Raw genomic sequence first — 72,089 nt, forward strand, 5'->3', positions numbered from 1 at the left:
TCTTTGACTTATTACAGCCATATCGTAGGGAAGTTGCTGGACTCAGGAATCACCACTAGAAGCTGTCAGCCTTTCCAAGAAATGGGTCTGCTCAATGAACCCCACAACTATACACTGGATACAAGCTATTTTCCCTTCAGGCAATGAAGAAATGAGATTTGGATTAATTTAATGGGGTTCAGAGATAACCTCAGAGTGGATGTATTTATAGAGTATCCTCTGAGTGGTTTTGGAAATGGCTTAGTGAATGGATTAGTCATAAATTCCTCCCTTCCCACATATTCCTAAGATTCCAGGAAGCTATATGACAAGGAAATGCAGAAAACAATGAGGAACTGATCCCTCAAGGCTTTGGAGGACAGATAGTTCAGAAGCTTGCATGGATTAAAAACTCCTTAGGTGTATTTTAGATATGGCATACAGCAGCTTTGCAATAAGCCCTTAGGGCATGGTTCTCAGATCTGACAGGGCATCAGAATCACCTGTAAGGTTCTGAAAATGCAAACCTTAAACCAAGAGATTGTAATTCACTAAGTATGGGGTGAGCCTTGGAAACTACTTTCAAAGCCAAGTGGGCGATTCTGGTGCCCATCCATGCTTGGGTAGCCTGATTGCAAACATCAAGTTCATATCATGCCAATGGTCTATACATATCCACCATATCTGTTCTATTTCCAAAACAAATTCAGATCACTTGAATATTATGGGCTAATTAATCATCTTTGTAAGAATGTTGAGTGGTAAATATTTTATAAAATTGAGTGTACATGCTTTTAGTCATTCAGCTTTATGAAATGAAACACTAAGATTTGCCCCTCAAATAATTAAGGGCATCTTGTGATAACACACCTCTCATTTGTTTTTCTTGTTTGTTCTTGAATATGGAGTATTTTAACTTGTTTTTGTTCTGTTTCTTCTCACTAGTTTGTTATTTTCTCAGAAGTGGGAATCACTTCAAAATTTTTTTTCCATCATAACATCAAAAAGGGTCAAGAACAATATTGAAAGGTGGTTTATAAACATATCCATATCTGACCACATGCTCCAGAAATCAGGAAACTGAATAAATCACTATTAATTTTTAAGAGTTAGTTGTCTAAACAGCATAATTAGGTTCTCTATGTACTATCCATAAAGAAAGATGTCTATTAATTAACAATCATCATAAAAAGTAAGCAACTCTAAGGCCAAACAGAAGAACTTCCCTATCTTGAGTAAAGTTCTAAACCATAAAGACGGTAACAACTGGCGTGGTTAGAAAATAAAACACATATGGAAATTCATATACAAAAGACAAAATAAAAAAATCAAAATACAAAAATAAGGTGATTTATTTCTGAAAAAATCAAGTTTGAGGGAGTGAGGGAGATTTGGGAGACATGTAGAGGACACAGTTCCAGGCAGCTTTTGCTATTTTTATAGCCCTACAAAATCATTGTAGGAGTATGTCATTCTAACCCCAATCATAAGACAGAAAAATACTCTCCCTTGCCCTAACATCCAGACAGCTGCAAAACTAAGTTTATGATTCTCTCAGGAATCCATGATTCACTTTGGAAGAATCAGAGGCCAACACAAACTGTCAAGTCTTCTGCTTCTGACTGGGACAGAACAGCCCACAATTTTAGACCTCCATCTGAGAAACTCTGTTTTACTCAGTTCATCCCAAGTCTAGTTGGATGCTTTTCTATGTTCCCCATCACCCAGCTTTTTACTTACCTCTCCAGTCTTAGTTTCTCTCCAGGTTCCACCCCTCACACTCTGTATTCCAGCAAGGATGACAAAAACATCACAACATAAGCATCCTTGTTTTCTTCTCCTCTCTACTTTCTAAGAAGTCTATTTGTACTATTGAGCTTTTGCATTATTTATCTCTGAACACCATTGTGTGGTCAAGATAATGGAGACAAAGGAAGACAAAGGAAGAAGCTAGGAAGGGCTAAAATTATATATATATTATATATGTTATATATTATATATTGTATATATATATATAACAAAACAAAAAAATTATGCTTCCAACATTATACCTGTGCCAATGACTGGGTATGACAGGTACAAAAAAAAAAAAACACCTCTTTTTCAAGGAGGGGAGGTAACTCTGTGTGGTTTATGCTACGTAGCCCTCGCCCCAAGTAGATCAGGTCAAGGCTAGATCTTATCTGAAACCACATCCTTGTTCAGATCTCTCGCTTTTGTTTTCCTGCTTTCTTTTATTGGTTCTTCTTGAAAAACCCTCCCTGAATGAATCACATGCACCCCAATCCCTGCCTCAGGTTCTGCTTTTAAGGGGCCTGAACAATGTCTAAAAAGGACATTTAGGAATTTTGCTATATGTTGTCTGACTTACCATAATTCCAAGCTTCTTGATACTAGCGTTCTGTTTCTTTTGAATATATCTCTACATTGAGATGGCCTTGAAGACAAAAGCAAGAAAGCCAAATTATTTATTTTATAATGAACTTCTCTGATTTCCATCAAACGTACCTTCAGATCTTCAGATCTTCTTCAGACCTTCTTACATGCTCTTCCCTTGGTTTAGGACAATTTTCACCTTTTTTTTTTTTTTTTTGTCTAGAAAACTCTAATTTATCCTCAGTTGAGGTTCCTCCAGTAACTCTCTCAGACCTCTCCCTACCCTGCCCTTCTAAATCTATGTTATGTGTCACTCTCTCTCATGTATTCCTGTAACACTCTGAACATCTTCCAGTCATGATATATTATAAACTCAAGAAAGATATGGAATGAGTCTATCTTGGTCATTTCTGAATCCCCAGAATCTAGCATAATACATGACACACAATAAGGATGCCATTTTAAATAAAAATGAATGAATATACAAATGCTAACAAAATGGAAGATATGTTGGGTGGTCTTGTTTATTATATGGTCCTTAGCACAGACTTGAACATGATGTAGGCTTGGGGCAATTTTTCTCACCAGATGGACAATTGCAATCTACCCCTTATCTAGCCTCCTCCAAGTCATTTTCCACCACCTTTCCAAAATAGTGCTGTGAATGGAGGTGGAGGGTTCTCAATACTGCATTTGGAAAGAACTTGAATTAACATCACCAGACAACAAGTTGCTTAATGGAATGGACTATATCTCATTTACCTCTTTATTCCAAAATGCTAGCAAAGAGCTTAGCAAGCAGACAATTTTCAGGAAATATGGAATAGGAAAATGAGTTTAGTTTCCTGAAGCACTAGACCTAGTGTCATATAAATTGTTTAAAAATAGAATTCTGAATCTGCCTTTCCTACGTACCTTTTTTATTGTTAATTAATACTGTGTTTACCTTCCTCTAGAATCAACTTACTCCTCTTCCATTGCGAGTCGCCTCACCATGCCTCCATATATGCTGTTCTCATTATCTAGAACACCTTCCCTATCTCCTCTCTGCATCCAAATCCCAGAGAATCCAATGAAGTCCTCAGTTGATTCATGAGGCTTCCTTTCCCAGACTCTTCTAGCTCTTGTTGATCTTCTTCATTGGATTTCATAAATCTAAAAACCACAGAAATATTGTCAACTCCTCTAGGGCAAGAGTTGTGTCTTAGATACTGGGAATACAGAGATAAATAACACAGCGCCCAAAACATAATCAGCATTCAATTTTTTTTATTTTTTTATTTTTAAATAAGTCAGTATAGTGGAGTGAGGGTGAGATAAAAATTATTTCATCATTTTCTGTAGTCCAGAGCTAAATTTAAGATTAGAGAAAAGCAGTTTGGGCCCAGGGACATTCACTGGCTGTTAACATATGGAAATTTACAAATATACCCAATGCAGTGGGAAAGTTAGTGTATTCTTAACACAAAAAAACAGGGTTATTTTATCCCAAGAAGAGGTGTCAACATTATACTAATTTTAAAAATTTGAGTGCCTCATATAGAATTGATGGAATTTCAGAGGGAGAGTAATTTGTATTGTGGCAAAGTGTGTTTGATTTTAGATATTGAAGGAAAAGTACAGTCGTAGTCCTGAGTTGAAGCCATCACACTACTTTATGCCCCTCTCTACTAGCTATAAGACTCCCTATTCCTCCTCAAAATAACAGGCACTGAAACAAGAACCCACGCTTCTCCTCAAAAGCATTTGCATTCTGCAGTTAGACAACCCATGACATTTTCAGAATCCCATAGAGAAAGGAAGTAGCACATAGTGTGAAAAGGAATGGTGCTTTCTGGGAATAATGGGTGAGGATAGGAAAACTGACATGAGGAGGTTAAATTAATAAATGCTGCACATGAAGGAGAGTTTCTGGAGATGAAGACATGCCCATGTGGAACACGTTTGGAGTTCTGTGTCCAGGATCACAACTCAAATGACTTCAAGAGACAAAAAGGAGTACTGGACTCTCTATCAGATCAAAGAAAGCTTACATAAGCTACAGACATTTAAATTAAAAAAATCTGACCACAAGTTTTCAGCTCATAGCCCAGGCAGCAAAGCATTGTGCTTTGTGTTAGTCTGGAAAATACACTTGATCCACAAACATGCCCCAAACCTTAAATTTCTATGTAGCTTCTAGAAAATTGCCTAAATCTCTTAGTGAGTAACATTGAAGTCCAGGTCACATTTCAGCTGAGAAGATGGGCAAGACAGTCCCTGGAATAAGAACAGATCACTTCACTACCTTTGCCAGTACAGTCAGTGGACATTAACAGCACCTTGATTTTGTATTACTGAGTGGTAAGGAAAAAGTCCCCTAGAGGGAGAAACAAATATGATCTATACCTTAACTTTCCTCTTACCAGGAGGTAGCCTGAAACATATTTGGCATCAAATAAAAAAAAAATGTTCAAACCTCAGCTATGCTACAGACTAGTTGTGTGCCTTTGGGCAATTCATTGGACTTTCTTACCTTTAGTTTTTCAGCTATAGTATGAACATTTGGGCTGAAAGGTTTTTTGGGGGTTCCGTTTGACTCTGAAAGGTTTTTTTGGGGTTTCTTTTGACTCTGAAAGTTAATAATCTTAGAGAAATTTCAATTATTATAAAGCTGTTTATAATGAGCAAAAATCTTAACTGTAATTTCTTCCAGTATTCTGTACAGCTTTTAAAAGTAGAAAGTGTACTAACTCATCTGCCCTCTTAATATTATATTCTCTTAGTTAAACATCTCCCACAAATGGATGTCATCACTATCTTTATGAGAAGAACAGTAAAGATTTACCAAGGGGCTTTACTGTCATCCAAACATATCCTTGAAATGACCTTGAATAAGCAATCTAAAAACTTTTTCCAAAAAATCAAAAGTGGGTTTGTAAAGTATGATTTATTCTTATTGGAGATATCCCCTGGTGATATCACATCCTTTAAGTACTAGGAATAATTATAATAATAATAACAATCTCATAGATCACTTAGAATGCGGCTGCAATCTTTGACATGCCTTAAGAGAACTGAATCTTCACAGCATTCTTATAAGATAGGTACTCCAATTTTACAGCTGAGGAAACTGAGGCACACAGAAATTATGTAACTTACTGAAAGCCATACAGCTGGAAAGTGGTAAAGCCAGCATGCAACCAAATCAGTCTAGCTTTACCTAATATCCATTCTAAAATTCTGCTGAAATTGTCCAGTTTTGTATCTAGATCATAATGTCTAACACTCATTTCTTCCCAGTAATTGTTTAGTATTTTCTCACCTCCGGAAGTCTAGCACTTCTGTTTTCTGTGATTCTTCAAGCACTTCAACAATGGTACCTTTTCTCAAGATTTCAAAATAAGTGAAGTGTTCTCATATTGTTGGAAACCCTACAATATGTGATTGTTTTACCCTTTCCAATTATAAAGCCCTTGATGGAGATTAATCATCAAGGGAGAGGTAGTTATCATTCTGTCTGTCATTTGTTAACCCAGGTATGGCTCTACCCCTCTTTGCACTTCCTTAATCTCCAAACCTTTTGCACTTTCATTAAAAAATCTACTAAGTTCCAGTTCCTTCTTGTCTTTGTAACTTTTATGTATTTAGCATTACTTACTTGCCTCTGATCATTCAACAAATGTTTATTGAGCATGTATTATGTATCAGCCACTGTGATAATCTGGGGATCAAAATGAAGATGGTTTAGCTCTTATTCTCAACCCCTACTCTTAAGGAGCTTACAGTTTAGTAAGAGAAAAAAGCGACTTAGAAAATAATGTGAGACTGCAGAGAGTGTTAAAGGTCCTTCTTGTTCTATCTGGAACTCTCACTTCCAAATCTGTCCTTTCAGAAGAATGGTTAGCCCTCATCTCTTCTAAGGTTCATCCTTCCACCACTGGAAGCTGATTTTCTTATTTTACTTTTATCACAAACCAGTACTTTACTCAGAAAAAGAATCATAGAATGTTAGAGTTAAATGGAACTTTGCAGATCTTCTCGTCCAAACTCAACAAAGGCCTCCAAAATCACCTGATGGAGTCAAAAGTATAATTGACTTCTTACATAGCCCTCTGCCCACTTCACAGAGCACAGAGCACATATTCAAGACCCTGAGAATCTTCCCTCAGATTCCATGTTGATTAGAAGAATAGAATTCATTAAATAAGAGGAAACATAGTTTGTCTATTGTTGTTTTTTCCTAAATAAATTTGTGATACCCAGTCATATATACACACATGCACACACACACACCATTTTTTTATCACAGATTTCTTCAGCTTCAATGCCAATAGAATGTCACACAGACATTAATGGACTAGGAGGAGAAAATAAAAAGGAAGTTTGAGGGAAAATACAGGAAAAGCCAAAATTAATGGAAGATATAGAAAAGCAGGAGGGAAAAAATGAAAAGAAGGTTATAAAGCAAGTAGACTGTAGGATTTAAGGAAGAACAGTGGCTTCCAACGCTTTTGCTCTTTTCTTGGACAGTGCTATTAGATGCCATAAATTGCAAGGGAACAGCTTATCACAAAGCAGATTTAAGTGGAATTACTTTCTCTACGGATCCATTTATTTGATGCTCCACTTCATAGTCTGGCATGGTGAAAAAAAGGACCTAAACTGCTCTTCAGTATGGAATCTGGTCCAGTAAAAGCATGTCTCACAATTTAACACATGTTAAATATGCATGGTGAGTGATACATCACTCTTCTCAGGATATCGGTTTTAGGAGAAAGCTTTTAGTGGGAGTTTGGTGAATCATATTAGAGATTGTGTTCCCTAAGAGGTTCAAGATAAGAATGAAATGAAGGTCTTTTACAATTCTGTTGTAACATTTGGAAGTCAGAATATAAGTTGCCAATAATTTCTGCTATTAAAATAAAAAGAAATGATGACTAGGAATCTTTTGGTCATCACCTTGCCTCTCTCCAGCCCCATTTCATCCTATGTATTTTCTTCTTAAACAATACAGAGGTGATGCAAAAGTAGCATAACTATCCTCAATGCTATCTCTGTATAAAGTTTCTGTGGTTTCAAAATTCCTACTACTTTTATGGACTATATCATTACATTGGTACTTCTTAAATATTGTCTTATACTTCTTTGTATTTACATTAGAGTCTAGAGAAGAAACAAGCAAATTGAAAAATTGATCAGTAAATGTCAAATAACTTCCAAATTAATACATATTTCTTCTCAGATCTTGCTTCTGAGCTTCATTCTCCCAAGTCCAAATATCAATATTTTCTCTACATGTCCATATAAATATGTCCAAGGAACTTCAAACTCATTATAGCTGAAACAAAATTTAAGGTTCTTCTCTATCCACACTAACCAAATATGCTTCTTTGTCTGTGTTCCCTAACCTAATAAATGGTCCTGTATCTATTTATGACAGAAACCTGAAAAATCATTCCTGAATTTTCCTTCCCACTACCACAGTCTACTCAATTTCCCATTCTTATCCCTTCTATTTCTGAAATAATTATTGAATCCATCCATCTCTTTGTATTGCCAGCACCTTAGCAATTTCATCTCTCTCCAGAGGTCCTGCAGTAGCCTTCTGACCTATTTTCTCATCCATTCTTTCTAGACTCCTTACCTCTCAGTCTCTCTTCAGGTATTGATCAGAGATATCTAGTTAAAATAAAAATTTTGTTGAAGACATTCCTCTGGTTCAAACCCTTCTATAAATTCTTACTACTATTAGGACAAAAATTTTAATGTTTTGCATGGTTTTCAGTTCCTCAATGATATGTTCTCTAATCTCATTATAAAACTCTGTCTCTTAGTTTCCACACATATAAAATGAGGATAATAATTGTACATATGTCATAGGATTATTATAAGGATTAAATGGATACATATTTGTAAGGCACTTACAGCTGTTCCTGGCACGTAAATGCTATACAAATGTTTATTAAATGAACAAAACAATAAATCTCATCATCAGCTATTCTTCCCTTATTCAGATTTCTCCATCACGTTCCCCCCTTTAATTTCTAAATACTTCAAGCTTGTTCCCCGCTTGGCTTTATGCTCAATTAAATTTCTCTACCAGGAATTTCCAGCTCCCACCTCATCCTTGTTACTGCCCACTTTAAAAAAGGAGGCTTTTTTTACACCCTCAAATTTCCAGACTAAATTAAGTACCCCAAGTACATATTTTAGAGCACCTTCTACTTTTCCTTTGTAGGACTTATCACAATTCTAATTATTTGCGTGGTTTTCTCCTTAATGTCCATATACCTAACTGAACTAGAAGCCTCAGGTTGTTAGCATTAGGATTGTGTTTGCATTGTTTATGTTCTATTCCCAGCATTTATCCCAGTAACTAGTCCATGGTAGGCTCCCAGTAAACATTTACAAAATGAACAGTGAATGAAGAAATGATACCCCATCTCTGTATGCAATTTAATTCACCTTGAGTTTCATACCTACCTTGAAACAAAATGGAAGTTTAGTCTTGTCAGTTTATGAAAGAGAGATGTGCCAAAGCTGAGCTTTAGACACTCAGTTTGAGTGGCTTTGTGCAATGTGACTAATTGTTTAAAGATGTCTTAATATGAATATTAACACTCAGTGTTACTCTGTTTAAACTTCTGTCTCAAATGATGTTGCAAAAGTAATAAATCCCCAGCCCAGTGATAACTTATTTCTTTAGTCATAAAGAAAGAGTTCAAATAATGTTCTGCCTATAAGATGCTCTCTTGTTATCAATCAATTTACAATGAGTTAAATAACTCTTCCTTAAAAGGCAGGTTTATCTCAGGGTCTTCAACTGAACAACCCTCCCTTTTCCACATGTGGGGTCTCAGAAAAGCAAGCAGAGGAAGTCATCTCCACAGCATCCAGCTGTGAAGCATGTGTAAGACTGAATTGCTGTCCTATGGACCAGTGAGGAATGCTTACTTTATTTTTAACCATTTTAGGATAAAAAAAAAAAAACAACAACAACAACTTTCTTTCCAAGGGAACTATGCAGTTAAATTGCAACCACTGGAGGGTCCAAAAAACATACTTTTAGCTACCTCCTAAAAAAGCATGTATTCATTTGTACATTTGCTCTTATGCTCTGAAACATCTCAGTCTTGGATTGGGTGACTTATGAAGGGATCAGCTCGCCTGTGAGCCAAGCACTCTCCTTGTAGCAAGCTAGGGATATAACCACTTTCATAGCAGCAGGGTGTCTTGACATTATGAGGTAAATTACCTCCTCTTGGATACTAAGTGGTACCAGGAAAAAATAATTTACCTTCTTCAGGTTACACACTCCCAGAGGATAAAGCACTCACCTAGATGAGCAAATTGCTTTTTCCTTATCATTATGAAATACCATCCTGATACAGTGTTCTCTTTGCCCTGGTCCATCAGAGGGCTGGCTTTTATCATTCATATTTTTACTTTTCTCCTTTTCAGTGTACAACTAAGGAAAGAACTCAGTGACAAAATGAACAGTGCTGTTTTCACTGAAAATCGAAGGCCACAACTCAATGGAGTAATACTGGTTTGGTTATTCTTTAGAATTTGTGTCCCTAAAACACAGATGGGATCTACATTAAAGATAAAAGTGCATTTCTAAAAGTGAAACAGAACAGAAAGGTAAAAATATGTTCAACTGGGCTGATTTGCAGCCACAAAGAAGCAGCCTGAGAATAAACAATCTGAATGGTAGTTTTTACAATTACTCATTGCAACTACTTACAATTATTTTACTAAAGTCTACATCCCTAACTCTAGAGTTTAATTTGACATTTAATGGTCCTGCAAACCCTTAGCAAGAATGAGGAGAGATGACCTCTTTCAGGATACCCATGAGTTCTTTTTAGTCATGAGGGCATCATGTTATGTCCTCAAAAACACAATTTCATAAATTATCCTTTGTGTCTTCCAAGAGTTAATGTGACCGTCCTCCTCCCAAATGACTCACCCTCTTTTCAGCCACAGAGAGAGAGACAGGTGTGCCATGGATTTGATTGCATCAAAATAAGCACTAACTGAGGATAGAATGTTTACAGAATTAAGGCGGAAGAAAATAGACATATATCAAGATGGGCAGGTATAAAAATACACAAGGGTGTCCTGACCCATCATGGTTTTCATGGAAGAATTAACTTCAAAAAGGAAATGATTTTTGTGGTTTGTTTCATTTTGTCTTCTGGGAACACTGCTATATTAATTGAGAGAAATAAAACATAGACCACAAGCCTTCACGTGTTCAGCTATTATTTTGGTAATGTGATTTTGCTCCTAAGCTTTGTTTATCTTTAAATATGGTCTCAGTTTGCAGCCATGGAAAATTAACATTTAAAAAGTAATAAATACAGCATTTAAAATATGAAATGCTTCTAAACTAATGATATCTTAAAGTAATCCTTTGGAGGAACATAAAATCAAGGAAAAAATCGTGTAAAATTATGCTGCTGTAAATACTAAGTAGTAAATGAATGCGATCTACAGTACTGCTCACTTCTCCTTGGATCCCTCAGGTAAGAGAAACACAGACCTAGAAGGACCTTAGAGGCAATCTTGTCCAACTTTTCAATTAAATATAGCACACTCTGCTCTTGTTAGATTTGTACTTAACCTGTCTAGTCCCCACCAAACCCTAGGTACACAATTATTTGGCTAATGAGCTTTTGGTTCCCTAAATATAACACGTGTAATATTCAACATGTAAGGGGGAGAGAGAGAGAGATTTAAGGTAGAAATGAAAAAATGGGTGCACTTGAAAGTATGTGCCTCCCACTTTGGGATGGACAATGACCAGGGGGCAATCTTCAAAATTCTGGTCCACAGAATGTTCTATGTATTTTGAGAAAGCCCAGGTTCCAAACCCCACTTCTAAGCAATAATTAATTGCTTCTGCAAAGTCTTTCTTGCATTTCCTTTTCAATTCTTTATTTCACAGCTATCTCAATTTTATTGTATGAAAGGAATTTTCAAACTAGTGTGCATTATATAAACATGTTATTTGTATCTCTTTCCCCTGGTACAGCTGGGACTTTATATATCTGTTCATTTATTCATTTATTCTATCTATCATTTATAGAGTGAATATTGTCTGCTAGTAATTGTGTTAGCCAGTGGGATTGCTGCATTGGAGAGGACATAATAGTTCTTGCTCTAACATATAAAAATTCTACATCCAAAAAGTTATGTTGTAAATATACAAATTAGCAAAAGGCCAAAAACGTACATACTTTTCAATATATATATTTTTGATTCTGAGTTGGCAAAAGTAAGCAATAAAAGGGTAAGAGACATCTGTTTCTGGATAAGATAAAGTATTTGGGACTGGATTCTGTCTGAAATAACCCAAAACTGAACAAAATATAAAAAGCAATGGTTTCATTGTTCAATGGTCAAGCATTGAACACCAGGCAACAAAGGACAGAACACCAGTCCCACAAAGGACTGGGAACAAATGAAGTGAGCTTTACAAATTATTAAATTCTTTAACTTACTACCTTTAGCTAGTAAGCTACAACAGAGAGAAGGGAAACCTAGTCAGAGCTTGGTCAGAGTTGAGAAGATGGACCTGAGGGTTCAGAGAGATCAAAGCAGCTGGAGTAGGCAGAACAGAGTACTACAGAGGAGAAATCTGCAAAGAGAACTCTAGATGTCTCCATAGAGTCCTTTTGAGCCTACAGCAGAATATTAATAAACTCATGTATATTCTAAAGCTACACAAATCAGTGGGGAAAAATCCAAAATACTTAGAAGTTACAGTGCTGAACACTCACAGAAGCATAGCAATAGTGCCTTTTTCCACCAGCCAGACTATAATTTATATACCTAGTACATAATATGGGGTATTAGGTACTGTACCAGAATTGTCTTGCCTCAGTAATTGGGGAATAATTAAGCTAGATAAATCACTGTTCTTATCCTACCTAACACATTTTAAGAGCAAGACCAAAAAGAATCAGTGTGTTTACAAATAACTTAACTGCATCCCAGAGAAAAGCTCAAGAATATTTATAGCAATATGAAAATATCTAGCACCTAAAAGGTAAAATTCATAATGCTAGGCATCCATTCAAAATCAGCAGAAGTGCAAAGAAATAAGAAGAAATGAATCATGAAGAAGAGAAAAATCAATCAGCTAAAACAACCAAGAACTGACACAGATATTAGGATTTGCAGACGAGGACATTAAGTGCGTCCTTATAATTGTATTACTTATATTCAAGAAGTTAAGTAGTGACACGGAAAATATAAAAATGACAAACTCAAATTTCTAGAGAAGAAAATTACAATGTCTGAAATGAAAAATGCATTGGATAGAAAGAGTTGCAGATTAGTCATTTGCAGACAAAAAGATTACTGAACTTGAAGATATAAAAGTAGAGATTATAAAAAATTAAGCACAAGGATGAAAAATATTTTTTTTTAAATTAGTGAGTTGTGGGGAAACTTCTCACAGCCTAACATCATGCAATTGCTATGCTGAAGGGGAGGGGGGGACATTAAAATATTCAAGGAAATAATGGTCAAATATTTTCCATATCTGATGCAAACTTGATGAACCCCAATAACAAGAAATATAAGAACTACACCATGTCCTATCATAATCAAATTTCTCAAAACTAGTGACAAAGAGAAAAATCTTAAAAAACACCAGAAATAAAAAGATTTGTTATGTTAAAATAATTAAAAATATGGATGATTTCTTGTTGGAATCAATGCAAGCTAGAAGACACTAGAACATATTTAAAGTAATGAAAGAAAAAAACTTTAAAGTCAGAATTCTATACTCATCAAAAACATCTTTCAAAAATTGAGGTAAAATAAAAACTCTTATCAGCATGGAAAGCCAAAAAGAATTCATCTACAGCAGATCCAATCTACAAGGAACATTAAAACAAGTTCTTTAGGGAGAAGAAAAATGACACCAGATGAAAATGTGAATGTACACAAAGAAAGGGCATGGACCTTAGACAAGTAAATATATATTTATTTCTTAGCGTTTAATCTGTTTAAAAGATAAATGAGTAAGACTTATAGTTCTAGAAAAATGGTGTAGACATTTCTTTTTCCTAATATTTCCCACTAAGTACAACTAAAATCCTTGGTGTTTGTATATAAACAAATATTAAAAGACTGAAAGGTGGAGAGAAGATGACATATTGGAAACTTGAAACCCAAGGAACGACATTGTTCTGTGTTACCTGGCTGTTCTTTCTGCCTCATATATCCCAGACCAGGTGCTGAAGAAGACAGAAACCTATAAATGTCAACAGGCATAGAAAATAAAAGCACCAAGAAAATCCTAGTCTCCATAGTCAAATGACCAGGAAAGGGTCAACCTCAGAAAAACAAAAACAAAAAAACAACAGACAAACAAACAAACAAAAACACCCTTAGTGGTGACAAACTAAATGATATCCCTCTAAGATCAGAAACAGACAAGGATGTCTGCTCTCACTACTCTATTCAGTATTACTACAGAGTCTATAGCCAATGCAATAGTGAAAAAAACCTCTCCAGAAAAGCTTAGAGACACACAAAAAATAATCTAAAAAGATCTAAATGTGCTCACAGGTTGAACTCAATATTGTTCATAGGTAAATTCTCCCCAAATTGGCCTCTAGATTCAATACAATCCCAACTAAAATCTGAAGAGCTTGTTTGTAGAAATTAACAATCTGATTCTAAAATTCATATGAAAATGAAAAGAACCTATTACAGTTAAAATAACTTTGAAAAAGAAGAATGTCACTTGTTTTTATAATTTAATATAAAGCTTTAGTAACCAAGATGGTGTGGTATTGACATAAAGATAGAGAAATAGACTTATGAAATAGAATAGAGAAACCAGAAACGTACTCACACATAACAAATGGTGCCAAAACAACTGGATATCCATATGTTAAAAAATGAACTTTGATTCATAACTTTCACCAAATACAAAAATTAACTCAAACTGGATCATAGTCCTAAATGTAAAACATAAAACTAAAAGGCTTTTAGAGAAAAACATAGAAGAAAATCTTTGTGGCCTTGGATTAGGCAACCATTTCTTAGATATGACACCAATAGTATAATCAATAATAGAAAGTTTTATAAGTTAAATTTTCTCAAAATTTAAAGCCTCTGTTCTTCAAAAAGAGAGAGAGAGAGAGAGAGAGAGAGAGAGAGAGAAACCACAGACTGGGAGAAACTATTTGAAAATCATTCATCTAATAAAGGAATTAGATTTAGAATATTTTTTTTAAACTTTAAAAAGCCAATAATAATAAAATAACCAAATAATAAATGCAGAAAGGTTTGAACACTTAACAAAATAAGATATATAGTAATGGAAAGCATAAACATATTTTCCAAAAATAAGCATGCAAAAATGTTTAACATTATTATTCATGAAATCTAAATCACAATGAGATGCCACTACATACCTATTAGAATGGTTATAATTTAAAAGACTGATTATACACCTATCATATTATCCAGGGTTTCCACTCCTAGCTATTTTACCTAAGAGCATATTCTCATGCAAAATCTTGTTCAGGTACCTTTCTAGCAGCTTAATTTCTAATAGCTAATCACTGGAAACAACACAAATGTCTATTAGCAGGTAAACGGATAAATGTGATATATCTATGAAATAGAATACTATTCAGAAATAAAAAGGAATAAAAGCAAGAACACTGATGAATTTCAAGATACTTACACTGAATGAAAGAAAGCATAAGAGAAAGAACACATACATATGATTCCATTTATGTAAAACTCTAAAAATGAAAAATAATCTATAGTCACAGAAAGCAAATTAGTGGTTGCTTTGGGATGGGGAGGTGGGAAAGAACAGGCAAGAGGGATTTACTAAGAGATCTAAAAAGAAAACCTTTTGGATGATAACTGTGTTCCTTGTCTTGATTGTCATGGTTTCATAAATGTATATGAATATTAAAACATCAAATTTGACACAAAATATATGCAAGGGTTTTTTTTGTCCATTATTCTGCAATATAAAGAATAGGTTAAGAAATAGAAAGATAAACCATGTTAATGCTGAAAATGCTTGGACTTAGATGTCAAAAGACCTGGTTTTAGGTCCTAGCTCCCTGACTTAATAGCAAAGTGAGTTGAGCCTGGCCTCAAATATTTTTTTCCTCATTTATAAAAACAGTAATAATACTATCTGTTTCCTAGGGGCAGCACTGGACTGAATAATATATGCAAAAAAGCACTTTGTCAGCTATAAGCCATTACAAAACAAAACAAAAATAGATAGATGATAGATAGATATAGATAGATAGATGATAGATAGATAGATATAGATAGATAGATACATAGATACATAGATAAAAGTACAGTTATATGTTACTTTAGTAACATTAAAGATCTGATCCCATTTTAATCAACAATGTTTCTCAAGTATCATTATTGGCAATAATTTTTAAAAAGAGGTTATACTTTGACAGATATTTGCAATCAACAAATACATCTAAAAAGGTAATACTTAATCTTTATTGGGTTATAAATATGGTAAATAGAAGGGCACATGAAGCCCACATATGGGCCATCATTACAGCATATAGCTTTGGTGACCAGAGGAGAGTGTGTTGCTGGGTCCCATAGGACAACTCTTACATAAGGCCACCTCTCAAGAACAGAAAACATAACTGACCTGCCCAATACATAGAAATAAACACAGAGAATTAGACAATTGAAGATATAGAGAAATATGGTCCAAATGAAAGAATAAGACAGAACCTCAGAAAAAGAACTAAACCAAGTGGAAATGAGCAATCTACTCAGTAAAAAGTTCAAAGTAGTTATCATAAAGATGATCAACAAACTCCACAGAAGAATAGATGAACACAGAGAGAATTTAACAAGGACAAAATATAAAGAAGAACCAAAAAAGCTGAAGAATACAATAACTGGAATAAAAAATACACTGGAAGGAAACAATAGTATATTAGATGATACAGAGGAATGAATCAGTGATCTGGAAGGCAAAGTAATAGAAATCAGCCAAGCTGAAAAGGAGAAGAAAAAAGAATTTTAAAAATGAGAATAGTTTAAGAGACCTCTGGGACAATGGCAAACATACTAATATTTGCATCATAGGGGTCTGAGAAAAAAAGAGAGAGAGAATAGAGAAGATAAATTACGTGAAGAACTAATAGCTGAAAATTTCCCTAACCTGAGAAAGGAAACAAAAATCCATGTTCAGGAATAAAGAGAGTGCCAAAAAAGATGAACCCAAAGCTACATTATAATTAAAATAGCTACACCAAGCTACATTATAATTAAAATAGCAAAAATTAAAGATAAAAATAAAATGTTAAAAGCAGAAAGAGGAAAGCAACTAGTTATACACAAGGGAACTCCCATCAAGTTAACAGGTGACTTTTGAACAGAAACTTTGCAGACCAGAAGGGAGTGGCACAATATATTCAAAGTGATGAAAGGAAAAAACCTGCAACCAAGAATACTCTACCCACCAAGGCTCTGATTCAAATGTGAAAGAAAGATAAAGAGTTTTACAGACAAGCAAAAGCTAAGAGTTTAGCACCAATAACTTGGCTTCCCAAGAAATGCTGAGGGATTTCTGTGAGTGGAAAAACATATATCACAACTAGAAATATGAAAATTATGATAGGAAATATCTTACCAGTAAAGGCAAATATACAGCAAATATAATAGGGCAAACACTTATAAAGCTAGTAGGAAGGTTCAAAGACAAGTATAGAAAAATCATCTATATCCACAATAATTAGTTAAGTTATGCACCAAAAAGAAGATGTAAAATATGTCAAAACATTAAATATGGGAGGAAGGTAGGGAGTGAAAATACAGGGTTGTTAGAATCATTCAAACTTAATATCAACTTAAAATAATCATATATGTTTATATTTCTATTTGAACTTCATGGTACCAACAAACCAAAAATCTATAATAGATACACACAAAAGAAGAGAAAGGAATTCAAACATAACACTAAATATAGTCATCAAATCACAAGGGAAGAGAGGAAAATAAGAAAGGAACAAAAAGAACTATAAAAACAACCAGCAAACAATTAACAAAATGCCAATAAGTACACACTTATCAATAACTACTTAAAATGTAAATGAACTAAATGATCAAATCAAAAAACATACAGTGGTTGAATAAATTTTAAAAAGACCCATACATATGCTGCCTACAAGTCTCACTTCAGATTTAAAGACACACACAGACTGAAAGTGAAAAGATGGAAAAAGATATTCCATGCAAATGGAAAGGAAAAGGAAGTTGGGGTAGCCATACTTGTAACAGACAAAATAGACCTTAAAACAAAAATTGTGTCAAAAGACAAAAAAATAGCATTATACAATGAAAAAAGCATCAATGCAACAAGAAGATAACAATTTTAAATGTTTAAGCACTGAACATAGGAGCACCTAAATAAATATAACATATAAACAACATAAAGGGAGTTATTGACATTAAGGCAATCACAATAGAGGACTTTAATAGTGCATACTTACATCAATAGACAGAAAAATCAATAAGGAAATACTATCCTTAAATGACACATTAAATAATATACACATATATATATATATATGTATATATAAAATGTTACATCCCAAAGCCACAAAATACACATTCTTTTCAAGTGCACAGTGACATTGTCCAGGATAGATCACATGCTAGGCCACAAAAATGTCTCAATAAATTTAAGAATATTGAAATAATATTAAGCATCTTTTTCAACCACAATGGTATGAACTAGAAATAAACTGCAGGAAAAAAAATTGCAAAAAACAAAAACACATGGAGGCTAAACAGTATGTTACTAAACATATCAATGGATCACTGAAGAAATCAAAGAGGAAATCAGAAGCTACCTGGAGACAAATGAAGTTGGAAACACAATTATCCAAAACATATGGAACAGAGCAAACAGTTCTAAGGGAGAATTTTATAGTGATACAAGCCTACCTTAGGAAACAAGAATAATTTCAAATAAACAAAGTAAACTTACACTTAAAAGAATAGAAATATTAAAAAAAATTCAATATTAGTACAAGGAAAGGAATAATAAACATCAGAGCAGAAATAAATGAAATAGAGACTAATAATATAAAATATCAATGAAACTCAGAGCTGGTTATTTAAAAGATAATAAAATTGATAAACCTTTAGCCAGACTCATCAAGAAAAACAAAAAAAGAGAAGGCCTAAATCAGAAATTATATCAGAAATAATAGTAGTATCAGAAACTAATAATATATAATAAATTAAAGAGAGAAAGTTATAACAGTCACCACAGAAATACAAAGGTTCATAAGAGTTCACTATGAATTATATGTCAATAAAATGGACAACCTAGAAGTAATGGACAAATTCCTAAAAACCTACAATCTCCTAAGACTGAATCAGGAAGAAATAGAAAAAATTAGCAGACAAATTACTAGTACTCAATTACAAGTAATCAAAAAACTCCCACCAAACAAAAATCCAGGACCAGATGGTTTCATAGGTGAATTTTACCAAATATTCAGAGAAGAGTTAACACCTGTCCTTCTCAAACTCTTCCAAAAATTGACAGGAAGAAACATTTCCAAATTCATTCTATGATGTGAGCCTTACCCTGACACCAAAACCAGAAAAAGATATCACAAAAAATAAAATTACAGGCCAATATCACTGATGAATATAAGATAAAAAATCCTCAACAAAATATTATTAAGACAATTCAATAATATATTAAAAGGATCAAACATGATGATCAAATGGGATTATTCCACAAACACAAGAATGGCTCAATATCTGCAAATCAATTAATGTGATACACCACATTAACCCACTGAAGAATAAAAATCATCTGATCAATAGATGAAGAAAAAGTTTTTGACAAAATTCGACCTCCATTTATTATAAAAGATCTCAACAAAGTAGGTATAAACGGAACTTACATCAACATAATAAGGACCATATTGGGCAAACCTATAGCCAACATCATAGTCAATGGTTAAAAAACTGAAAGCATTTCCTCTAAAATCAGGAACAAGACAAGGATTCCTACTCCTGCCACTTTTATTCAAAATAGTATTGGTAGTCCCAGCTACAGCAATCAGACAAGAAAAAAAATAAAATAAGTCATCCAACTTGGAAAGGAAGAAGTTAAACTTTCACTGTTTGCAGAAGACATCACACGATATATAGAAAATTCTGAAGACGTCACCAGAAACAACTGGAACTCATTAATGAATGAGGTAAAATTGCAGGATACAAAATTAGTATACAGAAATCTGTTGCATTTCTATACACTAACAATGAACTACCAGAAAGGGAAATTAAGAAATCAATCCCATTTACAATTTAATCAAAAAGAATGAAATACCTAGGCATAATCTAACTAAGGAGATTAAAAACTTGAAATTGGGTCTTCCCTGGTGGCGCAGTGGTTGAGAGTCTGCCTGCCGATGCAGGGGACATGGGACATGAACCTCCTGGTCCAGGAGGATCCCACATGCCGTGGAGCAGCTGGGACCGTGAGCCATGGCCTCTGAGTCTGTGCGTCCGGAGCCTGTGCTCCACAACGGGAGAGGTCACAACAGTAAGAGGTCCATGTACCACCAAAAAAAAAAAAAAAAAAAACTTGAAATTGAAAAAGTATAAGATATTATGGAAGAAATTGAAAACAACACAAATGGAAAGATATAAATGGCCATGGATTGGAAGAATTAATATGGTTACCCAATGCAATCTATAGACTCAACACAATCCCTATCAAAATACCAATGGCATTTTTCATAGAAGTAGAACAAATTATACAAAAAAATTGTATGGAAACACAAAAAATCCTGAGTAGCCAAAGTAATCTTGAGAAAGAAGAACAAAGCTGTTGATATTAAGCTCTCTGATTTCAAACTATACTACACAGCTAAAGTAATCAAAACAGTATGGTACTGGCACAAAAACAGACACATAGGTCAATGGCACAGAAGAGAGAGCCCAGAAATATAACCACAATTATATGGTCAATTAATCTACAACAAAAGAGCAAAAATATGCAATGGGGGAAAGACAGCCTTTTTCAGTAGACAATCTATTTCTTTTAAATAAATAGACAGGGTTGGGAAAACTGGAGAGCTACATGCAAATGAATCAAACTGGACTACTACTTTCTTATACCATATAAAATAATAAACTCAAAATGGATTAAATTGTCAAATGTAAGACCTAAATTCATGAACCTCCTAGAAGAAAACATAGGTAGTACTTTCTTCCACATTGGTGTTAGCATTTTGTTGTTGTTGTTGAGTATGTCTCCTCAGGTAAGGGAAGCAAAAGCAAAAATAAACAAATGGGACTACCTCAAAGTAAAAAGTTTTTTTCCACAGTGAAGGGAACTATTAATAAAACAAAAAATGCACCCTACTGGGTGGGAGAAGATATTTGCAAATAATATATCTGAGAAGAGGTTAATATTCAAAATATACAAAGAACTCATACAACATCAAAAAATGAACAACCTGATTAAAAAATGAGTAAAACACCCAAATAGACATTTCCCCAAAGAAGACATACAGATGGCCAACAGACACATGAAAAGATACTCAACATCACTAATCATCAGGGAAATTAAAATCAAAACCACAATGAAATACCACCTCACACCTGTCAGAATGGCTATCATCAAAAAGACAACAAATAACAAGTATTGCAGAGGATGTGGAGAAAAGGGAACCCTCATGTACTATTGCTGGGAGTATAAATTGGTGCAGCCCCTATTGAAAATACTGTGGAAATTCCTAAGAAATTAAATATAAAACTACCATAAGATCCAGCAAATGCACTTCTAGATATTTATCTGAAGAAAACAAAATCACTAATTTAAAAAAATATATATGCAGTCTAATGTTTATTATCATTATTTATAGTACCCAGGATATGGAACCAACCTAAGTGTTTATCAAGGACAAATGGATAAAGAAGATGTGATATACATTCATATACATATGAATGAAATCTTGCCATTTGCCACAACAGGGACATATCTAGAGGGTATTATGCTAAGTGAAACAATGAAATAAATCAGACAAGGTAAGATAAATATACTATTACCTCAGTTATATGTGAAGTCTTAAAAACAAAACAAACAAACAAAACTAAACAAAAACAGACTCATAGAAACAGAAAACAAATGGGTGGTTGTCAGGAGGGAGGAGAGTTGTGGGGGTGGGAAAAATCAGTGAAGGGTATTAAGTGGTTCAAACTTACAGTTATATATTAAATAAGCCATGGGGATGTACTATATAGCATAAGGAATATGGTCAATAATATTTTTAATAACTTTGTATGGGGACAGATTTATCACTGTGATCACTTCATAATATAGCAAATTTCAAATCATTGTGTAATACACCTGAAACTAACATAATATTGTACATCAATCATATTTCAATTAAAAAATATTATACCTAAATACAATCTAACCCAGCTTCCTGCCCAATAAAGAAATGCTCTACAGCGGTGGTCCCCAATCTTTTTGTCAACAGGGACCAGTTTCTTGGAAGACAAATCTTCCACGGACGGGGGTGGGTGGGGATGGTTCAGGCAGTAATGCGAGCAATGCGGAGCGATGTGTAGTGGCAGATGAAGCTTCACTCGCTGGCCCGCTGCTTACCTCCTGCTGTGCAGCCCGGTTCCTAACTGGTACCGGTCCACAGCCCAGGGGTTGGGGACCACTGTTCTACAACATTCAACTTTTAACCTCAGCATGGACACCTCCAGTGCCAGGAAATCTGGAAAGTGTTGTATAGTATGAAGAACTGATAACTCTTAAGAAATGAGTGCTCTAAGAATACCACATTTATCATCACAGAAGACAACTAGGCAGAGAAGCTGAGAAGGCAGGCTATAGAATCTGACTACCTGGGCTCAAATCCTGACCTCTATCATTTTAAACTTTCCTAAACCCTAAATCATCACAGTGTATTCTAAAGGACATAAATAATGATGACTCAGGTCATCTTATGTTTTATTTGAAAAGGCATTTGTGGCAGAAAGGATGAAAACAGGAATAGAAATATTAAATTTATCAAATACCATTGCTTTGAGATTAAAAAAAAAATCTTCCTATACTTATTCACCTCCTAATTCCCCATCAGTGATATAGACTTTCTTTTCTCCTCCCCTGAAAATTTGGAGATAGCCCAGCTAGATGCTGGGAGGGGTTCTTCTATTCTTTTGAGATTTTCCAGGCCATATAACCTTAAAAAAATGCTACATCCTCCCAAAGAAAGATTGTCATAATGAAATGTTCTCTGTATTCTTATATTTATAAATACTAAATATTCATTTTTAATAAACAATGGGTAAACAGGACATCATATGCCATCAGTTCAGTGAACACAGGATCCCATTTTAACAGGGTTTGGCTTCATGAATGCTACAATTCTGGTGCCATGCAGACAGGAATTGTGAACTTCAAATACATGTAGACTCTCTAACTTGAAACTAGTAGTTTAATCTGGAGCAATTTAATAATCCTCTCTTCAAATGTAGATTGAGAATAATAAAATATCTACATTGAAGTGTTTTTATAAATGATTAACTGATAATAAATTTAAAATAATTGTCACAGTGTGCATTCCTGATAAAAGATAGCAATTATTGATCATTATAACTGCATGGTACATTTATGGGCATATAAAGATCTATCAAAGACAACTGAAGACCAGTTCTTTTTTTTTTTTTTCAAAAATTTGTTTCAGTTTAACAACCTGAAATAAATAACATTGAATAGGCAATGAGTTCTATTTTTTCCCTTTTTTCTCTTGTGTTTATTTTTATTTTTTATTGGAGCATAGTTGATTTGCAATGCTGTGTTAGTTTCAGGTGTACAGCAAAGTGATACACTTATACATGTACATATATTCATTCTTTTTCAGATTCTTTTCTCATATAGGTTATCATAAAATACTGAGTAGAGTTTCCTGTGCTATATAGTAGGTCCTTTTTGGTTATCTATCTTATATATAGTAGTGTGTGTGTGTTCATCCCAGGCTTCTGATTTATTGTTCCGCTGCCACATCTCCCCTTTGGTAACCATAAGTGTGTTTTCACTATCTGTAACTCCATTTCTGTTTTCTAAATAAGTTCATTTGTTTCTTTTCTTTTTTGAAAAGAATTAGATTCCACATATGAGTGATATGATATATATTTCTTTCTCTGTCTGACTTACTTCACTTAGTATGATAATCTCTAGATCCAGCCATGTTGCTGCAAATAGCATTATTTCATTCTTTTTTATGGCTGAGTAATATTCCATTGCATGTATGTGCCACATATTCTTTATCCATTCCTCTGTCAATGGACATTTAAGTTGCTACTATATTTTGACTAAAATAAATAGTGCCTCAATGAACATTGGGTTGCATGTATCCTTTTGGATTATGTTTTTCTCTGGATATATGCCTAGGAGTGGAATTGCTGGATCATATGGTAGCTCCATTTTTATTTTTTAAGGAACGTCTATACTGTTCTCCATGGTGGTTGTACCAATTTACATTCTCACCAACAGTGTAGGAGGGTTCCCTTTTCTCCACACCCTCTCCAGCATTATTTGTAGAGTTTTTGATGATGGCCATTCTGACTGGTGTGAGTTGATACATCATTGTAGTTTTGATATGCATTTGTCTAATAATTAGTGATGCTGAGAATTTTTTCATGTATTTTTGACCATCTGTATGTCTTCTTTGGAGAAATGTCTGTTTAGATCTTCTTCCCATTTTTTTTTACTGGGTTGTTGGTTTTTTTGACATAGAGTTGCATGAGCTGTTTGTATATTTTGGAGATTAATCCTTTGTCTGTTGCTACTTCTGCAAATATTTTCTCCCATCCTGAAGGTCATCTTTTCATTTTGTTTATGGTTTCCTTTGCTCAGCAGAAGCTTTTAAGTTTAATTAAGTCCCATTTGTTTATTTTTGTTTTATTTTCATTACTCTAGGAGGTGGATCAAAAAAAGATATTGCTGCAATTTATGTCAAAGAGTGTTCTGCCTATTGTTTCCTCTAAGAGTTTTATAGTGTCTACCCTTACATTTAGGTCTTTGATCCATCTTGAGTTTATTTTTGTGTATGGTGTTAGAGAGTGCCCTCATTTCATTCTTTTACACATAGCTGTCCAGTTTTCACAGCACCACTTTTTGAAGAGATTGTCTTTCCTCCATTGTATATTCTTGCCTCCTTTGTCATAGTTTAATTGACCATACATGCGTGAGTTTGCTTCTGGGCTTTTTATCTTGTTCCATTGATCTATATTTCTGTTTTTGTGCCAGCACCATACTATTTTGATGACTGTAGCTTAGTAGCATAGTCTGAAGCCAAGGAGTCTGATTCCTCCAGCTCTGTTTTTCTTTCTCAAGATTCCTTTGGCTATTCAAGGCCCTTTGTGTTTCCATACACATTTTTTATTTTTGTTCTAGTTCTGTGAAAAATGTCATTAGTGATTTGATAGGGATTGCATTGAATCTGTAGATTGCCTTGGGTAGTATAGCCAGTTTTACAATATTGATTCTTCCAGTCCAAGAATATAGTATAACCTTCTATCTGTTTGTATCATCTCTGATTTCTTTGAACAGTATCTTATAATTTTCAGAGTAGAGGTCTTTTGTCTCCTTAGATAGGTTTAATCCTAGGTATTTTTTTTTCTTTTGATGCAGTGGTAAATGGGATTGTTTCCTTAATTTCTTTTTCTGATCTTTCATTGTTAGTGTATAGGAATGCAGGAGATTTCTGTGCATTAATTTTGTATCCTGCAACTTTACTGAAGTTATTGATAAGTTCTTGTAGTTTTCTGGTAGCATTTTTAGATTTTTCTATATATAGTATCATGTCATCTGCAAACAGTGACAGTTTTACTTCTTCTTTTCCAGTTTGGATTTCTTTTATTTCTTTTTTTTTTCTATGATTGCCATGGTTATGACTTCCAGAACTATGTTGAATAACAGTGGTGACAATAGACATCCTTGCCTTGTTCCTGATCTTAGAGAGAACACTTTCAGCTTTTCACCCTTGAGAATGATGTTAGTTGTGGGTTTGTCATATATGGTCTTTATTATGCTCAGTTCTCTTTATTCCCACTTTCTGGATAGCTTTTTATCATAAATTAGTGTTGAATTTTGTCAAAAGCTTTTTCTGCATCTATTGAGAAGATCTTATGCTTTTATTATTCAATTTGTTAATATGGTGTATCAAACTGATGGATTTTTGTGGATACTGAAGAATTCTTGCATCCCTGGGATAAATCCTGCTTGATTATGGTGTATGATGCTTTTAATGTATTGTTGAATTTGGTTTGCTAGTATTTCGTTGAGCATTTTTGTGTATGTTCATCAGTGTTATTAGACTGTAATTTTCTTTTTTGTGGTACCTTTTTCTGGTTTTGGTATCAGGGTGATAGTGGCTTCATAGAATGAGTTTGGGAGTGTTCTTTCCTCTGCAAGTTTTTGGAAGAGTTTGAGAACGATGGGTGTTAACTCTTCTCTAAATGTTTGATAGAATTCACCTGTTAAGCCATCTGGTCCTGGACTTTTGTTTGTTGGAAGATTTTTAACCACAGTTTCAATTTCATTACTTGTGATTGGTCTGTTCGTATTTTCTATTTCTTCCTGGTTCAGTCTTGAAAGTTTATACCTTTCTAAGAATTTGTCCATTTCTTCCAGGTTGTCCATTTTATTGGCATACAGTTGTTTGTAGTAGTCTCTTATAATCCTTCTATTTCTGTGGTGTCATTGTAACTTCTCCTGTTTCATTTCTATTTTTATTGATTTGAGTCCTCTCGCTATTTTTCTTGATGTGCCTGGCTGAAGATTTAACAATTTTGCTTATCTTTTCAAAGAACAAGCTTTTAGTTACATTGATTTTTGCTACTGTTTTCTTCATCTCTATTTCATTTAGTTCTATGCTGTTCTTTATGGTTTCTTTCCTTCTACTAACTTTGGGTTTTGTTTGTTCCTCTTCCTCTAGTTGCTCTAGGTGTAAGGTTAGGTTGTTTATTTGAGATTTTTATTTCCTGAGGTAAGATTGTATTGCTATAAACTTCTCTCTTAGAATTGCTTTTGCTGCACTCCAAAGGCTTTGGACTGTTGTGTGTTCATTGTCATTTGTCTCTAGGTTCTTTTTGACTTTCTCCTTGATTTCTTCAGTGATCCATTGTTGTTTAGTAACATATTGTTTAGCCTCCATGTGATTGTGTTTTTTATTGTTTTTTTCCTAAGCAATGAGTTTTAAATTGACATTAAGTGTAATTTTTCTCCTGGATGCTGTAAGAAAATTATTTTCAATGTTTATTTCCAATTCTAGATTAAGTATCTTTTAAATATTTTATAAAGCTATAGTAAACTTTTCCTCAAAAGGTATCAGAGGACACCAGTATGTCAGTTTATGAAAACAGATTAACTGGTTTGTGTGCAGATTTTATATTTGCTTTTTCAGCTTTAAATATTTGAAGAGTATCTCTGAGTTCAAGATGAGTACAAAGACATAACTAGTACCTTTTGAAATTACTTATCTGTGAGAAACAAGATTGTTCTAACTCTGAGCCAAGTGAGATACATAAATAAACAATTTGCAGAGACTGATATAAAATTGTAAATCTGGCATCATAACTCCCACCTGCAAATTTTTGTACTCATGAAAGAAAGTCTTATTTGTCTTATTAACTGATTTTATAACAAGCTAAATATGATGTTGAATTATATTTATAATTCTGACCTTACACAAATATAATTATATTTAATATTTATCTGAAGGCAAAGGAAAGTTTTATTTGTAAAACAAAGTTCATAATCACTGTTCTAAGGTATAGAAATGGACATTGCTTATTTGATATTTCACCCTTTCTAGAATTGAGTTGCTATGAGAAAAGGAAATGCATATATAAAAATCTTAATCCATATATCCTTATTGATGAAGTAGCATTCTTTTGAAGACTTTTCAAAACTGAGGAACTATAAAAAGGTAAGTGTTAGGGTGTTAAAAAAATCAAAGGATTGAATGTAGACAGATTACAAATTAGAAACACTAGTGAGGAAATATCTAGGTTTCATTAAAGGAAGTATGTCCTTGTTCCAAAGAGGGAGAGAGACAGATAATGTTAATTTACCAATGAAGTAAATGGCTGATGGAGGTGTGGTGGGGAGAGGGTGAGCGGTGTTCTTCCTCCAAAGCAGTTGACAAATTCAGCAGCCCCATGTCTAGCAGATTAGACCCTCAAATACTATTTATGCTGTTACTCTTGATAATGGTGACTATCTCTTGTGGGCCAATCAACAGACAGATACTACACATATTGTGAAAAAAAACCTTATAGTTTATGAATATTCACTGAGTAGTGAAATATGGGAGAAAAGAGAGAAAGAAAGGGGAGAGAAAGGGAGGGAGGAATTATCATCTATTGAATGCCTGCTCTCCCAGCGTTTGTCAGACTTCTTTACATATGGAGGTTCACTGAATCTTCTTTGCAGCAGCTGATATTATCACTTCATACTGAAAAGAAAGCTGAAGTTCTAAAATGTTAAAATATGTACATTTATTCTACATATATTGCACACCAAGAATGTACCATTACTGTGTTAGTCTCTGAGATATAAAGATGAAAACAATCAAATGTGATTCTTTCTTTCAAGAAAATTGCTGTCCAAATGTATGACAACCAGAAATAAGTGATTCATCCAAGGTTACATAACTCATGAGTAGAAAGGGATTTGGTTGTTGGTTTTTCTAACTGCAGCACTTGTGCTCTTGGTACCATCATATCAGGAGGAAGAAACTTGGTGTTTCTCTCCATTGCATTCTTTCATAATGTCCAAATTGAGGATGTGGACAGCTCCAATATTACATTTCTCTATATTTTCTAAGCCTAGTTTTGTAGGACTTGCTTGGGCACCCATCAAACTGCTAAATACAACAGTAAGATTTGCTTAGAAATCTAAAATAAATAATTACATGGGTCAATAATTGTAACTGAAATATATTTTGAGTTAATGACTTACTAAGTATTTTTGTCTCTTTGACTATTCCCTTTCCTTTCTCCCCATATTTAAGTTTGATACTGGTTCTGCATTAATTGATGTAGGAAAGGTATGTGTTAGGGAAAAGATAGAAAGAGCTGTACGTTTTTGTGGTTTTTGTTTCTCTAATGAACAAGAGAGGTGAATGTTTAGACAAAATATTTTGGAAGAAGAATGTTGTTTCCAAACATAACTTCATTTGTTGACTAGAATGAGACCCTCTTGGGTGAGAAGAAGTAGGTGGAGATGTTGGAGCCTGCTGTGGGTCCACACTCTACCTGGCTTTGTAAAAGAGTTATTGAGAGAAGACCTCCCCAATAGAAAATTTTTTGCAACATCACAAAAGATTTCTATTCCCTAAATGCAGCAGTGAAGAAATGGAGACAGAAGAGCCACATGGATTAGGACAATGAAACTTATGACAATAGGTATAAGTTCTGGCAGGTAGAGTGGCTGCCAGCTTCAGGAGGAGCCTTCATCTGGCACCAAAGTGTTCTTCTTGTATGCAAAGTCTTATGAAATTGCTCTGTTTTACTTGCATCAGATTTTACCTTGAGGCAACTGCATTGGTGCCACCCATTCCATCGTTTAGTCTTTCTCCTCTAGACTGTTCTTTCCAGATCAAACCTTCACTATCCCCATCTACACACACACACACACACACACACACACACACACACACACACACACAAGCAAAGCTTACCTGAAAGAAAGCAGGGCAGTGGTAGAGATATTGTTAGAGAAGTACCCTATTACTTGTATAAGTTTGCTTTAAATACTAAATAAGGGAAAGGTACATTTTAAAAGAAGCTTCTGGTTTCTTTTCATATCCATTTTTATTAGTGTATCTCACAGGTAAAAGATTCAAGACTTCACTATTGGTTTGAAAATTCTTTATTACATTGAAACCTTAGGAGAACAAAATAGTATGGGTTTTGACCCATGACCCATAACTCTGGGTCATGGGATTATATTAATTTCTCTTTTTTTCTAATGTGTACTTCAGATTTTTTTCTGTTTTTTTATAATAAGCAGCCTTAACCTTTATGATCTAAAATGTCTTATGCAGGAAGAAACTGAATCTTCTCAGCCAAATATTTCTTGAAACTCTTTCTCTGTACTGTGGGCAAGGACAATGATCTCTGCTCTTCCTGATATAACACCCCCTGGAGTTCTGAACCATGTGACCTTCCAGTAAATATATTCACTGATTGATTTCATGAGATGTTTTCTCAAGAGAACTTCTCCCATCCTGAGTTGTTCTGTATAAGCTGCTGGCATTTTCCAGAGGTTTAGAGCACGTCCCTATTTGAAATAGGTTTTAGTAGGCATTTCCAATATTTCTTTTGCATGTTCTTCTCATGTTGCCTAATTCCAACTCACCATACAGGAATTTTTGAAAATTACTTGTCTCTCCTCTGTATATGCTCTACTGCTGACTATGGACTGGCACATCTCAGAAGATGTTAGGTGAAAAGTCTCCTAACATTCCTAAGATAAGTACTAGAAATTATAAATGTGCAAAATGATTTCTCATTTTGTCTTTTACAAATGACTTCACATAAGATAGGCAGTGATGGCTCACATAGCCAATAGTCTAATTTTATAAAGATTTATCCCTTTAATAAAAGCAATTTGTTAAATGAATAATCAAATCTGGCTTAAAAATCTATGCCTTGTCAGAATGTTCTAGTAAATAAAGTCACAAATCAGGAAGTGTCTGTTGTCTGACCATATGTCTCAGTTTGAGGATTGGAAGCATGACCACGATAAGCCACTCCTGGGTTGAGTCCCACTGGGCCTGTCTCCCACTTTTCCTTTGTATGATTTCCAGTCTCCAGGCATTGGCAGAACCCTGAAGCACCATTTTTCTCTTACTTTCCTTGTTCTTCTCTCTTCTTGGAACACTCTCCTATCTTTTCCTCTTCTGCCTTTTGAAGAAATTTTAAGACAGTTCTTTCCATTACTCTCTCCCAAAATTTCATACAGTCCTCTCCATCATAGCATTCACATTTTCCTGAGTTTGTATGTAAGTCCTTAGCAAGTCTTTCATTGTTAAGTAACACTCAGATTTTATTTTAAATGACAAAGTATTCTTTGGTGAGAACACACAAGTCTGAAATATCTCGAATGATGCTAATTTGGAGTTTTTATATACAAGCTGACTGAGAGATAAAAGAAGAGAAAGAAATTTAGCTCAGAATTACTAATTATTCCTGAGGGGTAAAACTTTGCAAGTACAAATATTAGAAGTTTCAAAAGCCTCAGAGTTACCTTTATTTTATTTTATTTTATTTTTTTGCCATACTGTGCAGCTTGTGGGATCTTAGTTCCCCGACCAGGGATCAAACCTGGGCACTTGGCAGTGAAAGCGCAAAGTCCTAATCACTGGACAGCCAGAGAATTTCCTAAATTTACCCTTTAAAATTGGGTATAGAGGAAACGTGCCTCGACATAATAAGGACCATATATGACAAACATAGAGCCAACATCATACTCAATGATGAAAAGCTGAAAGCATTCCCTCTAAGATCAGGAACCAAAACAATGATGGTCACACTCACCACTTTTATTCAACATAGTTTTGGAAGCACTAGCCACAACAATCAGAGAAGAAAAAGAAATGAAAGGAATCCAAATTGGAAAGGAAGAAAGAAAACCATCACTGTTTGCAGATCACATGATACTATACATAGAAAATCCTAAAGACACCACCAAAAAACTATTAAAGCTCATCAAAGAATTTGGTAGTTTCAGGATACAAAATGAATATGTGTTGCAATTCTATACAGTAACAACAAACTATCAGAAAGAGGAATTAAGTAAACAGTCCCATTTACCATCCTATCAAAAAGAATAAAATACCTAGGAATAAACCTACCTAAGGAGACAAAAACCTCTACTCTGAAAACTATAGACACTAATGAAAGGAATTAAAATATTAAAGATGACACAAACAGATAGAAAGATATATCATGTTCTTGGATGGGAAGAATCAATATTGCTAAAATGTCCATATTCCCCAAGGCAGTCTACAGATTCAATGCAATCCCTATCAAATTACCAATGGCATTATTAACAGAACTAGAACAGAATTTTTTTAAATTTATATGGAAACACAAACAACCCTGAATAGCCAAAACAATCTTGAGAAAAAGAACAAAGCTGGAAGAATCACACTCCCTGACTTCCTATGGTACAACAAAGCTATAGTAATCAAAACAGTATGGTACTGGCACAAAAACATATAGATCAATGGAACAGGATAAAAAACCCAGAAATAAACCCATGCACTTCTGGTCAATTAATCTACAACAAAGGAGGCAAGAATATACAGTAGAAAATTGACAGTTTTTTCAATAAATGGGCTGGGAAACCTGGACAGTTACATGTAAAAGAATGAAACTAGAATATTCTCTAACACCATATTAAAGAAAAACATGAAAAATGGATTAAAGACCTAAATGTAAGACCAGATACTGTAAAACCCCTAGAGGAAAATATTATTTTGGATCTATCTCCTAGAGTAATGGAAACAAAAACAAAAATAAACAAATGACACCTAGTCAAACTTAAAAGCTTTTGCAAGCAAAGGAAACCATAAACAACATGGAAAGACCAACTATGGAATGGCAGAAAATATTTGCAAATGGTGTGACCAAAAAGGGCTTAATTTCCAAAATATACAAACAGCTCATACAGTTCAATATTAAAAGAACAAAGAACCCAATCAAAAATGGGCTGAAGACTAAATAGACATTTCTCCAATGAAGACATATAGATGGCCAATGAGTTATCACCTCACATTGGTCAGAAACATCAAAAAGTCTATAAATAATAAATGCTGAAGAGAGAGTTGAGGAAAGGGGACCCTCCTGCACTGCTAGTGGGAATGTAAATTAGTGTAGTCACTATAGAGAATAGTCTGGAGCTTCCTTAAAAAACTAAAAATAGAGTTACCATATGATCCAACGATCCTGCTCCTGGGCATATATCCAGAAAAGAAGAAAACTCTAATTTGAAAAGATACAGGCACCCCAATTTTCATTGCAGCACTATTTACAATAGCCAAGACATGGAAACAACCAAATGTCCATTGACATATGAATGGATAAAGAAAATGTGGTATATATATATATCTATATATATATATCTATATATATCTATATATATCTATATATATATCTTATAGAAAAGAATGAAATAATGGCACTTGCCATTTGCCCCAAAAAGGATGGACTAAGAGATTATCATACTAAGTGAAGTAAGTTTGACAGAGAAAGACAAATACCATATGATATCACTTATATGTGGAACCTAAAGAAATGATACAAATGAACTTATTTACAAAACAGAAATAGGCTCACAGACATAGAAAACAAACTTATGATTACCAAATTGGAAAAGGGGGGAGGTAAATTAGGAGGTTGTTATTAACAGATACACACTACTATATATAAAATAGATAAACAATGAGGACCTACTGTATGGCACAATAACTATATTCAATATCTTGTAATAACCTATAAAGGAATCTGAAAAAATATATATAGATAGATAGATATGTACAGCTGAATCACTTTTCTGTATACCTGAACTAACACAACATTGTAAATTAACTATATTTCAATTAAAAAAGAAAAAAAATCCCTTAACTTTACCCTTTAAAAAAGTTACCTTTTAATAACACTAGAATAGTTGGTTGCATGAAGAAGATCATATATATATAGTGAATGGAGGTGGTGAATTGTCACTGTGTTATATGAAAAGTTAAAATTTCTGCCTCATGCATAAATTCCCCCCAAAATGATGCATCTCAAATAATTTACCTGTACACTTTGAAAAACTGTGTTAGATGACTGAAAAAATCTGAAGATAAAAATATAAATGTTAAGTATGCATGCGGATAGTTTAAAAAATTGATTAATAAAATGTCAAAATGGAAAAAAATCTAAATTAATACATTATATATAAGAAAATCTTAAATATGAATTCATAATTCAATTGATAAACTCAAACATTATAAGCAGATATTTTGACTATTTCATTTACATTGTTAAATGTTTATATAGTCAAGTTTCATTTAGAAATTAGTCAGGGTTGTTTAAGTTCAAATATAATAGTGACTGTAATTTACTGTCCAAAAAAGAACACTCTTAAAAGTGTAACTATAAATAAGTAGATGAGGAAACAGGTATAAGCAGTCAGTGACTCAACCAACCAACACATATGTTTATTCTTGGTACATAGAACTATTCATGCATTTAAAAATATTTATTTATTTATTTTTGGCTGCATTGGGTCTTCATTGCTGTGTGCAGGTTTTCTCTCTAGTTGAGGCAAGTGGAGGCTACTCTTCATTGTGGGGCTCGGGCTTCTCATTGTGGTGGCTTCTCTTTGTTGTGGAGCATGGGCTCTGGTGCATGGGCTTCAGTAGTGGTGGCTCACGGGCTCTAGAGCGTAGGCTCCGTAGTTGTGGTGCACGGGCTTAGTTGTCCCGTGGCATGTGGGATCTTCCCAGACCAGTGTCCCCTGCATTGGCAGGCAGATTCTTAACCACTGCACCACCAGGGAAGTCCACATTTTTCTATTTGAGAGTTGAGAATGTGTTATGGATTTTCATATCCTCTGTCTAGTAAGGTATTTGACATATAGTAGATAGTTAAATGCTTAAACTAATACAGGGATAAAATAATTGATTAATTAAATACAATATAGAGATTTGAGTTATGACCCAAAAAAGGAAACACTAGAATTTCACCCATTCACTCCAGTCCTATAAAAGTAGCCAAAATACCAAAATAATGTTTTACTGACATTTTTTCCTGAAGAATAAATATATATAAATTTGAGTAAATAATTATTAAGAAAGGATTGATTAAAAATAACAACAAATGAGAAAATGAAAGAACCAAGTACAGGAAACTATCTACAACTAATGCTTTTACAATTACATGAAAAATATTTAAAGGTTTCAAAATATTATTTAGTAAATTTACAGGAAATAAAAAGCCATTCATGTTTGGTGAGTTAACTTAGGATAGCTGAACTAAATAACCCATGTTACTTACCTCCTTGAGCCCTACAGAATATAGATTGACAATGCCATGTTTTCTTCGAATGATAGGGAAGACAGTTTAGACTGGAAAAAAAGTTCAGAATGTTAGAAAATATTAATAAGGTAATTAAGGCTCAGAAAATATGAGAAAGGGCTTGTAACTATGAAAAGGGCAGATGGCAGTTGACAGGTAGAAGAAAGATAAACAAGCCAATGTTTAGAAAAGTAGAGATTAAGTTCATGAAATGGTACTTGACTGGTAGCTAGGAGACTTTGTTTCTTTTAATCTTTGCTCTAAATTATATTTCTTTCTCTAGAAGTAGAAAATAGAAGATATACAAAATACATACATATTTATGTATGTATATATAACATATGCACACATATGACATGTACAAAAAACAGGACATAGGTAAGTATAAGTATACTGAACATAGGTAAGTGTAAGTATACTGAACAATTCTCTATTCCTTTAATTTTCATCCTTAAAGTAAGTAAATCCACTGGGTCTCTGGTAAATCACTTTGGCATCATTACTAACCTGGTAGCTGTATATGATCTGGGAGAAATTTAATTTTTCTACAGGAGTTTTCAGCAAGCTCAATTCCTTATAAGCAATACAAATATCAGGGCACTATTCTTTTTTTTTTTTCTTTTTGCGGTATGCGGGCCTCTCACTGTTGTGGCCTCTCCCGTTGTGGAGCACAGGCTCCGGATGCGCAGGCCCAGCGGCCATGGCTCACGGGCCCAGCCGCTCCGCGGCACATGGGATCCTCCCAGACCGGGGCACGAACCCGTATCCCCTGCATCGGCAGGCGGACTCTCAACCACTGCGCCACCAGGGAGGCCCAGGGCACTATTCTTAATTTTATCAACTCAGTATAACAACAGGATCCTAACTGGACTCATTAACAATCAATATAGAAACATTTGATTCACAAACAAAATGGTAAAAATCATCAGAGGCTGAAATTAAACCGTAAGTTCTGTCCAATCACTAAAAATTTAGTTCAACTACTAAATTTCCTACAGTCAACCAAATAGATCTTTAAAAAAAAATTTAACTACTATCTAACATGTATAGATATAACTTTAAAATTTACTTGAAAAAAATTTTCTGCATTTTTTAAAGAAAGCCATTGAAAAATTGTCAATTCTTACCTAGGGACTCTTGGTATTTTTAGGTTGTGGGCTCCCTGGAAGTCATAATTCTTCTTATGGAATACTATAAAATATCAATATATTAAAAATAAAATCATTAAACATGGAATTCTACAATATCTTAAACTAAATTCAACTGTATATAGGTAGCAGCAGATCCCAAATTAAAGAGAAAATAATTAATTTTTAAAGTAAAATGTTGGAAATTCCATATATGCTATTTTTACTCAAATTCAGATGAGATGATATAGCTAATATTCTCTTTTACATGATAAAAATTAGTACACATCCTTGTGGTGAACATTTTGTAATATATAAAAATATTGAATGCACTATGTTGTGACCTGAAACTAACATAATATTGTACAATAAGTCAATTATACTTCAATTTTTTTAATTTTAAAATAAAAAAATAGTGCACATTCTTAAACTGCAGAGTTTGTTGTTATGCTCTCTAGTTAGCAAGCAATCTTATTAATTAGTATTGTTAACAGGCATCTGGGAAGACACAGGGTCTGTAGACATGAGTAGAACAGACACCAGCTTAAGTAAATCATAGTATCTGCAATTCAGAATAGTGGTTGGAGAACAGAAAATACTAGTGTCCTGCAAATAAACAGCAGAAAAAGGAGGGTGGATGGAGTGTCAGGCAAGACATGGGCAGAAAAGACCCAATCAGCACCAAAGAAGAGTACAATGGAAACTTTTTTTTTTTTGCGGTACACGGACCTCTCACTGTTGTGGCCTCTCCCGTTGTGGAGCACAGGCTCCAGACGCGCAGGCTCAGCGGCCATGGCTCACAGGTCCAGCCGCTCCGTGGCATGTGGGATCTTCCCGGACTGGGGCACAAACCCGTGTCCCTTGCATCAGCAGGCGGACTCTCAACCACTGTGCCACCAGGGAAGCCCTGGAAACATTTTAAAATGACACTAGGATACCTACCCAAAAAGATAGAGTCAAAGGATGAGATTGATAAACTTATGTGAATATGAGCTGAGACTTTAAGATTCTTTAGTTCAATCCCTTCTTTTTATAAAAATATAAACTGAGGTTCAATTATCTTAACTTGACAAATGCAATAGAGCTAGTTAATTGCAGATGCAACCACAGAATCCAGATTTCTAGAATTCTTATCCACCATTTTCCCAAGAAATTACCATGGGATAGAATATTGGGATAGATAGACATGTTCTAGGGCCCAAAGGAACAAATAATTTTATTAATCAAAATTTTGGGCCAATATTCTTAACAACATATATTTCCTTTTCTGTTTTGTGAACTTTCTTTTACCTCTCAGGAGATACATTCTCAAACCCACATATTCAGACGCACAAAATTCAAGTTCATAATATTGAGATGAGTATTCAGCTATTTGTGAAAAATTATTCTTAGAGTTTGTAAGTTAAAAGTCAGTCAGATTGGGTTCCATTTCCAGTAATGACAGAGTAGTATGTAGTAGACTAATCCACCCATAATTAACAATTATAAAATGTGGATGATATATATAAAGACTACTATTTAAAGACATCAGAGAGTCACCAAAAGCAGGGTAAAAAATGGAAAGGAGTTAAATCTCAAATGAGAGGGACTGCATTGGGTAAGAAATATATTTATACAGCTTTTCACCTAAAAGTACTATCCAGTCGGCCTGGTGTGGAGCAGCTGGAACTTAAGCAGAAAGAAAGATGTAGTCTTAATATGTTGGGAAGTAAAAGGATGTATTTTAGGTCTGCAAGAGAGATTTGAAATGGGGGAGCACAGAAAGTGGTTTGCTATAGAGGGGGGAGCACTAAAATCTGAGTAAAATTTTGCCAAATGCCTTAGTTGATCCCTGATCTTTGCATTCACAATGACCAACAAGAAGGTAAAAAATAAAAGGCTGACAGAAGTGAGCTGAGCTTTCAAGCACTAAAGGAGAGATAGAGTGTAGATTCAGTCCAGGCAAACAAGGTTTCTGCTAGAGCAAAACCAACAATCTTTAGATGAAGATACAGAATCTAGTATCTCTAAAATGTATCATTTACAGTGTCCAGGAGTCAATGAAAAATACCTAAATATGCAAAGGAACAGGAAAATGGGATCATAGTCAAGCAAAAAAAAAAAAAGAAAAATAGAAACTGAAGTCAACGAGGCAAAGGTTTTGGAATTAGCAAAGAAAAGACTTAATTGTCATGCATATGTTCAAGAGATAAAGGAAAATATGCTTACAGGAATGAACAAATGATGTATTAATATGTAAATGGAAAATATATGTAAGAATCAAATGGAAATTATAAAACTGAAAACTACAGTGTGTGAAATAAGAAATAACTGGGTGGGTTTAATAACAGATTGGAGATGCAATAAGAAAAAAGAGAAAATGTGAAAAACATATTAATGGAAATTACCCAATCTAAAGAATAGAAAAAAAAAAAAAGACAAAAATGAATAGAGGTTCAATGCAAATCATTCTAGCACAATACAATTATATTTCCAGTAAGAGAAAAAGTTATCAGGGAGAAAAAATTTGCACAAATAACAGCCAAATAATTCCTCAGTTTTGGTGAAGAAGCATAAACTTACAGAGATAAAAATCAGCAAACCACGCTCAGTAAAATTTCAAAGGAGGAAAATCAAACTTCTGCAAAACAAAAAAAGAAAATCTTTAGTCCATCTAGGCAAAAAAGATGTATGATATATTTGGGATAATGGTATGATAGATATAGCTAACTTCCTGTCAGAAATTATGAATGCCAAAATACAACAAAATGACATTTAAAATAATAGGCTGAGAGGGGAAACTGTCCTGCCAGGATATATATCCAGTAAAAATATCCCCTAAATTTTTAAGGTGAAAAACCACCACTTTCACATAAACTAGAAGTGACTTTGTCAGCAGACTTGTATAAGAAATGCTAAAGAAAGAAAGTCTACAAGAAGGAAAATTAAACTGTTAAATTGAAAAATATGTTAGTAAATATAAATGATTATTTTTCTTCTCATAATTAATTCAAAAGATGTGTGATTTATAAAGAAAAATTGTAACACTATATTCTAGAGTTGATAATAAATATAAATATATTATCTACAACAAAATTATCAAGAAGAATGGGGTAAAATGTAAAAGGATCTATACTGTTGCTAGCTTCTTACATTTTGAGAGAAATAATGTATGGTAAACTTAAGTAGAATGTGATGAGTTAAAAGTGCATATTGTAATCCCTAGGGCAACCATGCAAAATAATACAAAGAATCACAGCTCAAAAGTCATTAGAAAAAAAATCAATACCAAAAAAATTTTTAAAGATACTTGACTAACCCAAAAGAAAGAAAGACAGAAGGAACAGAGAAAAAACAGAGATTGAAAAATAGAGTACACATGGCAAACATATCAGGCAGAGATTGTCAAAAAGGATGAAAGACTGAAAGCCAGCTATATGTTGTCTAAAAGAAGCAAACTTGAAATATAAGATAAAGTAAGAAGTTGAAAAAAGGATGCATCAAGCAACGAGTAAGCATAAGAAAGCTGGAGTAGCTATATTAATATGAGCAATTTCTCAAGACAAAGAATAACACAAGAGATAAAGAGATCAATTCATAGAGAAGACTTAACAATCATAAATATGTGCCCAAATAATTGAGCTTCAAATATATAAAGCAAACACTGAAAAAATTGTAAGAAATAGACAAATCTACAATCAAAGCTGAAGATGTTATCAAACAGAAGTGTCAAGAATATAGAAAATCTGAACATTTAAAACCTCCTTGGCCTAACAGATTTTATAGAACACTACATCCAACAACTTCAGAATGCATATATTTTTTAAAAAAATACACCTGGTTGGTCTGTTCATCATAAAGACCATAAAATGAACAAAAGTCTTAATGATAGAGTCAAAACACTGAAATCCTGTATCTCCGAAGACAATATTCTCTGACAAAAAAATATAATTAAATTAGAAATAAAAAGCAAAAGGAAATATTGAAAAGCAAAAAGACCCAATGCTTTTTATCCAATGATTATTTTATCAACTCTTAAAGCTAGAAAATATGAGCAAATTAAATACAAACTAAAAAGGAGGAAAGGTTAGCATAGATATCAATGATATAGAAAATGGAAAAAATTGACAAAGGCAAAATTTGGTTCTTCTAATAAAATAATAAAATTGACAAGTTACTAGTAAGGTTTATCAAAAAAATAAGAAAAAAGTAAAAATTACAAATCTTGAGAATAAAAAATGTCCTATCACTAAAGACTCTATAGAAATTAAAGGATAATGAAGGATCATTAACAGTTTTATGCCAACAAATTCATCTTGTTTCAAAATCCTTTACCAAAGATAAAACTTACCAAAAATTGAAACATTAGATCTGTATAGTCTTATACTTATTAAAGAAGAAAGCTAAATTTAAGAACACTCCCACTAATAAATTTTCAGGCCCAGATGGTTTTATGGGAAATTAAATCAATTTTTTAAGGAAAAAATGATACAAATATTTTAAGAAATATTTTTATGAGACCAACATAACCTAATACCAAATCATGATAAAGACATAACAAGACAAAAAAAAATCACAGACCAATATCTCTCATGAATGTAGATGAAGAAAATCCTTAACAAAAGCTTATCAGATAGGATTCAATAACATATAAAAGAATAATACATTATAAGAAGATAAAGTTGTTTTAACATTTAAAAATCAATTTAATTCACCACATTAGTAGAATAAAGAAAAAAACATATGATTATCTTAAATGATGCTCAAAAGTTTTGAAAATTTTAAAAATCATTCTTGATAAGAATGCTTAGAAAACTAAGGGCAGAAGAAAATTCCTCAAAAGAATTTTTGAAAATCCTACAGATATTATCATACTTGAGTGTGAAATATTTAATGTGACCTTCCTCAGATCAGAATCAATGCACAAATGCCACCCTCACTACTTTCATTCAATATACTTCTGAAAGTTTTAGGCATTGCAACAAAAAGAAATAAAGTATATCAAAATCAGAAAGGAGAATTAGTAAAAATTTTTATGGACAGATGACTTCATTGTTTTTATAAAATGTCCTAAAGAATATACAAGGAAATAATCAGAAATAATACCTAAGTTGAGCAACAACAGACTACAAAATTAACACACAAAAATTAATTGCATGCTTACATATTAGATCAAACAATTGAAAATGAGATTAATGAAATGATTACATTTACAATAGTGTCAATATACAATATGAATACATTTGACAAAAGAAATGAAAAATATCTGCATTGAATACCACAAAAATTTACTTGGTAAAGTTACAATTACCTAAGTAAATGGAGATATATACCATGATTATAGATTGAAAGAAAATATTTTATAATGTCAATGTCAAATCTATCCAAATTGATCTATTTATTCAATACAATTTCAATCAAAACCCAAGCAGATTTTTTTGGTAGATATTAACAAGTTAATTTTATTTTTTTAATTAATTTTTTGGAGTATAGTTGATTTACAGTGCTGTGCTAGTTTCTACTGTACAGCAAAGTGAATCAGTTATACAAATATCCACTGTTTTAGATCATTTTGCCATATAGGTCATTACAGAGAATTGAGTAGTGTTCCCTGTGTGTAGTAGGTCCTTATCATTATCTATTTTATATACAATAGGGTGTACATGTCAATCCCAATCTCCCAATTTATCCCTCCACACAGCCTCCTCACCTTAGTAACCATAGTTTGTTTTATAAATCTGTGACAATATTTCGGTTTTGTAAATAAGTTCATTTTTACCCTTTTATAGATTCCACATATAAGTGATATCATATGATATTTGCCTTTCTGTGTCTGACATACTTCACTCAGTATGACAATCTTTAGGCCCATCCATGTCACTGCAAATGACATTATTTCATTCTGTTTTATGGCTGAGTAATATTCCATTGTTTACTTGTATCACATCTTCTTTATGAATTCCTCTGTTGATGGACATTTAGGTTGCTTCCATTGCCTGGTTATTGTAAACAGTTCTGCAGTAAACATTGGGGTGCATTCCTGCATTGCCCATTCAGATTGGTGTGAGGTGATATCCCATTGTAGTTTTGATTAACATTTCTCTAATATGATAATGTTGAGCATCTTTTTATTATTTATTTAAGATTTTATATGTGTGTGTGTGTGTGTGTGTGTGTGTTATCATACAGTATTTATTTTTCTCTTTCTCACTTACTTCACTCTGTATGACTCTAGGTCTCCTATACTCTCTAGGTCTATCCACCTCACTACAAAGAGTTCAATTTCATTTCTTTTTATGGCTGAGCAACATTCCATTGTATATATGTGCCACATCTTCTATAGCCATTCATCTGTCAATGGACACTTAGGTCTCTTCCATGTCCTGGCTATTGTAATAGAGCTGCAATGAACATTGTGGTACGCGACTCTTTTTGAATTATGGTTTTCTCAGGGTATATGTCCAGGAGTGGGATTGCTGGGAAGTATGCTAGTTCTATTTTTAGTTTTTTAAGGAACCTCCATACTGTTCTCCATAGTGGTTGTATCAGTTTACATATCCACTAACAGTGCAAGAGGGTTCCCTTTTCTCCACACCCTCTCTAGCATTTATTGTTTGTAGATATTTTGATGATGGTCATTCTGACAGGTGTGAGGTGATACCTCATTGCAGTTTTGATTTGCATTTCTCTAATGATTAGTGATGTTGAGCATCCTTTCATGTGTTTGTTGGCAATCTGTATATCTTCTTTGGGGAAATGTGTAGGTCTTCTGCCCATTTTTGGATTGGGCTCTTCATTTTTTTGATATTGAGCTGCATGAGCTGCTTGTAAATTTTGGAGATTAACCCTTTGTCAGTTGCTTCATTTGCAAGTGTTTCCTCTCATTCTGAGGGTTGTCTTTTCATCTTGTTTATGATTTCCTTTGCTATGAAAAACCTTTTAACTTTTGTTAGGTCCCATTTGTTTATTTTTGTTTTTATTCCCATTTCTCTAGGAGATGGGTCAAAAAGAATCTTGCTGCGATTGATGTCATAGAGTGTTCTGCTTATGTTTTTCTCTAAGAGTTTTATAGTGTCTGGTCTGACATTTAGATGTTTAATCTATTTTGAGTTTACTTTTGTGTATGGTGTTAGGGAGTGCTCCCATTTCATTGTTTTACATGTAGCTGTCCAGTTTTCCCAGCACCACTTATTGAAGTGGCTGTCTTTTCTCCATTGTATATTCTTGCCTCCTTTGTCATAGATTAGATGAACATTGGTGCACGGTTTTATCTGTGGACTTTCTATCCTGTTCCATTGATCTATATTTCTGTTTTTGTTCCATTACCATACTGCTTTGATTACTGTAGCTTTGTAATGTATTCTGAAGTCAAGGAGTCTGATTCCTCTAGTTCTGTTTCTTTTCTCATGATTATTTTGGCTATTCGGATTCTTTTGTGTTTCCATATAAATTGTAAAAAAATTTTGTTCTAATTTTCTGAAAAATGTTATTGAGTAATTTGTAAGGGATTGCATTGAATCTGTAAATTACTTTGGGCAGTATAGTCATTTCAGCCATAAAAGGAGAAATCAAAAATAACACAATAATTGTGGGGGACTTTAGCACCACACTTACACCAATGGACAGATCATCCAGAGAGAAAATGAATAAGGAAATACAAGCTTAAAAGATACATTAGGGGCTTCCCTTGTGGTGCAGTGGTTGGGAGTCTGCCTGCCAATACAGGGGACATGGGTTCGTGCCCCAGTCCGGGAAGATACCATATGCCGTGGAGCGGCTGGGCCCGTGAGCCATGGTCACTGAGTCTGCATGTCTGGAGCCTGTGCTCCACAACAGGAGAGGCCACAACAGTGAGAGGCCTGTGTACTGCAAAAAAAAAAAAAAAAAAGATACATTAGACCAGATAGTCTTAATTGATATCTATAGGACATTCCATCTGAGAACAGCAGACTACTCATTCTTCTCAAAGGCACATGGAACATTCTCCAGGATAGACCATATCTTGGGCCACAAATCAAACCTCAGTAAGTTTAAGAAAATTGAAATCATATCAAGCGTCTTTTCCAACCACAACACTATGAAATTAGAAATCAGTTACAAGAAAAAAACTGTAAAAAACACAAACAAATGGAGTCTAAACAATATGTCACTAAACAACCAATGAATCACTGAAGAAATCAAACAGGAAATCAAAAAATACCTAGCAACAAATGACAATGAAAACACAACAGTCCAAAACCTATGGGATGTAGTAAAAGCAGTTCTAAGAGGGAAGTTTATAGCAATACAATCTTAACTCAGGAAACCAGAAAAATCTCAAATAAACAACCAACCTTACACTTAAAGCAACTAGAGAAAGAAGAACAAACAAAATCCAAAGTTAGTAGAATGAAAGAAATCATAAAGATCAGAGCAGAAATAAATGAGATAAACATGAAGAAACAATAGCTAAGATCAATGAAACTAAAACCTCATTCTTTGTAAAGATAAACAAAATTTATAAACCTTTAGCTGGACTCATCAAGAGAAAAAGGAAGAGGACTCAAATCAATAAAATTAGACATGAAAAAGGAAAAGTTACAATGGGCACCACAGAAATACAAAGGATCATAAGAAAGTATACAACAATTAATTGGACAATATAGAGGAAATGGACAAATTCTTAGAAAGGTACAACCTTCAAGACTGAACCAGGAAAAAATATGAAGTACGAACAGACCAATCACAGGTATTCAAATTGAAACTGTGAGTTAAAAACTTCCAACAAACAAAAGTCCTGGACCAGATAGCTTCACAGGCAAATTCTATCAAACATTTAGTGAAGAGTTAAAACCTATACTGCTGAAACTCTTCTAAAAATTGCAGAGGAAGGAACACTCCCAAGCTCATTCTACAAGGACACCATCACAATGATACCAAAACCAGACAAAGATATAACACACACAAAAATTACAGGCCTATTATCACTAATGAACATAGACACAAAAATCCTCAACAAAATACTAGCAAACTGAACCCAACCACACATTAAAAGGATTATACACCATGATCAAGTGGGATTTATCCCAGGGGTGCAAGGATTCTTCAATATAAGTAAATCAGTGTGATTTGACACATTAACAAACTGAAGAAGAAAATATCATATGATCATCTCTATAGATGCAGAAAAAGCTTTTTTTTTTTTTTTTTTTTTTTTTTTCTTTTTGCGGTATGCGGGCCTCTCACTGTTGTGGCCTCTCCCGTTGCGGAGCACAGGCTCCGGATGCGCAGGCCCAGCGGCCATGGCTCACGGGCCCAGCCGCTCCGCGGCACGTGGGATCCTCCCAGACCGGGGCACGAACCCGTATCCCCTGCATCGGCAGGCGGACTCTCAACCACTGCGCCACCAGGGAGGCCCAGAAAAAGCTTTTGATAAAATTCAACACCTACTTATGATAATAATCCAGAAACTGGGTATTGAGGGAACCTACCTCAACATAATAAAGGCCATATACCACATGCCCACAGCAAACATTATCCTCAGTGGTGAAAAACTGAAAACATTTCCTCTAAGACCAGTAATAAGACAAAGATGTCCACTCTCACCACTTTTATTCAATCTAGTTTTGGAAGTCCTAGCCACGGCAATCAGAGAAGGAAAAGAAGCAAAGGAATCCAAATTTGAAAAGAAGAAGTAAAAATGTCACTGTTTGCAGTTGACAAGATACTATATATAGAAAATCCTAAAGATGCTACCATAAAAATACTAGAGCTCATCAATGAATTTGGTAAAGTTGCAGTATACAAAATTAATACACAGAAATGTCTTGCATGCCTATACACTAGAAATGAAAGATCAGAAAGAGAAATTAAGGAAAAAATCCCATTTACCATCACATCAAAAATAATAATATACCTAGGAATAAACCTACCCAAGGAGGCAAAAGACCAGTACTCAGAAGAGTTATAAGATACTGATGAAAGAAATCAAAGATGACAGAAACAGATGGAGAGATATACCATGTTCTTGGATTGGAAGAATCAATACAAGCTAATTTTAAAACTTCATTGAAAGTTCAAAGAACCTAGATTATCACAAACAATTTTGAAAATGTTGCCTGACTTACACTACCTGACTTACTGTAAAGCTGTAATAACCAAAGCAATGTGATAGCTGGCATAAGAATCAACAAATAAATCAGTGAAACAAGACAGAAAGCCTAAAAGTAGATCTGCACCTATGTAACCATTGGATTCCTGACAAAAGCATCAAAGCTACAATCCAATGAGGAAAGAAAAGTCTTTTAAACACATGGCGTTGGAACAACTTGATAGCCATATAGAAAAAGATAAATCTTCACCCCCTAACTCACAGTATACAAAGATTAATTTGAGATGGATCATGGATCTAAATATGAATGCTGAAATTATAAAGCATAGAAGAAAAGAGGAGAATATTGTTGTGACTTGGGGGTAGACAAAGATTTCTTAGACTGGACAGAGAAAGCAATAACCATGAAAAAACATTGCTAAACTTCATCAAGATTTAACATTTCTCTTCATCAAAAGCTGCTGTAAGAAAGTGAAAAATCAAACCACAGAGAGGGAGGATATATTGACAATGCATATATTAGAAAAAGGTGACAAAATATTGGTACCCCTAACATGTAAAGAACTACTACAACTCAATAATAAATATAAAAATAACACAATATTTTTAATGTGCAAAAAATTTGAAGAGGGGCTTCCCTGGTGATGCAGTGGCTGGGAGTTTGCCTGCCAACGCAGGGGAGGCGGGTTTAAGCCCTGGTCTAGGAGGATCCCACATGCCGCGGAGCAACTGGGCCCGTGAGCCACAGTTACTAAGCCTGCACATCTGGAGCCTGTGCTCTGCAGCAGGAGAGGCCGCGATAGTGAGAGGCCCGCACACTGTGATGAAGAGTGGCCCCCGCTTGCCGCAACTGGAGAAGGCCCTCGTGCAGAAACGAAGACCCAACACAGCCATAAATAAATAAATAAATAAATAAATAAATAAATATTTAAAAAATTTGAAGAGATTCTTCAGAAAAGAAGATATACAAATGGCAAAAATGAAAACAACATTAAGAAGTTCTCAAAATAATTAGTCATCAGGGAAATGAGAATTAAGACTACAATGAGAAATCAGAACACACTCACAGAATGGCTAAAATTAAAAAGGCTAATAGCACCAAATGTTGATGAGCACGTAGAGAACTGGACTTTTCATACAAGTTGGTGGGAATGTAAAATGGTACTTTGTAAAAGGGTGTTGAATTCTTTGAAAAAATAAAACTATACTTACCTTGTAACCTAAGTATTTACCCAAGAGAAATAATAAAATGTGTACAAAAAGAAAAAAAGACATGTACAAGATTGTCCATAGAAAACATTAGTAATAGCTAAAATTTGTAAATAAGTTAGATGCCCATCAGTAGGAGAATGAATAACAAACTATTGTGTACTTATACAAAGGAATACTACTCGGCAATTTTAAAAAACAACAAACTATTGATACATGTAACAGTACAGATGAATTTCAAAAACATTGCCTGAGATAAAGAAGCCTTACACAAAAATGTACATATTGTATGATCCCATTTATATAAAGTTCTAGAGCAGGCAGACATATATAGTGGTTGCCTCAAGGAGTTGAAGACTGAGAAAAGGGCATGAGGGATCTTTCTGGGGTAATGGTAATGTTCCATATCTAAATAGCTATTTGTATTTTAAAGGTGTATGCCATTGTCAAAATTCAGTTTATCTTCACTTAAGCTTTGTGCTTTTAATTGGATATAAATATTACTTCAAAAGAAAAACTGAAGAGAATGTTGTATTAGGTGTTAGGGGTAAGTCTCCTGATGGCAATTTTCTCTGAAATGCATCCAAAAATAAGATGCATGAATGGTTAGAGGAATGGAGAGATGAGTAAATAAGTTATAGGGCAAATATAATAGTACTGATGGTAGAATTGGTGTGGTGGATATATCGGTGTTCACTATGACTTTTTTTCAAATTTTATGTTTACTAGCACATTTCCATAGTAAAATGTCAAGAAAAAATTTATATATCCATACACCTATAAGATATGCAGTTCACTGTATATTGACCTCAAAAAAAGAGAACTGTAAAAAAGTGAGACTCCACACCACTTATTCTTTGTACATTTGACTCTGTATCTTTGTATTCTTTTCTATGCCTTCTCCGTCCTTTTCCTTTCCTCCTTTCTTCTCTTCTCCTTCTTCTCTTTCCCATGCTTTCTTCTCTCCCTCTCCCTTCCTTTTCTCACCACTCTTTCTCCTTTATGAAACACCACCACACCAACCTCTCTCTCTTCAACACCCCACCCACTTATATACTCAAGTCAGAAATGGAAGTGGTGGTGGTGGGGTGGGGGGTGATACACAAATACATTTTTAAAGTGTCTTCATTGTAGTGAAAACCATTGCAAATTAATGGCCATTCTTTTTAATAAATATACAATCTGATTGCTAAACCATAAAGATGTATCATTAATTTTAAATGAATAAAGCCATCAACTAGTCCACAGACCACATTTTGAGTTCCACTGGTCTAGAGGGCAGAGGCTGTTGAGATTTCTTTCTTTATTTCTTAACTGATATGGCATAGGTGACTACAACAGGGCCCAACACATTATAAAGAAGTATTAAGTATTTATTGAACTGCATGTGTCACGATACACCTAAGAGTGTGTGTGTGTGTGTGTGTGTGTGTGTGTGTGTGTGTACACATGCATACTGTTAAATTACTTAAACAAGATGGCCATTAGACTGAGGGAGCTCTAATGCTGTGGCAGCCCATGTAAGCAAACCAAAATCCACGCCTATAAATGCCTCAAGGTTACAAAATCATTAAGGACAACCAGTCACAAACAGCCAAAATGTCCAACTAGGCTTTAACGAGTAACCAAGTAAATAATTTCTTTCTTTGCTTCTACACTTTCTCTAGATGTCTTTCCCGTCTTCTGTCTTCCAAGTGCTCTAACCACTTCCAGTTTGGTGCTGCCTGATTGAAAGTGATTTTTGCTCAAACTCTTAAAATTTTTAATATGTCTCAGTTTATCTTTTAACAGGGGAGGGAGGGAGAGAGAGAGACTGGAGGCCCTCCCCGAATACTTTTCTTCATGATTTTGCCCCAAGTCAGTCCTATCATTAACAACAAAACCACGTTGGAAAAGATAAAAATCATTCTACCCATAGTGATAAGCATAAGGCCAAGCCTGCAATTACTGGGGGCTCTGCTCAGCCCAATGGTTCTATATCCTCTCCTGCTACTTTAAAAGATTCACTCCCTGTAAATGAGGTCGTGTTATGACTTTTGTGGGCCAAGGGCATCTTCGCCTTTGTGGGCCCTTCCTCCATGAAACATGTTAAAATTATATTTTATGACAATATTGCTATGAAAACAAATATATTCCTGACTAGATTTATTATTATATACTTATTATTTTCATTTTTCTTCAAATTTAAATGATATTAAAACCTTTTTATTTTCATGGACCATTATAAGTATCCTAGGGCCCAGGCACTGTTCCTTCTGTGCTCAGTGGACAAGTTGGCCCTGACTGTTAGGGTTCCTTAATGAATAATAATTTTTTGATAGTTTTCTAAAAAAATTTCCTTTCTTCAGCAGGCAACCTTTTAATTTCTCTTTCTGAGAGTAGAGAAGTCAGCCTGTTATACATTTATCTTCTTCTCAAGCAGAGTCTGGCTTGATCAGAGAGCTTCTATTGAATTGAGACAGTACAGCTTAATATGCCCTGGGCTTTTGAATGAGAGCAGTGCTCCTTGTCCTGCTACCTAATGCACATGAAAAGCCTACTCTAACTCCTGCAGTCCTGAAATGAATTTAAAAATAAATATGAGTAGTAATCTTTTCTTACATTAAAAAAGACACAACAGGGAGTCCAGTAATTTTTGAAAATATTAACTTGTATTACCTTTTTCTAGTAAGACCAAAGAACATTGAAGCTGATCATTATTCCAGGATAAGCATAGATAAAAACCATTCAGTCCAACCTACCTATTTTGAGAACCTATATATTCTGCCTTGCATCCTAGGCACTGATGTTATATGAAACATGAGTAAAGCAATATTTATGCCCTTAAGGAATGTGAAATCTACACAAGGAAATGAATAGAACAAAAAATACTATCAATAAAATGTATTAAATTCTATGATAGGAAATACATAGGGAACAAGTGTCATGGAAGCAAAGGAAGCTTCAGAGACCATCCCCAAATGTCCTTCCACTTCATATGAGCATTATCTATATCCACATCCACATCAATGTCACTTGGGATACATATCTGTAGTTAGAGTATATTTTTCCATTCCATTATCAGGCTTGGCCTGGGCCAGTGGAGTATTAGCAGAGTGATATTGTGGCAATCACAAGCAGAAGCTTTAAAATGAACTGCTCATTTTGACTTGGTCTGTCAAAGTTCTTCCCTTTGCCTCAAAAATAGCATGTCTTGGGGCTTCCCCAGTGGTGCAGTGGTTGAGAGTCCACCTGCCGATGCAGGGGACACGGGTTCGTGCCCCAGTCCGGGAGGATCCCACATGCCATGGAGCGGCTGGGCCCGTGAGCCATGACCATTGGGCCTGTGCATCCAGAGCCTGTGCTCCACAACAGGAGAGGCCACAACAGTGAGAGACCCGTGTACGACAAAAAAAAGAAAAAAGAAAAAAAGCATGTCCTAAACAGGGACTATTCCTTCTTCCTGGATCTTAGAAGGAGAATATATGTGCACCCAAATAGACCATAATCAGGCTGAGCTGCACAAAAACCACTGCACATATCATAAGGAAAAAACAAATGCTTGTGGTTGCAAGCTACTGAGAACTTTTAAAAATTATTATAGCAAAGGCTGAAAATACATATACGTTTAGTCATAATAGTTTATCACAGATTTTCTAAGACCATCCCTACATCTGAATCTTAGAAGCAGAAAATATACTACTTAACTGGCATTGATACAATTACTTGGAAAATGAACCCCAAAACCATGATGGCTTACCATCGTTCTTTAAAAAGATCAAGAAGATCATACTACAAAAAATATATAGACACAAGTCTGATTTTGTGAACTTCTTGTGAAATTTGTATGCTCATTCTTTCCTGATGGCGCTGTAATCAGTCCCACGTCTTGGGGAAAGTAATTACGTGAACTGTACAAACGTTTCTATTTTGGTCCAATTATACCATTCTTTGAAATATGTTTTAAGGACATTTTTTTAATGAGATAAAAGCATTTCATTGAAGGATATTTTTACCAAAATTATCCATGATGGTAGAAAATTATAAAATTATTACCAACTATACAGAGTTATATGGACATATTAGGGAAATTATGGCAAACCAGTTTTATAGAATGTTATGAAATATTCAAGTGGTACTTATGAACCCCATATAGCAATAGATCAAAGGTTTATGAAGTAATGTTAATTGAAAAGAACAGAATAAGTTGGAATACACACTATAACTATGTAAAATATGTAAGCATAAGGACTAGAATAAAAATTGGAAGAAGTATTTAATATCCTATCACCCTAATTCAACTAACTTTAATACTTTCTTTGATGTGTCTGATATGGAACTGGAAAAAGCAAAATCAAATGATTATGGCAAAGAGGCAACACTCTCAAACCAGCAGCCCTCTTATACTCAAGTTCAGTCACTCACTGCCAAAAATTCTCTAAAGTTTTTGTTGCAAATCTGTGTCTAGTCTACAAAATTGTCTTTGCTTATTCTAATCAGAATCTTAGTTCAGAGTATTTTTAAACAACTGGAATATATATTTTAAAAGATGAAAAACCAAAATAGAAAATATGATGTATTAGACACAATTAAAACAATTAAGAATATTTAGCTTGGAGAAGAGGAGATTTAAGGAGGTGGAAGATTTTTCTACCAGTACATGAAGATTTTAATTATTCTGTGGGGAAGAATAGGCAGAAGTGTGAACAATGGGTCAAAATTAGAAAGAAAAAAAAAACTATCAAAGTCATGAAAGGAAAAGGCCAAGAAATAGTTCCAGATTGAAATAAAATAAAGGGAAGTGCAATGTATTATCCGGGATGGGATCCTTGACTGTAAGGAAAAATCCTATTGATAAAGGTAGAACATTTTCAGTGGGGTCTGTGGATTAGATGACATTGTTGCATTAATGCTTATATTTATTTTTTGGACAGTTGTATGATGATAATGTTGGGAAGGGTCCTTGTTCTTGGGAAATATTCATTGGAGGATGTATGAGTGATGGCACAATATGTCTGAAGCTTGTTCAAATGGTTCTGAACAAGATTAATAATTAGATAGATAGATAGCTAAAGAGAGGATAAAATATGGCAAAATATTCAGAATTCAGAAATCTTGGTAAAAGATAGACAGGTGTGGCAAGTTGTATAGGATCTTGAAATTATTTTAACATAAATTATATCAAAAATTAAACTGCAGAAAGAATCAGGAAAAACTTAATATGAGAAGTTAAATGTAAGTTGTCCCAGTTTGATAATTTCCCCTTGCCACTGGCAGAAATAAATCAAACCCTCTCTAGTTAAAATAATCTTCATCCAGATTTCTCAAGATTCCCAAAGATCAGGTTCAACTAATTATGATCTCACAATTAAAATTTACCAAATACATGAACATATAATTCACCAAGAGTCAGCAGAAATAACAAAAAATAAATTTAGAACTCTCAAGAATTTAGATATTGAGATTTTCAAATGAAGAATATAAAATGATTTTATTTAATACATTTAAAGAAATAAAAATCTAGAATCAAAAAAGAATGAGCAAGAAATAATGCACTATCAAAAATAACCAGGCTTAATTGACAATGTACCAAGATATCCTTCAGAAACAAAAATATAATTATTGAATTTGTTTGTAGGATAATTAATGGAAAAATTATTTAACTGGAAAATAGATCTAAAAGTTTCTTACTCAGAATGCAGCCCAGAGATATGAAAAGAAAAAAGAACATGAAAAAGCAGTAAGCAACCTAAAAAAATAAAGTTTAACATATATCCAATTGCAATTCCAGAAAAGACAACAACAAAGAATGAGAGAAAGGCAATATTGGAAAAGATAATGGCTGAGAATAAATCCACTGGCACAAAATTTATCAAGAAAGATAAATATAAATAAAACCATACTTAGACACACCAAAATTAAATTTCAGGGCAATTAAGACAAAGAAAATATCCTGGTTATAAACTAACCAATTTTTTTCTGAACACATCTTTCTTATAATAATTTACCAAAGACAGACATAGAAGCCAACACACCACAAAAAAAATTTATTTTCTGATCCCCTCCTCTATAACAAGAAGTTTATTAGGTATAAGATTTTTGGCCCCCAAAACCAAAGGGGCTAATTTCACTGAATGTTGTGCCACTGCACAAAATGGATTGTCATCTTTCCAGCCTTTAATAGCAACTTTCTCACCATACATACTCTGATTATTAAGCCAATGCCAGTTGCTTTTATATATTTTAGGTTGCTGTTAGGCATCCTAGTTTGAATAACAATTTATGTACAGGTCAAGATGGTTTAGGTAATAAACAATTCCCGAAATTTAAGGGTCTTAAAACAATAAAGATTTATTTTTCACTCTGCCAGTTGGTTAGAGGCTCTGTTTCATGTCCTACTAACTTGTTATTCAGGAAGAGAAAGAATCCACCATTGGGAATGCCACTTTTGGTGGGTAGAAACAAAAATGTACTACCTAGAAGCCTCTTAGAAGAAGTACTTTCTGCCCAACTGCAGAGAATAGAGTCATCAGACAGCTGCCCAGCTGTCAGGGCCAGATTTAGATTGATGTAAATCAGATAAATTAGGCACTTGACTCAGGTGCTAAATTTAAGGGACACCAAAAAAAATCAGCAATCAAGATGTCATGTTTTAATAAAATATTTTGAAAATCAAAAGTAATGAAAAAATCCGCAATAAAAATGTGAAATTAAAAAAAAAAGACTGGCTATCATCTCCTTTAGGGTCAGTGTCAGCTACAGAAAGCCCCTTTGCCCAAAGTCATGATCTTCCTGCGGCAGCCAGTGTCTGGTGGCTGAGTGAGGTTGGAGTACAAAGGAATAGGCTCTGAATCCTAAACTATAGTGTTGAGTGAAAAAAGCAAGTTGCAGAAAGACACAAACAGAATGATACCAACTATTTTTAAATTTTTAAATAAATAAATAATAATAGGTGTACAAACATATATACTAATATTATAACAAAATTTAAAATAGTGATTAGCTTTCAGGGTTAGAAAAAGGACACAGGAAATTTCTCTGGGTCTCCCCACGTGTGAAGATTTGGAGGCAACTCCAGGGCAAGGGCTTTCAAACCACCACCCACCTCCTGACCCCTCTGGAAGGAAAAGCTGGCCCAGCTGAGGCAGAGGAGTCAAGGAAAAGCTTCTGGACTTGCATGCATCACATTCTTGGCTTTAGATTTTAAGAACATGGGAGAGAATGAACCATGCCTCAAGATAATCCATTGCACAATGTTTCAAGATGTAGAACACTTACATGTGAACTATCCCAAATGAAGTTGGAGCATCCACATTGAATTACTTCATGTTGTGGCAATGAGGACTTCAAGATGGCAGAGGAGTAAGATGTGGAGATCACCTTCCTCCACACAAATACATGAATAACACACTTAAATATTGAACAACTCTTACATAACACCTACTGAACGCTGGAAGAAGACCTCAAACTTCCCAAAATCTGTGCAGCTGACAGGGTCTTGGTGCTCTGGCCAGGTGTCAGGCCTGAGCCACTGAGGTGGGAGAGCTGAGTTCAGGACATAAGACCCCCAGAGACACCCGGGCCCACATAATATCAATCAGTGAGAGCTCTCCCAGATATGTGTCTCAATGCTAAGACCCAATTCCACTCAAAGATCAGCAAGCTCCAGTGCTGGACACCCATGCCAAACAACTAGGACGAAAGGGACACAACCCCATGCATTAGAAGAGAAGCTGCCTAAAATTATAAGTTCACAGACACCCCAAAACAAACCACTGGACATGGTTCTACCCACCAGAAAGACAAGATTCAGCGATATCCACCAGAACACAGGCACCAGTCCACTCCACCAGGAGACCTACACAACCCACTGAACCAACCTTACCCACTGGGGGCAGACACCAAAAACAATGGGAACTACGAACCCGCAGCCTGTGAAAAGGAGACCCCAAACTCAGTAAGGAAAGCAAAATGAGAAGACAGAGAAATATGCAACATGAAGGAGCAGGGTAAAAACCTAACAGACCAAACAAATGAAGAAGACATAGGCAGTCTACCTGAAAAAGAATTCAGAGTAATAATGCTAAACATGATTCAAAATCTTGGAAATAGAATGGAGAAAATACAAGAAACGTTAATCAAGGACCTAGAAGAACTAAAGAGCAACAAAACAATGATGAACAACACAATAAATGAAATTAAAAATTTTCTAGAAGGAATCAATTGCAGAATAACAGAGACAGAAGAACGGATAAGCGACCTGGAAGATAAAATAGTGGAAATAACTACTGCAGAGCAGAATTAAGAAAAAAGAATGAAGAGAATTGAGGACAGTCTAATAGACCTCTGGGACAACATTAAAGGCACCAATATTCGAATTATAGGGGTCCCAGAAGAAGAAGAGAATAAAAAACGGACTGAGAAAATATTTGATGAGATTATACTTGAAAACTTCCCTAATATGGGAAAGAAAATAGTCACTTAAGTCCAGGAAGCATAGAGAGTCCCATGCAGGACAAATCCAAGGAGAAACATGCCAAGATATATATGAATCAAACTATCAAAAATTAAATAAAAAGGAAAAATATTCAAAGCAGCAAGGGAAAAGTAACAAATAACATACAAGGAAATCCCAAGAGGTTAAGAGCTGAACCTTCAGAAGAAACTCTGAAAGCAAGAAAGGAGTGGCAGGACATATTTAAAGTGATGAAAGGGAAAAACCTACAACCAAGATTACTCTACCCAACAAGGATCTCATTCAGATCAATGGAGAAATTAAAATGCTTACAGACAAGCATAAACTATGAGAATTCAGCACCACAAAACCAGCTTTACAAAAAATGCTAACGAAACTTCTCTAGGCAGGAAACACAAGAGAAGGAAAAGATCTACAATAACAAACCCCAAACAGTTAAGAAAATGGGAATAGGTGATACATATCAATAATTACCTTAAATGTAAAAGGATTAAATTCTCCAACCAAAAGACATAGACTGGCTGAATGGATACAAAAAAAAAAAAAAAAAGACCCGAATATATGCTGTACAAGAGACCACTTCAGGCCTAAGGACACATACAGAATGAAAGTGAGGGGATGGAAAAAGATATCCCATGCAAATGGAAATCTAAAGAAAGCTGGACTAGCAATTCTCATAACAGACAAAATAGACTTTAAAATAAAGACTATTACAAGAGAAAAAGAAGAACACTACATAATGATCAAGGGATCAATCCAAGAAGAAGATATAACAATTGTAAATATTTATGCACCCAATATAGGAGCACATTAATACATAACGCAAATGCTAACAGCCATGAAAATGGAAATCAACAGTAAAACAATCATAGTAGGAGACTTTAACACCCCACTTTCACCAAGGGACAGATCAACGAAAATGAAAATAAATAAGGAAACACAAGCTTTAAATGACACATTAAACAAAATGGACTTAATTGATATTTATAGGACATTCCATCCAAAAACAACAGAATACACTTTCTTCCCAAGTACCTATGGAACATTCTCCCAGATAGATCATATCTTGGGTCACAAATCAAGCCTCTGTAAATTTAAGAAAATTGAAATTGTATCAAGTATCTTTTCTGACCACAATGCTATGAGACTAGAAATCAATTACAGGGGAAAAAAGTGTAAAAAATACAAACACATGGAGGGTAAACAATACACTACTAAATAACTCAAAAAATACCTAGAAACAAATGACGATGAAAACACAACAACACAAAAACTATGGGATGAAGCAGAAGCAGTTCTAAGAGGGAAGTTTATAGCAATACCATCCTACCTCAAGAAAAAAGAAAAATATGAAATAAACAACCTAAACTTACATCTAAAGTAATTAGAGAAAGAAGAACAAAAAAAACCCCAAAGTTAGCAGAAGGAAAGAAATCGTAAAGATCAGGATCAGAAACAAATGAAAAGGAAATGAAGGAAATGATAGCAAAGATCAATAAAACTAAAAGCTGGTTCTTTGAGAAGATAAATAAAATTGATAAACCATTAGCCAAACTCATCAAGAAAAATGAGAAAAGACTCAAATCAATAGAATTAGAAATGAAAAAGGAGAAGTAACAACTGACACTGCAGAAATACAAAGGATCATGGGGGATTACTACAAGCAACTATATGCCAATAAAATGCACAACCTGGAAGAAATGGAAAAATTCTTAGAAAAGAACAACCTTCTGAGACTGAACCAGGAAGAAATAGAAAATATAAACAGAACAACGACAAGCACTGAAATTGAAACTATGATTTAAATCTTCCAACAAACAAAAGCACAGGAACATATGGCCTCATAGGTAGATTCTATCAAACATTTAGAGAAGAGCTAACACCTATCCTTTTCAAACTCTTCCAAAGTAAAGCAGAGGGAGGAACACTCCCAAACTCATTCTATGAGGCCACCATCATCCTGATACCAAAACCAGACAAAGATGTCACAAAAAAAGAAAACTACAGGTCAATATCACTGATGAACATAGACGCAAAAATTCTCAACAAAATAGTAGCAAACAGAATCCAACAACACGTTAAAAGGATCATAAACCATGATTAAGTGCATCCAAGAATGCAAAGATTCTTTAATATGTGCAAATCAATCAATGTGATACACCATATTAACAAATTAAAGGATAAAAACCATATGGTACTCTCAATAGATGCAGAAAAAGCTTTTGAAAAATTTCAATGCCCATTTATGATAAAAACTCTACAGAAAGTAGGCATAGAGGGAACTTTCCTCAACAAAATAAAGGCCATATATGACAAACTCACAGCCAACCTCATCCTCAATGCTGAAAACCTGAAGCCGTTTCCACTAAGATCAGGAGCAAGACAAGGTTGCTCACTCTGACCACTATTATTCAACATCGTTTTGAAAGTTTTAGCCACAGAAATCAGGAAATAAAAAAGAAATAAAAGGAATCCAAATTGGAAAAGAAGAAGTAAAACTGTCACTGTTTGAAGATAACATGATACTATACATAGAGAATCCTAAAGATGCTCCCAGAAAACTCTAGAGCTAGTCAATGAATTTGTTAAAGTAGCAGAAAACAAAATTAATGCACAGAACTCTCTTGCATTTCTATACACTAATGATGAAAAATCTGAAAGACAAATTAAGGAAACCCTTCCATTTACCATTGCAACAAAAAGAATAAAATACCTATTAATAAACCTACCTAAGGAGATAAAAGACCTGTATGCCAAAAACTATAAGACACTGAGAAAAGAAATTAAAGATGATACCAACAGATAGAGAGATATACCATGTTCTTGGATAGGAAGAATCAACATTGTGAAAATGACTATACTATCCAAAACAATCTACAGATTCAATGCAATCCCTATCAAACTACCAGTGGCATATTTCACAGAGCTAGAACAAAAAAATTCACAATTTGTATGGAAATACAAAGACCCCGAATAGCAAAAGCAATCTTGAGAAAGAAAAAATCGGAGCTGGAGGAATCAGTCTCCCTGATTTTATACTACAAAGCTACAGTAATGAAGACAGTGTGGTACTGGGACAAAAACAGAAATATAGATCAATGCAACAGGAGAGAAAGCCCAGAGATAAACCTATGCATATATGGTCACCTTATCTTTGATAAAGGAGGCAAGAATATACAATGGAGAAAAGACAGCCTCATCAATAAGTGGTGTTGGGAAAACTGGACAGCTACATGTAAAAGAGTGAAATTAGAACACTCCCTAACACCATACACAAAAAGAAACTTAAAATGGATTCAATACCTTAATGTAAGGCCAGAAACTATCAAACTCTTAGAGGAAAACATAGGCAGAACAGTTTATGAAATAAATCACAGCAAGATGCTTTTTGACCCACCTCCTAGAGAAATGGAAATAAAGACAAAAATAAACATATGGGACCTAATGAAACATAAGAGTTTTTGCACAGCAAAGGAAACCATAAACAAGAAAAAAAGTCAGCCCTCAGAATGAGGGAAAATATTTACAAATGAGAGAAAATATTTGCAAACAAAACAACTGACAAAGGATTAATCTCCAAAATATACAAGCAGCTCATGCAGCTCAATATCAGAAAAAAAAACCCAATCCATAAATGGGCAGAAGACCTACATAGACATTTCTCCAAAGAAGATATACAGATTGGCAACAAACACATGAAAGGATGCTCAACATCACTACTCATTAGAGAAATGCAAATCAAAAGTAGAGTGAGGTATCACCTCACACCGGTCAGAATGGCCATCATCAAAAAATCTACAAACAATAAATGCTGGAGAGGTGTGGAGAAAAGGGAACCCTCTTTCACTGTTGGTGGGAAAGTAAATTGGTACAGGCACTGTGGAGAACAGTATGGAGGTTCCCTAAAAAACTAAAAATAGAACTACCATACGACCCAGCAATCCCACTACTGGGCACATACCCTGAGAAAACCACAATTCAAAAAGAGAGATGTACCACAGTATTCACTGCAGCACTATTTACAATAGCCCGGAGATGGAAACAACCTAAGTGTCCATCATCGGATGAATGGATAAAGAAGATGTGGCACATATATACAATGGAACATTACTCAGCCATAAAAAGAAACGAAATTGAACTATTTGTAGTGAGTTGGATAGACCTAGAGTCTGTCATACAGAGTGAAGTAAAGCCAGAAAGAGAAAAACAAATACCATATGCTAGCACATATATGTGGAGTTTAAAAAAAAAAAAGGTTCTGAAGAACCTAGGGGCAGGATAGCAATAAAGACACAGACGTAGATAATGGACTTGAGGACACAGGGAGGGGGAAGGATAAGCTGGGTTGAAGTGAGACAATAACATTGACATATACACTACCAAATGTAAAATAGATAGCTAGTGGGAAGCAGCTGCATAGCACAGGAAGATCAGCTCTGTGCTTTGTGACCACCTAAAGAGATGGGATATGGAGTGTGGGATAGAGATGCAAGAGGGAGAGGATATGGGGATATATGTATACATATAGCTGATTCACTTTGTTATACAATAGAAACTAACAGAACAATGTAAACAAATATACTCCAATAAAGATGTTTAAAAAAAAAAGAAAAAGGACACAATATGGAGTGGTAAACCCTTAGGAGGCTTAAAAGTTATTTTCGATTCTTGACCTCTTGATTTAGGTAGTTTGTTTGTCTTAGGGTTGGTTTTTTAACACATATATTAAACTAACATAGATAGGTAGATAGATAGATGATAGATGACAGATAGATAGATAGGTAGATAGATAGGTAAGCGTTATGAATCACTTCATAACTAAACATCTAGAAAAGTATGCATGATTTAATCATATTTAGATTGAAATATTTTATATATATAATACTAAAAAATGCATTCATATACAAATATACATAGAAAACATTTTTCCTTGTTCTCTGAGCCTTTTAAGGCATCTGGTTCCCCAGTTTTTAAATTAATGTCCCCAAATTTTAATGATTATTGTTTTTAATAATCATTAATATAATGGTATATTTTTACAATTCTGTTACCTAAAGGTATACTTCCACTGGTTAGACATAACTTGAGAAATATTTAACCAAAACCCTAAGTCCATACAGAAACTGCAGAAAAACACATTCCCTTTGTTTCCCCAGGCTTGAAGTTAAATGACAAAAACTTGGCATTGTCAAATAGTTTATATGCTTCAAATAGATAAGTAAAAATGCTCAAACATCACTCCTTTCTCTCCAATCAGTTAAATGTGCTCTTGACACAATAAGCTTTTGATATCTATGGCATGCAAGACGGTTGATTAGATATTTCTCAGGTTATTCCAGCTTTTTTATTCACTCCCATTTATACATTTTGACCTGATGTGAGGTAACAAAAGTGGGTCTTGACAATCTATTCTCCAAATCAAACATGAGAGAGTGAATTTAAAAAGAAAACATTCTTTGGGAATTTCTATTACATCAGATTGCCGAACTCCTTTCATTGTACTTAAACTGTATTCAGGGTTACGGAGGCAAGACGACGTTCCAGACCAACCTGATGTACAGGCTTGCTTGAAAGTCTCTGGGAAGAAGAGGTGCATTGGAGTGGGCCAGGTGTCATTTTTGTAGCCAAATACCATAATTCCTAAGTAGGTATTATGAGGGCTGCTCATGTGACATTGAAGCAACAGGTCAGGCTAGTCAATTCTGAGAAAATTCTATTCACAGGGTAATGTCATTATGACCCAGTCAGTACCTGAATCAAGTAAATGCAACAATACTGTAGGAAAGGCCAACACAGTGAAAGCTCTGCAACAGCCATGACTTTGCTTAATGGTCCTCTAACTTCTTCCTGCATCTGTTTTCTACCTGGTGTTGTCTCTCTGTCACAGCTATATCTTAGTGTCATTATGCTCTCCCTCCCCTCTTCCCACTATCCAAACCTTTTTTCAGACAGTTGTCCTTTTGGAAAGAATCAGAAAAGTAAAATCATACTGATATATGTAACTGAAATAATGTATTAACTATTTCTAATAAAATAATCTTTCTAACATAACCTCTGTCACATGGCATAAGAACTTATCTAGAGTTTTTTGTTTATTGTCTGTTTCACTCCAGTAGAGTGTAAGCTTCATGAGATCAGAGACTATTTTTCTAATTAACTGTGGAATCTCCAGGGAGCCTAAGACATAACACTACATAACTCCCTCAACAAAAGTGCTCAACAATCACACCTGATGTTGATGGAGGTGAAGCCATCGGTGCATTTTAGTAAAGCCAGGCTAAAGAGGTGCCTGTCATCCAGGCAAATGAAAAACCACCTTCCATTGTCTGCACACCCACCATCCTGTGATTTCTTCTCTCCTAAAAGTTCATATCTCTTCTCTCCAGGATTTTATTAGCTAAAGAGCATCATCTCTTCTTGTCTGAACTAATAAAACAGAGCTGAAATTTTCCACCTTGTGATCTCACTTATTTTGTTATATTTGTAACTCTGATTTAATTAATTTTTCATAGGTGTGGGTAGAGTTCCTTTATCTAGGGAATATATCAGTGTAGTACATAAAGACATATTGAGATTTAAAAATTGCCGAGGCAGAGCAGACTCAGAAGACAGGTTAGGGAATCTACTAATAATTGCTAGTAGTTTTCACAATTCTTCAGAAAGTTAACACTATTGTACTAAGTTAGATCTTTTGGAACACTGGATCTACAAATTAATGTTAAGGAATGCATGTGATCTCTTGCCAAACTCTTGAAATAATAGCTTAGTTGAAATTTTAAGTATCATTTTGATAATGTTTCTATTGATTAAAAATATCTGCAGTTTCTCATTTTCCTTTCATTTTGAATGCAACCTTTATTCTAAGGTCTTTCATCAACTGTGTTATCTTTTGAAAAACTCTTCGTTATTTTTTTCGTCCAGTTTTATTGAGATATAATTGACATAGAGCACTGTATAAGCTTAAGGTGTAGAGCATAATGATTTGACTTACATATATCATGAAATGATTATCACAACAAGTTTAGTAAATATCCATCATCTCGTATAGATACAAAATTAAAGTAAGAGAAAAAATTTCCTTGATTTGAAAATACTTAGGATTTGCTTGTTTAACAACTTTCATGTATAATGTAAAGCAGTGTTAATTATATTTATCATGTTGTGCATTACATCGTTAGTACTTATTTATCCTATAACTGGAAGTTTGTAAATTTTGACTATCTTCTTCTAATTCCCCCTCCCCCACCCCACCCTTGTCTCTGGTACCCACAATCTGATCTATTCTTCTATGAGTTGGATTGTTTTCGAAGTATAATTGACCTACAACACTATGTTACTTCTTCATAACATAGTATAGTGAGTTGCTATTTCCATACATTAAAAATGATCATTATAATACATCTAGTTAATAGCTGCTACCAAATAAAGATATTACATAATTATTGAGTATATTCCCCACACTGTACCTTTCATACCTGTGATTCATTTATTTTGTAATTGAAAGTTTTGCCTCTTATTCTCCTTCACCTATTTATCTCCTTCCTCCAAATCCCTCCCCTCTGTTTAGTCTCTGTAGCAATGACTCTGCTTATTTTTAATTATATATGTTTATTAGTTTTGTTTTTTAGATTCCACATATGAGTGAAATCATACAGTATGTGTCTTTCTCTGTCTGACTTACATCAGCTAGCATAACACTGGTCTATCCAGTATTGTGTCAGCTAGCATAATATTGGTCCATCCAGTTCTATGTCCATCCATGTTGTCACAAATGGCAAGATAACATATTTTATGGCTGAGAAATACTTAATATATATATATATATATATATATATATATATATATATATATATATATATATATATATATATATATATATATATATATATATATATATACCAAATCTTCCTTATCTATTCATCTATACATAGACACTTAGATTGCTTCCATATCTTGGCTATTGTAAAAAAAAATAATGCTGCAGTGAACACAGGAGCTCATATATCTTTTTGAACTAGTGTTTTCACTTTCTTCAGATAAATACCCGGGAGTGGAATTGCTGGATCCTATGGTAGTTCTATTTTTAAATTTTTTGAGGAATCTCCATAATGTTTTCCATAGTGGCTGCACCAATTTACATTCCCACCAACAGGGCACAAGTGTTCCCTTTTCTCCATATCCTCGCCAGCACTTGTTATTAGTTGTTGTTTTAATAATAGACATTCTTACAGGTGTAAGGTGATATCTCACTATGGTTTTGATTTGCATTTCCCTAAAGATTAGTGATTTTGAGTATTTTTCCATGTGTCTGATGGCCGTTTGTATGTCTTCTTAGGAAAAATGTCTCTTGAGGTCTTCTTCCCATTTAGTAATCAGGTTATTTGTTTATGTGATGTTGAGTTGTATGAGCTCATTTTTTTTTTGGATATTAATCCCTTCTCTGATACATCATTTGCAAATATATTCTCCCATTAAGTGGCCTTTTCATTTTCTTTATAGTTTCTTCTGCTGTGTAAAAGCTTTTTAGTTTGATGCAGTCCCATTTTTTTATTTTTGCTTTTGTTTCCTCTGCCTGAGGAGACATACCCCAAAAAATATTGCTATGACCACTGTCAAAGAGCACACTACCTAAGTTTTCTTCTAGCAATTTTATAATTTTAGGTTTTATCAGTCTTTAATCAATTAAAGACCTAATTAAAAATTAAGTCTTTAATCAATTTGGACTTTTTTTTCTATATGGTGGGAACAATACTCCAGTTTGATTCTTTTGCATGTAGCTGTCCACTTTTCCCAACATCATTTATTGCAGAGGTTGTTTGTTCTCCATTGTATATCCTTTCCTCCACTGTAGATTAATTGCCCATATGAGTGTGGGTTCATTTCTGTAGATTGCAAAAGTTGTATTCTGCAACTTTACCAAACTCATTGATGAGTTCTAGTAGTTTTTGGTGGCATCTTTATTATTTCTATGTACAGTGTCACGTCATCTGTAAACGGTGACAATTTTACTTCTTTCTTTCTAATTTGGATTATTTTTCTTGCTTTTTTTGTCCAACTGCTGTGGTTAGCACTTCCAATACTATGTTGAATAAAAGTGATGAAACTAGGCACCCTTATTCCTGATCTTAGAGGAAATGATTTCAGCTATTTATCATTGAGTAAGACATTAGCTGTGGGCTTGTCATATATTATTTTTATTATGTAGAGGTAAGTTTTCTCTACACCCACTTTGTGGAGAGTTTTTATCATACATGGATATTAAATTTTATCAAAAGCTTTTGTGCATCTATTGAGATGATCATATGATTTTTATTCTTCAATTTGTTCATGTAGTGTATCACACTGATTTGTGGATAATGAACCATTCTTGCACCCTGTCATAAATCTCTCTTAATCATGGTGTATAATCTTCCTAAAGTATTGTTGAATTCAGCTTGCTAAGATTTCATTGAGGATTTTAGCATCTATTTTCATTAGAGATATTGGCTGGTACTTTTTTTTTTTTTTTTTAAGTTTATTTATTTATTTTTTAAATTAGTTTCTGCTTTATAACAAAGTGAATCAGTCATACATATACATCTGTTCCCACATCCCTTCCCTCATGCATCTCCCTCCCTCCCACCCTCCCCATCCCACCCCTCCAGGCGGTCACAAAGCACCGAGCTGATCTCCCTGTGCTCTGCGGCTGCTTCCCACTATCTATCTACCTTACGTTTGGTAGTGTATACACGTCCATGCTGGTACTTTTAATTTTTGGTGGTATCTTTGTCTTGTCTTGGTATCAGGGTGACATTGTCCTTGTAAAATGAGTTTGGAAGTATTCCTTTCTCTTCAACTTTTTGGAATAATTTGAGAAGGCTAGGTGTTAACTTCTCAAATGTTTGGTAGAATTCAACTGTGAAGTTATCTGGGTGGACTTTTGTTAGTTGGAGCTTTTTTAAAATTACTGTTTCTATTTAATTACTGGCAATTTGTCTGTTCATAGTTTTTATTTCTTCCTGATTCAGTCTTGGGAGATTGAACATTTCTAGGAATTTGTCCATATCTTCTATGTTGTCCATTTTATTGGAGTATAGTTGTTTGTAGTAAACTCTTATCATCCTTTGTGCTTCTGTGGTATTGGTTTTAAATTCTCCTTTTTCATTTCTGATGTTATTGATGTGGACACTTTTTTTTTCTTGTTTGAAAGTTAAAGTTTTATGAACTTTGTGTATCTTTTCAAAGAATCAGTGCTTAATTACATTGATTTGTTTCTATTTTTGTGTGTCTATCTCATTTATTTCTTCTCTGATATTTATGATTTCTTTCCTTCTACTAACTTTGGGTTTTGTTTGTTCTTCTTTCTCTAGTTGCTTTATGTGTAAGGTTAGGTTGTTTATTGACATTTTCCTTGTTTCCTGAGGTAGGCTTGTATTGGTTAAACTTCCCTTTGATAATTACTTTTGCCATGTCCTATAGATTTTAGATTGTTGTGTTTTCATTTTTATTTTGCTCCAGATATTATTGGATTTCCTCTTTGATTTCTTCAGTACCCATTGGTGTTAGTAGCATATTTTTTAGCCTAATGTGTTTGTGTTTTTTCCCAGTTTTTTTCTTGTAGTTTATTTCTAGTCTCATAGTGTTGTGGTTGGAAAAGATGCTTGACATAATCTATAGTAGTAAATTTATTGAGACTTGTTTTGTGGCTTAGCATGTGATGTATTCTGGAGACTATTCCATGAGCACTTTAGAAGAATGTGTATTCTGCCAATTTGGTATGGAATGTTCTATATATACCTATTAAGTCTATCTGTTCTAACATGTCTTTTAAGGCCAGTGTTTCCTTACTGATTTTCTGTCTGGATGATCTGTTCATTAATGTAAGTGGGGTGTTAAATTTCCCACTATTATTGTGTTGTTGTCAATTTCTCCCTTTATGTCTGTTAATATTTGCTCTATGCATTTAGTTGTTCCTTTACTGGGTATGTATATATTTACAATTGTTATATCTATTTCTTGGATTGATCCTTTTATCATTATGTAAAATCCTTCTTTGTTTCTTGTTACATCTTTGTTTTAAGGTCTATTTTTTTCTAAGTATTGCTACCTTGGCTTTCTTTCCATTTGCACTGAATACCTTTTTCCTTCTCCTAACATTCAGTCAGTATTTGTCTTTAGATCTGAAGTGAGTTTATTTTAGGCTATATATATATACATATATATACATATATATGTATATATATATATATGTATATATATATATATATATATATATATATGACATTATTTTGTAAATAGTCAGCCACTCTATGTCTTTTGTTTGGAGCATATAATCCACTCATATTTAAGTAATTATTGACAGGTAGGTACTTATTGCCACTTTGTTAAGTGTTTTGGGGTTCTTTTTGTAATTCTTTTTGTTCTTTTCTTCTACTTTTGCTCTCTTCCCTTGTGATTTGATGACTATCTTTAGTTAGGTTCAGTTATGTTTGAATTTCTTTCTCTTTTGTGTGAGTATTTATTATAGATTTTTGGTTTGTAGTTACCATGAGGTTTATATGTAGCAATATAAATTTTATATATAATTATTTAAAGTTGATGATCTCTTATGTTAGAAAACATTTTAACAGCCCTGCATTTTTACTCCCCCCCCTTTATGTTTACCGTATTTAACATCATATTTTACATTTTTTTGTTTTGTGTATCCTTTAACTGCTTATTTTGGATATAGTTGATTTTACATCTTTAACCTTTCTACTAGCATTATAAGTGGCTTATCTACTACTTTTACTATATATTTACCTTTACCAATGAGATTTTTCCTTTCATAATTTTCATATTTCTAGTTGTTGCCTTTATTTATCTGCTTAGAGAAGTTCCTTTAACGTTTGTTGTAAAGATTGTTTAATGGTGCTGAACTCTTTAGTTTTTGCTGGTCTGTAAAACTTTTGATATCTCTTTCAAATTTGAATGGTAACCTTGCCAGGTAGAGTATTCTTGGTTATAAGTTTTACCTTTTATCACTTAAAATATATTGTGCCACTCCTCTGTCCTACAGAGGTTCTACTGAAAACTTAGGTGATAGCCTTATACAGTTCCCTTAAACATAACTTATTGCTTTATCATTGCTACTTTTAATATTCCTTCTTTGCCTTTAATTTTTACCATTTTAATTACAATGTGTCTTGATGTGGTCCTCTTTGGCTTGATCCTTTTTGGGACTCTCTGTGATTCCTGGACCTGGATGTCTATTCTCTTTCCAAAGTCAGAAAAGTTTTCAGCTATATGTCTTTTTTTTTTTTTTTTTTGCTGTACGCGGGCCTCTCACTGCTGTGGCCTCTCCCGTTGCGGAGCACAGGCTCCGGACACACAGGCTCCGCGGCCATGGCTCGCGGGCCCAGCCACTGCGCGGCATGTGGGATCTTCCGGGATAGGGACACGAACCCGTGTCCCCTGCATCGGCAGGCGGACTCTCAACCACTGCGCCACCAGGGAAGCCCTTCAGCTATATGTCTTCAAATCTGTTCTCTGTCCCTTCTCCTCCTCTGGGGCCCTAATAATGCAAATGTTAGTAGGCTTGATTTTGTCCCAGAGTTCTCTTAATCTGTCCTCATTTCTTTTATTGTTTTTTCTATTCTACTTCATAAATTCCACTACGCTGTCTTCCAGCTCACTGATCTATTCCCTTGTACCACCTAATCTACTGTTGATTCCTTCTAGTGGTTTTTGTTTGTTTGTTTGTTTTTTGCGGTACACGGGCCTCTCACTGTTGTGGCCTCTCCCATTGCAGAGCACAGGCTCCGGACACACAGGCTCAGCAGCCATGGCTCCAGGGGCCAGCCGCTCCATGGCATGTGGGATCTTCCCAGACTGGGGCATGAACCCATGTACCCTGCATTGACAGGCGGACTCTCAACCACTGCGTCACCAGGGGAGCCCCCTTTTAGTGTATTTTTTATTTCATCTATTGTATTCTTCAGATTTGTTGGTTCTTTATATTTTCTAATTATTTGTTAAGAACTACTAACTTCTTACTCTGTTTGTCCTTTCTTCTCCTGTGTTCTTTGTGCATCTTTATGATTATTACTTTAAAATCTTTATCATGTAGCTTGCTTATATCCACTTCACTTAGTTCTTCTGATGTTTTATTTTGCTCCTTCACTCTATCACCTCATTTTGCCTAATTTGCTATTTCTACATATTTGGTAGGTTGGTTATATTTCCTGATCTTAGAGAAGTGGCCTTTTGTGGGAGAAGTCCTATGCATCCCAACATCGAACTCTCCTTTGGTCACTAGAGTTACATGCTTTAGGGATTCCCTCTATGTAGGCTGTGTTGGTTATTCTGTTGTTGCATGCTGACTATGGTGGGCACCTTGGTAGGCATGCTGGCCCCCAGTCCAGATGGTTGACAGGCTCGCCTTGTGTTGAAGCTGCTGGCCGATTGGTGGGTGGAGCCAGATGTTAAGGCTGCTAGCTATAGATTTCCAGGGGATCCTGGATCTAACGCTCTTCCACTGCTTGGCAGAGTGGGTCTTAGTGTATCTGGCTGTAGTTCCAAGAGTCCCAGAGCTTTTGTCAGCCACCTGGTGGTTGAGGCTGTGGCCCAAGTGGGGTCCTTGGGTTGATGTTAGCCTGCTGGTGCATGGGGCCAGCTTTTGACATGGCTGGCTGAGGGGCCCAAGACATCCCAGATCTGGTGTTGGCCTGCTGGTGGACTGAGCAAGGCCTTGGGTGACCTGGAGATGGTGTCAGCATGCTGGTGGATGCAGCTGGGTCTCAGGATATCCCAGGGCTTGTGCCCACCCACTAGAGGATGGACTGGGTCCTGGGGCTAGTACCAGTGCACTAGTGGATGGATCCATGTCCCAGAGTCTCTGGCTGCAGGACCCTGGGGGTTCCAGAGCTGGTGTGGCTTCTAGGTGCACTGGGCCAGAGCTCAGTTTGTCCTAGGGCTGGTGCACACCCACTGGATGTAGTTGTTTCCAGGTCTGGTGCCAGCTCACTCTTGAGTGAAGCCAGGTTCTCGGGGGTCTATGGTTATACATATCAGGGGTCCTGGAGCTGGTGTTGGCCTACTGGTGGGTTGGGCTGGATACTAGGCTCTTTGGTGGGCTTAGAGTGCAGGGTGTCTTGGGGTTCATGGATACCTAGGGTAGCTGGTCTCTGGTGGGCTGGGTCCTGGCCCAGCCAGTCACTTGGCCTGTGGCATACCAGGACTGGTGCTTTCAGGATGGTAGTTGAACTAATGTCCAGATGCTAACAAGCTAGAAGGAGGATTCTAAAATGGTGCTTGCCAGCACCATTATCCTCACAATAGAACATTCTCCCCAAAATCGCTGCCAACAATGTCTACGTCCCCAGTGTGGATTCTGGTTGCTTCCTGCCTCTCCAGGAGACTCTCCAAGATCAGTAAACCGGTCTTACCCAGGCTGCTTTCAGATTACTCTTTCTGCTCTCGGTCTCAGAATGTGTGAGATTGTGTGCATACCCTTTAAGAGTAGTCTCTATTTCCCACAGCACTCTGACTCCCCCAAATAAGCTCCACTGGTTTTCAAAGCCAAACGTTCTGGAGGTTCATCTGGTGCAGGAGCCCTGGGCTGGGGAACCTGATGTAGGGCTCACACCCTTTCTTTTAGAGGGTACCTCTGCAATTGTAATTATCCTCCCATTTGAAGGTCACCTATGCAGGGGTATAGTGCTTGACTATTCCAGGGTATCAAGATAAAATATTATATTATAATTTTTCCTGCATACACTATTATAGTTTTGAAATTTAAATTATCACCTGTGTAATCTTGTCTCTCAAATTTTAAGGACTGACCTTCCTACAATCTCAAGGTCTCCATCTGCACTTGAAACACTATCACTGAATATTTCCACTTGGTTTTCTACCTCCTCTTCAAAGTGAAAATGCTAACTAAAAATGTAATAGGAATCTCTACAGAGGGCAGAGAGCCCTGGAGCAAGATTTGGAAATGGGAAGTAGATGTTTTCCTGAGATTCCTTTCTTAATTCACATTCTCAGGAGATGTTTTACAGAGACTGCTGGAAAAATTGGCACTGCATGGTACCCTGAGCTTTATCCATATCTGAAACTTGGCCCTAATTTCATAGTGAGATTAGAAGTCACAAAGCAAACAAGCAAGCAACCAAACAACAATAACAACAAAAACTTTAGAGGAGATCAAGATGGCAGAGTACGAGAATGCTGAGCTCACCTCCACACAGGAACACAGCAAAACTACATCTACATGTGGAATAATTCTCAGAGAAATCAAATTGGAGACTGGCAGAAAGATTCTTCCACAACCAAGGCTGTAAAAAAGACCACACAGATCTGAGCAGAAAGGAAGGAGAAGTGATCAGGTTGGGACCCATGGCCCAGGGGGAGAAAATGGAAGAGGAGGGGGATATCATGGGCTCAGAGTATCTCCCTGGGGAGTGAGGGGTTTTAGCCACATACTGGGCATGCAGACTTAGGGTCTGACACTGGGAAGATGAGTTCCCTTATCTGGTATAAAATCTAGTGGAACTTACAAGAGGGCTGTAAGAAACTGAAACTCTCCTTCTGAAGAAAATGCGCACACACTTGCTTACTCTAAGAAAGAGTCAAAGGAAGAAGGTTGAAACTTGGACTCTGGTTGGTTTCCCACAACCACCCCAGCATGCACCCCATCACATGGCAAATGTCTGCTATGGCTCCTCTAGCTCCAGGCATGAGGGCAAAGGCTGCCATTTACAAGAAGAGTATGCACTTTGGGAAGAAGGAGCCAACATGGACCTGGCACTGCTTCTATAGGATGAGGACAGCCATTGTCGGTACTTGTGGAGGTGGCAGATTGGGAGCTGCTGGAGCTCTGACTGTCATGCTAAGAACATCCCAACAAGTGTCTCAGCTTCTGCTGAGCACCCGCTCTATCCACTCTAGCTCCAGCACAGCTCACCAATAAGGCGAAGGCTGCCATTGCCAAGGAGTGTGCACCCTTGAAGGGGCAGAGCCAGGTCAGACGTGGCATTGCATCTGAATATGGCAAAGGCCACATTGTTGGCACTCATGGAGGTGGTGGATCAGGAGCTGTCTGGAGCTCTAAATTGCATGCTAGGACTGTCCCACTGCATGTTCCAGCCCACATTTGCTCCAGCCCTGCTGCCCTCTGGGGCAAAGGTGCCATTTCCAGGAGTGGGAGAGAGATACTTAGAGGGGAAAAAAAAACCTAGCTCACACCCAGATCTCAGGTCTTCTGCTCCAGCACCATGGGACTTAATCCTACCATTGAGAAGGTGATGATAGCCAGTAAGCATATGAGAAGCTCCAGCTCACACCTGGCTCTGGATCTAAATCCCCATCTCCAGCTCTACTTCCCACCAAGGTGATAGCTTCCAACACACCTTAGTGGAACACATGACCCATGCTCATTTCAAATCTAGCTCCCCTACAAAAGCCACTGGGCAGGGCCTCCCTGGTGGTGCAGTGGTTGAGAGTCCGCCTGCCGATGCAGGGGATGCGGGTTCGTGCCCCGGTCTGGGAGGATCCCATATGCCGCGGAGCGGCTGGGCCCGTGAGCCATGGCTGCTGAGCCTGCGCGTCCGGAGCCTGTGCTCCGCAACGGGAGAGGCCACAGCGGTGAGAGGCCCGCGTACCACACACAAAAAAAAAAAAAAAAAAAAAAAAAAAAAAAAAAAGCCACTGGGCACAAGCATATTGCATAGGAACACTCCCACAGCAGGACACTCTTCAAGACCATGAT

Source organism: Mesoplodon bidens (assembly GCF_964165515.1).
Source record: "Mesoplodon bidens genome assembly, chromosome: 7".
NCBI classification, from domain to species: Eukaryota; Metazoa; Chordata; class Mammalia; order Artiodactyla; family Ziphiidae; genus Mesoplodon; species Mesoplodon bidens.